This window comes from Tachypleus tridentatus, chromosome 6 (assembly GCF_004210375.1).
Source record: "Tachypleus tridentatus isolate NWPU-2018 chromosome 6, ASM421037v1, whole genome shotgun sequence".
NCBI classification, from domain to species: domain Eukaryota; kingdom Metazoa; phylum Arthropoda; class Merostomata; order Xiphosura; family Limulidae; genus Tachypleus; species Tachypleus tridentatus.
Window position 1 is genome coordinate 108,382,664 of NC_134830.1, and position 60,948 is coordinate 108,443,611.

The 60,948-nt window shown below is 33.6% G+C and overlaps 1 protein-coding gene across 3 annotated transcripts; it reads right to left on the reverse strand.

The window, feature by feature from the left end:
- Nucleotides 1–22,730: 22,730 nt before the first annotated feature.
- Nucleotides 22,731–46,953, reverse strand: LOC143253273 (zinc finger protein ZIC 3-like). Of its 3 annotated transcripts, none has more exons than XM_076506868.1 (3): nt 45,839–46,953; nt 30,267–30,831; nt 22,731–24,045 (listed from the first exon to the last, which is right to left on the reverse strand). In XM_076506868.1, the coding sequence occupies exons 1-2, from the start codon at nt 46,905–46,907 to the stop codon at nt 30,305–30,307; spliced, it is 1,596 nt and encodes a 531-aa protein (XP_076362983.1). In that variant the 5' UTR covers nt 46,908–46,953; the 3' UTR covers nt 22,731–24,045; nt 30,267–30,304. The 3 variants fall into 3 exon arrangements, with proteins under 3 accessions (XP_076362983.1, XP_076362982.1, XP_076362981.1); XM_076506867.1 differs by having other exon boundaries at nt 22,731–24,082; XM_076506866.1 differs by lacking the exon at nt 22,731–24,045 and having other exon boundaries at nt 30,006–30,831.
- Nucleotides 46,954–60,948: the final 13,995 nt, after the last annotated feature.

The following is a 60,948-nucleotide window of genomic DNA, read 5'->3' on the forward strand; positions in this document are numbered from 1 at the left end:
TTAATTCTAGTTCTGAAAATTACTGGACCTAACAACTACCAACTGAGTGTAAAGTTCCTTTTGTGGTCGAATCGAGCGGAAATATATATAATTCTATCCTGTTGTAACTCAGTCAAAATATATATAATTCTATCTTGCTATTTCTTTTTTTTTTTTTTTACACAAGCCTATTCCAGGTCTATTTGCTCTAACTGTTTTTGATATAAACGTGATAGACTAGAGGGAAGGCAGCCAGTCATCTCTAACAATCGCCAATTCTTGGGCTGTTTTTACCAAAGAAATGTGGGATTGATATCGTAATGCTACTATGGCTGAAAGGACAAGCATTTTCGTTGATGGGCTTCAAACACGCGCCCCTAAGATTGTGAGGCGATTTCTTGAGCCACCAAGCCATAAAAAAAATCTATTATGATAATATGGTTTAAATGTTATCGTAAGCCAAAACAATCACAAGTAGTTTTCTCCCTTGTGCGATCGGCAGTGCTAACAGGTCCAATCTGTAAAGCAGTCCTGTTACTGTAAAAACACCTTCGGTACACTATACGAAGGACATTGAAACTCTACTTTTACATCAGTCAAGAGTGACGTAAGAGCTGATGGTGCTGTTTTTTTTTTTTTCCTTTTTTTCTCCCGGTATGTGAATGATAATTTTCGGACTTACAACAAGAAAATTCGAGGTTCGATTTTTTATAATTAAAAGAGTGCAGATAGCCTATTGTGTACTTTTGCACTAAGAAAATAACAATAACTCAGGTGTATCAATTCAAAATTAGGGACGGCTACGTGCAGAAAGCCTTTGTCCAACTTTGAGCGAAATCTAAAACACCAAAACAAACTAACCACTCAACCTGTCAAAATGTTGATAATGTTTTAATCAGTTCTGAATAAAACATCGCTCTAGTTGAAGTAGTTTGTGTCTCCGAACATATGTTTATATTGCTTGATTTTTGAACTAGAAAACAGCTGTTGTATCTCAATGGCATGTTAGTTTTCTCTTTAGAATAGTTGAAGTAAGTTTGTCTTTTGCTATGGATCTTATACAAACTATAATTTAAGTTTCTTTCGGAGTAAGAAAACGTTTAAACTTAAAGCCCCTAACCTAAGCTATGTTTAGAGGCTCTCTTTATGGTTTTATTTTTTAAAGAAAAAACAACTATGTCAAAACTATATGGTGGAATACGATTTAATTTTTTCTTTATCCTTTCTATAACGTAACAATTGAATATAAATAGTACTTGCGTTTAAATTTCAAACCTACAGTATAGAGTAACAAATAATATTGTTGACAAATGTTTCTTTTAAAACTTACCAGAGCAAAAGCATCAGAAGTTGTTGAGTATGCACTAATGACATAATATCAAACATACCATTTGTGAGGATTGTCTGATATAAAAAAAAATATCATGCACACCTTACCTTTCACGTACAACATACAGGTAGAATCAAACGTAGCCAAAATCTTCCAGTTTCTTACACTTCCCTAACTAATACTGGTTTGTAAATACAGCTACTGTTTTAAGAAGTACATTGCTTAATATTACGTACGTCAGTGCAAAGAACGTGCATTAATCTAAACTCCGCAATATAATGATAACACCAATAACTCTTAGAATGCAGTAACTACGTTTAGGACGACAGATCTTTTTTTTTTTTTCTATGGGAAATATTTGTATGTCAGTTGAACTGCCGGTAAGCATATCCGGAGCTCTCCGTTTGAACCGTGCGTAATAAACTGCTCTGTGCGACGTGACGTCTGCAGGTGGTTGCGGGAAACTTAATCTTGACAACTGCAAGGGGTGTGATCCCCGCTGTTACTTCTTCCGGACGAAGCTACGTTCGCGATGACAAAGTATAAGTGTAGGAGGATACGCATGGTGAGGCACAGCATGTTATCTTGACCGTGGAAGATGGGTCTTTTGATATACGGCTTGTTGATCAGGGCATTGATGATGGGAGGGGGGAATGTCACAGTATACAAACTTAAACAAGCATCTTTTATCTAAATATAAAATGACCCAGCTTATATTGTGAAGAAAGTCATTTGTTGTAGTGACTTGTATATTAATAACACTTGTGAAACAGGGTCATGGATCGTGAAATATTTTATATTAATAAAACTTTTCACGTATTATAAAGCCTCGTGCTGAGTTTGAGAAAACCTAATTCAAGAAATATTTATTCAGTTCTAAATAGCTTTCAGTCTTCATAGTAAAACTAAGTATCAAGACATAATCGCTTGCAATCTGAGAGTTGCGGGTTTGAATCTTCGTCCCACCAAACGCGCTCGCCCTTTCAGCCATGGGGGCATTATAATGCTCCTGTTAATTCCATTATTCGTTAATAAAAGAGTATCCCAAAGGCTGCCTTCTCTCTAATATATCACTCTTAACTTATGAACGACTAGTGCACCTAGCCCTTGTTCAGCCTTGCGCGAAATTCAAACCAAAAAATGTTATATATCAAGAAGAAAAAAATGAAAATAATCCCTCTGTTTTGGTAGTTAAAATTATAGAAAAATATGAACATATTATATTATATGTTTTAGCAATTATTGACCTCTTATTACGTAATTGCTACTTTCAACCTGAACGACACTGTATGATACACATGGACAAAACGACCTGATCAAAATATTTTTGCAAAAACGGCTCGTTTGGGTTGAAAAAATATTTTACATAGAAGAGCGAACAACGTTTCGACCTTCTTGGTCAATAGAAGAAATTACATCTATTTTATTCAACAGTGAACCTGACGATGACCGAAGAAGGTCGAAACGTTGTTCGCTCTTCTATGTAAAATATTTTTCAACCCAAACGAGCCGTTTTTGAATATATATTTCTCTACAAGTGGGTTTTCTCGACATCCCAGATAATATGTTTTATTCTTTAGTTAGATACACAGAAATTAAAGAAAAATGTTTATTTAGTGCGTATACTGTTTTATCACAAACTTATGGTCCAGGAAGTTTTAGAGATTTTCTTGTATGGTTGCTTTGTGTCGTTGTTCTATACAGCATATAAGGTCTATTGTATCCGAACAGATATTGAAGTAATATATAACATTCGGCTGGAAAGGATTAGCAGTGTGGTATCCTTTGCTGGCCTAGTTGACGTTGTCTGAACAATACAACGATATAGTCTCCTAGACAAAGAAATCGAGATTACCGTGTTACATTCAGTACGCTTTCTTAGTTCAGTTCTATTTGGAGTTGTTGAATTAAATAATTACTTTAAATCGATGTTAGCTCGATGGAAGTCTTTCCTAATGGAAGGATAGCTGTGAAAATAATGTATGCTGCTTTTTTCCTTTCATTTGTTTGAAAATAAAAAATGTTTCTATTTTTACCAACTTTGTACAATTTCCTACTTCATACAAATGAGTAAGACTCAAGTCATCAGATTAAGAATTACTATCTTTAGTTCCTGAGCGAATTTATTAGCGCGTTCGTTTAACTGATGGTTATATGAAAGTCGATACACCTGAAAACGCTATATAGGGAACTTGGCGTTTATCTGTTCCAATGTTCATTCTACAACATAAGAACAAGAAAAGCGTTTGAAACGTAAATTCATTATTTTCATCTCAGTCGATAAAAAAAAGTGAAGCACACACACAATAAGAGTAAAACAGTAAAAAATATGCAACAAATGTGTATAAAGGGTGTAAATATACATCTTTTTGGGTGTCTCTTCTGTAATATTATTTCACATTCTTCTCATGGCATACACATGTTTTTTTTTAATTCGTCTGTATTTCAGGTGAAGAAGTGAAAGAGACGATCTGTCTTTTCAGAGTAGAACAAAGATATATTTAGGTAGTTTCATTTATATAATCATGTTACTACTAGAATGCCATGAAAAATGTATCTTGAAGTGTAATTAATAATTTTTACACTTACATCTGTTTAATCATATAATGTTTGTTGAGGAATAACGCTAAATGTGTGGTTTGGTCCCTGTAGCATACATAACTTATTGTGCATGAGAGTTGCATCTTATTTAATAGAGAACTATCACTGAATTTCTGTTTCTTTTAAACCATATCTAAACCAATAATACTTTGCAATGACTAATAATTTCATCTTTCTCTAACTGGTGTAGAATTTATATGAAGTTAAGTATATTCAGCAAAACTAACTGACTCTATATTAACTCCTTGGAGTGAAAAAAAGAACATCTCAAAGTGTGACATAAATACTAGAAAGTTGGTCAAGCTCGGGGCTCTCTCCACTGAATTTATTAATTGGAATATTCATTGACGTACATAGTCTGTGGATTGTGAGTTACGTAAATGAAACTATTTGTGTTTCTTGAAAGTGTAGTATAACACTTTCGTTTTTGCAGCCTTTTTCCTATGTGAACATATTTTGAAAAGTCCCTTGACCTCAGAAACCAGTTGAAAGCCGAACGTGAAAAATAAGTCAGCTAGTAAATGCACTACATTCAATAATATTGAATATTTTGAATAAAGGTTGTTTTACTTGTCCAGGTGTCTGTGTTTTAGCTGCAGCATAGCGGCTCATAGAACGTCTCTGAATTTTTGTTTTTTGTTTTCAAGTACAAATTTCAGCTCATAGTACCACCATATTTTGCCGAATTGAGATCTAATTATTAATGATGTCAATTTCTTTCAATTGATGTATTTGATCATGCCTAAGATCTCACAGATTAAATTTTTCTGTCTTATCCTGCCAAAAAGAATTTCAAGTTGATGATAGGCTGGTAGAGAATCTAACGAGTGATAAAAACGAAACTGGTATACTCACACCCTACGCTTGACATTGCTGATGCATATAAATATAGCTATTAGAAAGGTTGGAAAAGGGTCATGTGGATTAATTTACCCTAATCCTGCTTAAAATAATTTCAAGTGTCGAGGCTAAAGAGGATTTCCTTTTTCTCTTTTTTTCTTTGGCCCGGTATGGCCAGGTGGTTAAGGCATTCGACTTGTAAGCTGAGGGTCGAGTATTCGAATCCCCGTCACACCAAACATGCTCGCCCTTTCAGCCGTGGGGTCGTTATAATGTTACTGTCAATTCCACTATTCGTTGGTAAAAGAATAGCTCAAGAGTTGGCGGTAGATGGTGATGAATAGCTGCCTTTCCTCTAGTTTTACACTGCTAAATTATGGACGGATAGTGCAGATAGTCCTCGTGTAGCTTTGCGCGAAATTCAAACCAAACCTTTTTTTTTCCATATTCAACTTATTTTCTGCATAATATTTCCAGAACCTACTGAATTGTGGAAACTTTGGCTGCTTGCTGGATATCATTATATCTGAATATCACGCAAGAAGATTTGTTATTTTTCAAAAGTACATTATTCGTACAGTGTTTCTCTCAACAATTGTTAGTTTGTGTTAAATTAAAGTACCTGAAACAGTATATGTTTCATTTTGTACTCTGTTGTACGCAGCATTCAGATCTAAAGCTACTGCTAAGCTATACTGACCAGTAGGGTGCGTCAGCGGATAAAGGATAAAAATTAAAATGTCCCAATTTTTTTGCTCAGTTGTGCCACTGCATGAGAAAAGAACATAGAAAAAGTTTCATTTCAATCGCGAAGTATTTAGGGGTCGCGCATTCCTCGCAAAGTTCACTATTTTCCTTACATTTACCCTACATTACATTGTTAATGGTAATTAAATTATTTAAAGAAATTATTTAATATTTATTGATTATACAATTAGCAAAAACATAAAAACTTGAAAGAAAAATTTATTTCATTAAAGTTTTATCTTGCCTGCCCCATTCGCATTACGTTCGCCGATGTTCTTCTGCCACCTGAATCATATACTGAAATTGATCTTCGTTCTTGGTGCGGCTCTTTGCCGTAAACTGTTGAATTAAAGATACTCCTCTTTCAGCTGCGTCATTTGTCACAAAAAGTGTCTTTACTCTGTCCTTTCCTTGTTTGTACTCTTCGGAAGCGCTCCACTCTTTCGGTGGTAATGATAAAAATGTGCTACTAATATCCAGATGGTAGAAAATATTCTTCGTTGCCGAGGTAAAAAAATCTGAAAGTTTTCTGGAAACAGCATTGCTTGCAGCATCAACTGTTAAACGTGGAGTTGGCCTAGGAGATCCTCTCACGGTATGCATATTTGAGACCATCTTGAGTTTGTCGCTATTCGTTGCACCGTCATCAAAGAGCGCAAGCCCAACCGCAACCTCAGATAAATACCATAAATGCCGATTCATTGCCTTTGTACCAACTTCCTTAATCATATGATTTTCATGCAATGCAAGTTCCTTGAGTAGTGTAAGGTCCCTTCGAGCTGCCAGGGAAGCATCCTTAGCTATAAACCATGAGAGCAAGTAATGTTTAGTTATAAAGACACACAAATCGCCAAGTTTGCTGCAGAAATGTGCGTCAAATGAAACACGAGATGAAGCAGGCCGTGGTTACAGTCTACCAAACTCCTCTTGGAACATCCAAATTTTTAGAGAATATATTGCTCGAGCCATCCATCGTGCACGATGTACAGCACCAGAAGTACGGAAAGAAACTGAAGAACGTCCGTGTGGAAGAGATCCAAGAAAAATGACAGCTAATTCCAAGAGCTCTTTATAATCGTCCCGTGGTTGATGAGACTGAAGGAGATTCTGACAAAATTGAATAATATCATCCTTTCAAGGCTGTATTCGGAGTGGCATTGCTTCTACTGCTGTTATGTACTTAGTTTTATTAATTTTGGGCCAACAATCTCTAAAGTTTAAAAACAAAGTAATATCTGGACTTTTTGATGTCTCTATCACGAGAGTAGAGAATACAGCGCTCAGAAGAATCTCCAAAATGTGATGTCTACAGGCAAGGTGCAAGAGCTCACGTTCAAGTAACATTTCAATCCTCAGACAGACGCCAGATTTGGATCCTGTATTGGTCGCCGTGGTGTCAAAGCAAAGCGATTTAATTCTGTCTTTTACATTCCATTCTACTAAAACTGATCCGATCTCAGAAGCTACTGAATTTGCATCCCCACTATCAATCTTGGGCACTGAAACAATCTTCTCTACACCTTCACCTGAAACTAAAATTGCCAAACGTTCGATCTTCTCTCTGCCAACCAAGTCAGGCATCAGCTTACCATCCCAGTGTAATGTCAAAAGAACGTTTGGAGAAAACTTTCCTTCAATTCAGCTGCTAGAAGAGTACGGTTAGTAATTCGTTTCCTCCTTATGGAACTTGGGCTAATGGCAAGATCCTCGATATTATGTCCAATATGAGCTGCAAAAGGAAGCAAAATTTGCGCGTTTTTTCGGTCACTGATCTGGGTTCTGTCTGAAGCCGAAGTTAGCCTTTCACTAATGCCAACTTTTCGTTTGGTTCCGGAATCACGTTGTTATTTTGTGCGCATTGCGCAACCCCTAAATATTAATGTATTGGATTGAGTTTTACGCTAGCATATTTTTTTCATTGAATGGAATCAAATTATAAGCAAGCGACTGAGTGTCACAACTTTTTGTTTTTTGACGCACCCTACTGACCAGTTTCAAAGCTTTATCATGCAGTAGCTGCAAATTCCGTAGCTTTGATGCAGGTTTCTCTTACACCATGATAATCACCTAATAATGAGAGTAGCACTTGCTGAATATGATTGGTAAGTCTTCTAGCTACAACCTTCTCTGGTATCTTTCCAATGATGCTTTGGAGGACAATCATTTAATAATCGTTAAAACAGATTGATATATTATAAATTTATATATGGGTTTAATCAGCTCATATTTCAAAGATGCTACCCATTGCACAGTTGCGTTGTTACCTATGCACTAACTTCAACAGATTGGATTCTGTAAGCTTCTTAAAGATGGAAATGATTACACCATCTAAACATAGAACTCCATCTTTAGGTGTGTTTATGGTTCTGTGTATTTCTTCCAAGTTAAATATGGTTTCCATAGCCACCTGTAGTTATAGCTTCAATAGGAACTGCGTGTCACCGTGGTCACATTAATTAATATATCTGCAAATGAAGGCCTTACATCATTCTTTATCTTTACAGATTGGGTTACTGTCATCATTATGAAGGATTGACATAGCTGAGTGTTTAATTCTTGTGTCAGACATAAAATTGTGAAGCACCAGAATAAAGTGGAACTGTTCGCTGCATTATGTTTTCTGTTTAATATCTCGTCGTTAGAAATCGATTGTCTGCATAGATCACAGGATCTGTTAGGTGCAAGCATGAATTCAGCGCAGGCTTTATAACATTTTCCTAGATTTTCCCAATAGTGCTGTTACTTAAGTATGAGATGTTTTTTTCTCAGAAATTTTGCCTTGACTTCGCTCAATTTCGAGAGGTACCTCAGGGTAAAAGCACTTCCAAACATTGTTTCGTTCCCTATTTTATTGTTTTACTTATTCAGAAAAAAATATATATATGAATATTAGTTTGTTATAACTTAACAAACAAGTCGAAATAAAAATAAATTAAACAAAAACGCTGCACTAATTGAAAATATTTCAATAAAGCACTTCCAAACATTGTTTCGTTCCCTATTTTATTGTTTTACTTATTCAGAAAAAAAAATATATATGAATATTAGTTTGTTATAACTTAACAAACAAGTCGAAATAAAAATAAATTAAACAAAAACGCTGCACTAATTGAAAATATTTCAAGGTACAAACTATAATGTGGAATTATAAACTACCCTGTGTTTTAGAGGTGACTGCGGAAGTAGGACTCACATTGCGGTGGATATACACCATCTGTCAGTCTTAACCTCCATTTGTCAGTCTCGCATAAGAAATAAAGTAGTAGCAATAGATATAGAAATGTAAGTTAGGAGAGCGGAATGTGGGTGCTGAAGCCCACAATGTCCCACATCTATATCATTCTTCGCTGCCTGCAGAAAGTTATGGAAAGGTGACTGCTTTCTAAAAAAAAAAAAAAAAAAGAAGTAATAACAATAAGGTACTGCCATTTTAAGATAAGTAAGATAAACTTACCTTCTGAAGCTGGCATTTAAACCCTATTATGAAGGTAAGGCACTAATTAGTAGCCCAGCAGACAAATTATACGAGCATTAAGTTACTAAAACAAACTAGTATATTTAAGTCAACTGTAACTACCAATTTTCAGACACTAAACAAGACTTTATATGCAATAAGGTGTTAATCCGTATAAAAGTAGTGCCAAGCTGCTTAAATGGCCTCATTAACAACTAGAAATAATTTTAAAAAACTTTCAGTAAAATGTCCTTAATTTTATTATTTATATCTAAAGCTATAATGTTTATAACAGAAGAGTATGATAAGGCACATTACTATTAAAAGAGGGTAAACCATATAAGAGGGGAATCGAACCCCTTATTTTAGCGTTGTAAATCGGTATATTTACGGCTGTACTAGCGGGGGGCAAGTGCAAAGTAAATTAAAGTCACTACTTTCAAAAGTACAGTAGAGCTGGTTAAACAAACCAGTCTTTTGTCAATCGAAACTCGAACACTTTTGTTTGTTTATATCAGAAATTCACGCTTGGCTGGATCGAATAAACAGTAAAGAAAATGTTTTAAAATTAGAGAAAGAAAAAAACATATGCGATAAATTGGTTGTTGGTGTGTATCAACTGGCTTGAAATGTAGTTATATACAAAAAATCAACCATTCTTTGCATGGTTCAACGATTTGAAATAGCCTAAAACGGAGCTAAATGATAATTTATATTTAGAAGTTAATTAAATGTTTATATGTATCTAATGTATTATATTTGACAAGAATATTGATACACACAGTTTTCTTTTTAAAAACAAACACATTTTTATGCAAATAATAATACAATTTATAATAATTGTTATTACAAATAATGATTTATATACAAAAGTTTTATAAACCTACGAACAATATTGAGTTTTCTATCTGATCCGGAACTTTATTTGCGAAGATTTAGTATTATATATCTATTTTAATACCGATGTTTGTTTCAGTTAAATATATATAGAAATGCATGTAGCTTATACTGTTAAATCTGTATTGTCTAATTCCCGTCACAAAAGAAGTTTCGGATCGGATAAAAGACTCAATATTGTTTATAAGTTTGAAACACTTTTGTATATAAATAAATCATTATTTGTAATAACTATTATTGTTTGTATAATAAAACATATTTGTATTAACAAACAACTAAATTTGATACATATCGACATTTATTTACTTTTAATTCCAAATTACAATTTAATTACGTTTTAAGCTATCGGAAATCGTTCGGGATAAATTATAATGCGTAATACCTTGTTATCCTATCGAGGGTTCACAATAAGTGAATTAATTTTAATAAGTGAGTTAATATCGGTACAATGCACTTAATGGGAAGCTAGCTAGCTCTTCGCTGAGCACGTGTGGGTTTTTCACCGCTGAAGTTATATAATGTCTTCGTAAAAATACTAACGTCCTATGTTAGTCCGCTGACGTTAAACAGTTTATAATGTTCGAAATCAATAAACGTTCATTGTCAAATATCTTTAGTTTCCCGATTAATAAGCGTTAATCACAGTTATAGCTTTTGAAATTCATAGTATATCAACTGTAGCAAACTGATAACATACTTTCTCTTGGCTCGATGTTTTGGCTACCTGTTTAGACTTGAGAGGAGAGTTTCTAGAAGTTTTAGCCTTCACAACAATACTTACAATATCGTGGCCCGGCACGGCCAGGTGGTTAAGGCACTCGATTTGTAATATGAGGGTCGCGAGTTTGAATCCCCGTCACACCAATCATGCTCGCCCTTCCAGTCTTGTTGGCATTATAATATGATGTTCAATCCCACTATTCGTTGGTAAAAGAGTAGTACAAGAGTTGGCGGTGGGTGGTGATGACTAGCTGCCTTCCCTCTAGTCTTACACTGCTAAATTAGGGACGGCTTGGTGCAGTGGGCTAACAACCTACTCACTTAAATACTTGTTGAAGAATCCGCAAGCGATTGCGGCCCTATGTTCCTAGATGAAATCTAATGGTGATAACTAACTAACTAATATCTTTGATGAGCTTGTTTTGAAGTGTGGGATATATTTTTGAATATCCTGCATCTGAGCCACTTTTTCAAAAACGGTATATTGTTAATTTCTCTCGTATATTCTCGCAAAACCACAGTAACCGTCCGTAATTCTGAACTCATGGACTATAGGTAAAGATGCCAGTCAACAGTACCTAGTGTTGAAAAGTGGGCAACTCTAATATAAAAGTGGAATTTAACCGTCACTCTAATAACCCAAAGTAAGCGGGGCGATTTTGTGGCAGCAAAACCTGATCCATGGACCTTCAAATACATTATTAGTAAGCAACATCAGGCTTTAAAATAACATATTTTGTGTCATAGTATTATTTACCTTTGTATTTAATGAAAAATGTGCCGCTACTTGATGCACCTTTGTTAAATTCAGAGTTGGGCACATTGTATTAAAACAAGTTTGACTACATAAATCAGCAAGTTACATCTCAATCACAACCAGTACAAAGTCGCAGTGGAACGGGATATATCAGAACTACATTTTAACATCAATGTTTTGAAGACTATGTGAAAGTTATATGATAGTCGTTTGCAACGCAAGTGTTCATACGCTCATATCATAGACGTGTGCTCAGATTAGGAATTTAGAGTTTTCAAGACAGAAATATCATTTATCCTTAGTCGAATTTGCAAAACAAAGGAATATGGATTAACTCTGAGTACTAGTATCATTCAGAAAATGTACGAAGTATATGAGAGTTTTGTAAATTGTATAAAATTAACTATCATATGTGATGAAATTAGAGCCATAAATAAGAAAATAGCAATAAGAATAAAATATTTTGGACGATATATATTAAGTTCAACTCATAGGAACTTCTTTTACAATAAACTCTAACGAATATCAATATAAAAACCGGATCATGCCCTTTTTTATAATAATTTTATTATTTGACAAGAATGTTAAGCATAAGCAAAAGTCATATATTTTTCGATCTAGCTAAACAGCTTTCAGAGATATTTGTATTTATAAATATAATATTAAAAATATTTTCGTTGAACGGTTAGTTTCGTGTTCGTTACATGTACTTCAAATTCATTGTAGTTACTTGGTAAGACAGATGTTGTTCGAAAGTATAGATTTCGAAATAAATCCTTTTAAGTTACGGGGATTAAAGGGCGAGACATAAGTATTTTTGAAGTCAATTTAAGATATTTTATCTCATATAATTTTGTGTATTGAGATCTCTGCTTTTTTAAAACTTCATAGCATATCTTTCAACAAACCAATAAAATTACATAATCTGGTTTATGACCACAGTTGTTAAAGATGTGCGTGGTTTGTTCTTATGGTCTGGGCCAAGAAGTGCCTAACATTTCAAATTGATGATACTGTTGAACATACTTTTTACATATTTGTTCTCTTACAGCTAATAGCGTATCCATCTGTATAGATACAGCTGTAAAACAATGTTAATATTAATTTGAATATTCTGTTGCTAAAATTTTCATTTTAATTCTAATATTAAGTTGCTGCTGAAATTTATTTAGAGTACAGTTGAAAAGAAAAAAAAACTGCCGGAACAATAACTCGAAACAAATACATTTCTTCGTCTAGTTCGAAAATACAGAATATTTTTCTACATTAATTCAAACCCATTAACCTTTTCTTGCTTTTCCATGTATTAGGAATTCATTGTCCCAACATTTTAAACACATAGTTAAGTTTGAGGAAACGTGTTTGAAATCACATTTACTAGTCAAATATTAATTTTGTTTATCTTATAAATGACTAGAAATATAGTTTTAATTAACGTTTAAAGTATAATAAGTTGAACCTTATCTGATTTTGTAAAACAATAAAAAACAACCAAACAAACAAAACACAGCCTTCGAGTCTGTTTAAGTTGATGACCTATATGAAATTGAAAGTACTAAATACCCATAAATGTCATCTGCAGAAATACTACTAAGTGATCATACATACATACAAACACACACACACATATATATACTTGTGTGTAATATATTATGTTGAGAGACAAATAGTCATTACTTGTATTAAGTGGAATATGTCTGTACATAATCCTTAGCAATTTGACTGTGAGTGACAGAATGACAGTTCTATGTTTTCATTTCTTGGTGAAAGGGGAGGATTTCTGCCAATAACCATCAGGCACTAAAACATAAACGAACGGTTCAAATTATACAGACTATGCTGTGCCTATCTACTGACATCTGGTTGCCAAATGAAGAGAAAGATGGCATTAATCTGCCTTCTATACCACTCCTTTCATCAGTATGTATAGATCATGTTTGGTTATGGGCCATGGAATTAATATTTTTAGAAGATAAGTTTTATTGTGTTTTGCATATGAACACAAATTTACTATATATAAAACATAATGAAATGTACAAAACAGGTTTTGCAGTTGTTTCTCTTTAACAGTTTTACCTTTATTTCGCAAAGGTATACGAAAAACTCGTCAGAACCAGTTTGATATATTTCACAATATACGCGCAATATTTCGGATTATTAAAAAGTAATTATCTCTAAAATGGGTATTTTCAAATTAATACTGTTAATCAGGTTGTCGAAAATTCATGTTTCTTTCAGTTTTATAAGTGGTTCCCAGATTTTTTATTTATAGCTCAGAGGCAGGAACCTTGAATCTCAGCTACAGAACCTACTAGAATTCCATGAGACCAACTGAAATAAATGACAGCAAGCATGAAATATCATGACAGTGTATTAAAAAATAAATGCTAATAAAATTATGAACATAATTTTCAAACACTTTATTTAACCTTATTGGTTTAAATAAACTGATTTTTATAAGTTTGGTAGTATATCAGTAAGTTCATCCCCACAAGAGCACAGCGGTTTGTCTGAAGACATACAACGCTTGAAACCGGGTTTCGATACCCCTAGTGGGAAGAGCATAGTCAGCAAATTGTATAAATTTATGCTTAACCTCATACAAATACTGAGTCCAACTTCCACAGTAAGTATTGCGCTTGTTAGATTCCAAATATTTTTTGATAGAAAAAACAACAACAAGGTAAATTTAACCTTCACGTTAAATGCTACATTGACGCAAGGAACATTTTTAATGAATGTTTACCCTCTCTTCATCCATATGATGAACTGGGTTAAGAGTAACATTTAATTGAGAAAGTTTTATACTTTGGAAACACGAAATAATTTTGAACATACATGACATAATCTTATATCTTATTCTGACTTTTAAGTTGAAATGCAAATTGGGACTGTTATTACCAGATAATTTTCTTCAGCGACAAAAATATGTACCGACCATCATTTACATTTAATTGTTTTTAAATAAAGCATTGTCAAGTGTAATGTTTATATATATTTGGCTAATTTAAATATTTGATCTCTAAAATATTGTGAAAAATTAATATACTGGTAAACTGTCTATAAATGACATAAACCAGATGTCAGTAGGTGACGATTTTTTATACTTTCTAATTCTGTCAATCTACGTGTATCTGGATTATTAGAGTATGACAATCTTTGAGACGTGAGTACAATGTATTTTTTTATAATTGACATCTTATAAAGATGAAGAAATATCTTATTCGCAGTTGTTTCTAGTGATAAAATTGTAATTTTTGGAAAAAATATAGCTCAAGATCTATCAAGTTAAAAACAACCTCACTTGAAAATAAACTATGAACCAACTGATGCCCTACAACTTGATCTGTTGATTTTGCTCCAATGCCACAATGGGCTATCTACACATTGTCTTTTATGGAGATAGAACTCCGAATTTTAGCGTTATAAGCCCTGAAGCTTATCCTTGAAATGGTATGTTAACTAATTATTCTAGTACACGTATGGCAGTGTGAATCCGCTGTTCTGCATGTGTACAAAAGAAAACGTATTATTAAGTAGACGAGGATAAATATTAATTTGACTAAAACTACAATTCAGTCTTCCCATTTTGGTTTTCATAACGATCTCTGATCACTGGTAAGACAAGTTTTGCATTTGAGGAAAGACAGAGTTATATCCTATTTAATCTTATTGCTTAGTCCTGATTTATTAGAACATTAACGACTCTAACATAAAAGTAAATGACATATCATGATTTTAAACTACATGTTTTAGCCCAATTAGTTAACTGTATCGTCAAAAGAATGGCTTTATTCTTCTATATGGTATACATTTTGAGTAGGCCCGACATAGTCAAGCGTGTTAAGGCGTGCGACTCATAATCTGAAAGTCGCGGGTTCACATCCCCGTTGCGCCAAACATGCTCGATCTTTCAGCCGTGGGGGCGTTATAATGTACGATCAGTCCCACTATTCGTTGGTAAAAGAGTACCCCCAGAGTTCACGGTGGGTGGTGATGACTAGCTGTCTTCCCTCTACTCTTACACTGCTAATCCTATTTTTAATACTTAGTAGCTATCTTCTTCTTTACCAAAGATATATGTTTTATTCCTATCTCTTGTATCGGGGCTCAAGCTACCTCTGCGTTACAAAATGATTTCTCTATTAAACATAAAATATATTAAAAATTAATATCTGTTTCAAATATATTTTTAATATTGCCATATTTTTCTATCTATCCCACGTTATGTATAAATTATATATAATCAGTCTTGGTTCTCTAATACAGTAGTGCCCCACTACTGCGTATATCCCAGACTTGAGAGAATGAGTAAGAAATACACGAACGTTTATCGCTAACAGAGAATATCTTCACAACTCACTGACACTGACCTACAATTTTGAGGCTAAGAGTTATTTGTTTTAGTATTTCTCAAAGGTTCTCGCATACCCCAGTGAAAATCTTCACGTTCCACAGGTTGGGAACCACTGCTTTAGTACGTCTTTTTAACTGTAAAAAAATATAAATCAGTGAAAAGAGCTGAAAAAGACATATTTATTCCTTATGCACGAATTAAGAATAATGATTGAAAACAATAATATAAAGATTAGTGATGTAAGCACTTTCGGTGAAAATATTGTTTTAAGTGCACTTTCAAGCCAATAATAAGAAAATAATAAAATATTTATTTACGAATATTCTTAGAACGTGATTGAACTATAAAAATATAGGCTTGCAACTCGAGTAGAAATACTACCACAAAATGTTATGGATTTAAAGTTGGCCTCAGCTTAGAAATTACCGCATTCTAATCGTTGGATGCTTTACATCTTCAACTCGATTAGCTAACTCAAATTTGTAAGCTATGACACAACGTACAGCAGTTTGTGAAAACTTACTAAGAGAATATTCTTTTTTTGACAGTCAACCAATCAGTTCTTAAGAATATTTTATAGAAGTACCCATAATTCAAATATACCAGTTTTATGAATTTTTTAGATGTAACCATAACTCAAGTGACATAGTTTTGAATGGGTATATGTAATATTATTTAATTTTTAAGGGAGGCCAAGCATATTCAAGTGGTTAAGGCACTCGACTCGTAAGCTGAAGGTTGCGGGTTTGAATCCCTGTTTCATCAAACACTTTTGCCCTTTCAGCCGTGGGAGCATTATAATGTGCCGGTCAATCTCGCTATTCGTTGACAAAAAAATAGCCCAAGATTTGACTAGCCTCCTTCCCTCTAGTCTTAGCACTATTAAATTAGAGATGGTTAGCGCAGATATCCTTCCTGTAGCTTTGCGCAAAATTCAAAACAAATTAATTTTAATGGCGTTTTATCTCTTATAACCGAGACATTTTTTATGAAATATTGTAATTATGTTAATATGTTAACACTAGTACAATTACGTATTTCTTAGACAAAACAAACTTTAAAATTTAAGGAGTGAACAGCATCTTCAGCATTGCACTGATACTACTGTCAATTTAATTGCTTTTGAATAAAGTTTTTTTAAGTGTTATTTTACGTAACAAAGATAAACTGCTCACAACTGTGACTCAGCAATAATTTCAAAAGCTTTTAAAACCGACAGCGGGTTTCAACACTCGGGATGAGCACAGTACAAACAACCCACTTATGTACCTTTCGGGTTAAAAGTAATCAAACAAACAATCAAAAGCTTATAATTCTATAAGATGCGATTCAAAATAACATTTACTAAGTTTATTATACACGCGACCCGGCATGGTCACGTGGTTATGGCGTTCGACTCGTAATCTAAAGGTAGCTGGTTCGAATTCCTGTCACACCAAACATGCTTGCCGTTTCAACCGTGAGGGCGTTATACCCTTACAATCAATCCAACTGTTCATTGATAAAAGAGTAGCCCAAGAGTTGGCTGTGAGTGGTGATGATTCACTGCTTTCCCTTGAGTCTTACGCTGCTAAATTAGAGTCGGCTAGCACAGATAGCCCTCGTGTAGCTTTGTGCGAAATTCAAAACAAACAATTATAAACACTGTATACGGGTAAAGAAACTAAAAATTAATCGAACTGAAATCTTTCAACCTCAGAACCATATACGAACATGAGTTAAACGGTCATGCCAGAGACCGGTAAAGCTTAGATGCACCCATCAATTTCTTTTTCTAATTACTGACAAGTAGTAAATTATGTGCTACACAAACAAACTGGATACTATTGTATAGAAGACGACAGCTGGTTTACCAGTATACAAAGATGGAACAATACATTCATGGTTAACTCACTATTTCACATCTCCAACAACAGAGGAGACAAAACTAAACACGCACAACGACTTCCTTACAAAGCTAATGGAACTCAACAAATAGGACAGATATTAGAGTGCTAATGTTATCGTTATCAACCATCCAGAGTGTTTAGAAATGGTATTCTACTAAACTGCCCCTCTAATGAAACTACAGTGTTAAGAAAGCTTTTGACAAGTTTATTATAGGTTTACTGATTTTAGACTGAACTAAGAATCAAGACAAACTCAAGTTTTGGATATACATACAATTCAAAAACAAACAAAAGACAACTGAGATTTTTCATGGTACAATGTAACAATATCCTCATCCTTTATCTCAGGGCTGTCGTTTTTCTGACCTAATCTTAAATTTTAAACCAAATCAAACTTTAAAATGCAGACAGGCAAACCCTTGACTTTAAAGTTAATCTTCGATCTTTGACAAAAAAACAACAACTCCCAACTTCTCAGTTAATTTGTGGTTCTTGATGTTAAGCACAGATTAAAACAACACGTTCATGACTTTCAAACCCCTTAAATATACGATAAATAATTTAAAGGAAAACAGTAGGTCACATCAATGAAGTAGAATAGGAACAGAAGTAACTGTAAATTAAACATACGTATATAAAATATTCTGATTAGTTATACTGGTACAAAGCATAATAATAGTTAATACTAAAGCCTCTATATCACAGAGCTACACGTAGATGTATATATATAGACTATGTACAAAGTAACCAAACTTACTGTCCTATGGAATACATACGCCAACATACCATTATACACGTCAAACACTTTACATGTAACTGTAAGCCTACCGTAACAACACTGAAGCTGAACTGAAAAAAGTTATTTTAAATGTCAAATAGTCTAAGCCCAAAACACACACCAAGACCTAACAGAAGAGATCTTAATTTATGTATGAAAAACATATCCGTTCGTCTACAAGTGTATGTATTTTTTAAGCTTGCGATTGTAGTTTGAAGCAACTCAAACGAAACTCACCTCACTCAAGGAGAATACAACTCAAGGTATCCTATATAAGGCTGTTACGTGAAACTACGCATTCCTCATTAATTCTCAAACAAACACCAACATGGATCTTTCGCGGCTCGTTTTGTCAATGTCTACCTTCATTTTGTGTACCCAAGCAGTCAGGCGCCATCTTACAGAGAACGAGGTGGCCAGGACTGTCCAGATGCTGGAGAATGGCCACACCCAGAGGAGGATGGCACAGCTCGTCGGTGTGTCACTAAGCGTCATCAACTTTGGCAACGCTACCAGGAGACGAACTCTTATGACAGGAGACCAGGTCAAGGCCGTCATCGCTGCACAACAGCCAAAGAGGATCGCTACATCGTGACTACCGCTCTGCGAGACAGGTTAGCTACGGCTCGGTCACTGCGAAATGTCTTTCAGCATTCCACTGGAACCCCTGTGTTGATCCATACAGTTTGTAATCGTTTGCACGAAGAACGCCTTAGGGCCAGACGGCCTGCAAGAGGCGTTATTCTGACAGCGCTAACAATACAGCCAGGTTGGAGTTTGCTCATCAGCACCTGGACTGGAAACTTCGTCGATGGGCCACCGTGCAGGTTCACTGTGTCTCGTGATAGTGGACGTGTGAGAGTGTGGAGATGCCGAGAAGAGCGATTTTCCGCCTGTAACATTGTGCAAGTGTAGGAGGTTCTGTAATGGTCTAGGTAGGCATATGCTTGGGTGACCGCACGGACTTACTCCTACTCGACAGGGAGCTCTGAACGCACGGCGATATAGAGAAGAAATTCTGGAACCCATTGTGAGGCCTTTTGCCTGTGCTGTCGGCGATGGGTTTATTCTTATACAGGTTAACGCGCGAGTACACGTCGCCAGACTGTGTATGGATTTCCTTGACAAGGAAGGAATAGAGACTTTTAAGTGTCCCGCCAGAGCTCCAGATTTAAACCCGATTAAAAATTGTTAGGGTATGTTGTCGAGGCGTGTTAGTGAACGCCAGCATCCTCCTCAGAATGTACAGGAACTCCGACAAGCCCTGGTAGACGAGTTGGCTGCCATATCCCAAGATAACATCGATAGACTGATTCGAAGTGTGCCAAATCAGTATCAGGAGTGTGTCACAGTCCGTGGAGGTCACACTAGATAATAAATGTTTAAACCATTTCTTGAATAAACGCATGTAAACTGTTTAAAGTATTGTTTCATGTGGAATATCAGTTTTGGTGATATTAGTCATTTTTTAAAATTTTATTTCTCCATGTTTTACCTTACATGGGCTGTAGGAGTAAAAAATGGATACAGATGGAACTGAAATGAGGCAAATTACCTAAAAAAATAAAAATATTATCACATTTGCAACACTGAGATAAATTACATAAGAAAACGTACTTGTTCCTTTAATTTTTTTAGCAGTTTATATATTTGTGTATGTAAAAATGGGTATCTTAATGAGAAATTGCGATAATGTTTAAAACATGAACTTCTCTTATTGTAGATTAATTAATTACCTAAACTTAACGCGCTTCCAGAACGTGTGTATAGTTTATTTATTCATGGTTTTCGCCCGCAGACTAGTGGAAAGCTAGCTAGTTGGTAGAACACATCGCCAATTCTTTTTTGTCGGAATACTGAAATTTGACCCTCACTCTTACAGTTTACTTATGGCCACAAAGTACGGAATCCATTTTCGCGGCAACGAACCAGAAACCGTGAATCCTCGGATTCACATTCCAAGCAATCTAATAGCTAGTCCTCAAATATGGCAATAAAGCTTTTCATCTCATACTGGGTATCATAGCTTAGTGATGAGAACCATCGCTATATATGTAGCGTTCAATTGTTGTTTATTAGTTATATTGCGTTGCTGCATTTTTCGGTTTCTGGTAAATACCGTAACATCAAAAGTAATTTCTCACTTGAGGCAACTATAAAAATGCATTAACATATTTGAAATGCATAGAACTCTGAAAAGAAAAGATATGTATTAACATGATTAACACCTTCTAGGCCTCTTCCCAGACTAGGAATTGGTAACATAAGATAGTCACTCATTTGCCAATGTCAGAAATGGTCTATACAACGTGTTTAGTTTTCTAGAAGTTTTTCATTGTTCTGGTCGATTTTTAATTCGCCTTTTGCAGCTCCATCACAAGTTTGTGGTCATTTGTCTTCAGCACCGATTCTCTACGCTTCTTTCTCTCTTTGAATCAGGTCCAAGGCTTTGAATAAAAAGACGCCAGAATGTGGCAATCTTTGCACCAGTCTGTAGATCAATCTGTGAAGGAATTTTGATACATGACCGCTGGGGCTGGTCTACTGATTGAAGATTTATAAAAAAAATGGCAATGGCTCTGATGGATATTTTCATTTCTACTGTCTTTTCCAACACCACGCTCACTCACCTGGCAAACCTTTTTTTCAACTTCAAATATCTTTAATACTTTGCCAGGAACCTGTGATGGCTTCGTAATGTTTTAGCCAACTTGAAATTTACAAAACTACTTTTATAGAGGTCGTATCGGTAGTCTTGTTACTTTTGAGTCCTGATGTCCCCACGGTACCTGTGGTGAGCTAAACAATTAGCTATTGGACAGTGTAAGAACTTGCGATATTTATTTGTTTATTGGGCCATACTGGTAGAAACAGAAGATAAAGTCTTTAAGTGGATGAAACAGATTGCTTCTCCAAGTCAAAATGATAATTGAATAACTTATTTTCTATCACACTTAATTCTAAGATTGGAATACCATTAGAACTATAAAAAATGAGTTAATGCTCATTAAGACCGGAATCTAATTATCATTTGTTGCTTTAGCGTAACGTAATGGTTGGTGGAACTATTTATTCACATTCTACTTGAAACTGAATCGGCAGCATTTTATATGTTGATTAACTCTTTTCTTCTAGCATCAACATACTTGAACACATGTATACTTATAACTGAATGAAATGTACAATAGATACATTGTGTTGTTCCATTTAGATTGAAAATACTATTAATCTGTCATCTAAAATTACCAACTCTAATACTTCCATCATATTACCACTACTTCAACAATATTGAGTTTTATATTACTAACTGCAATGGTGTTCTCGGTATTCTTGTTGCTATAAACTTTTCGAACAACATAAAAATTATCGTTTTCACTCAACTTGAACTTACCTACACATCATCTTTTTTTTTTTTTTTTTTACTTTCAGCCACCACTTCATCCTCAATTTACCATCAAGTTTTGGCTGATTTAATACATTAGCTATTACTAAGTATTTTTGTCAGAATACTCTTCTTATTCAATTCCACCAGTAATTCAGACAGCAAAGGTTATAAAAGTAGCTGTCCTGACGTAGCCAGTTCTTTCTCTGGGAAGCAAAGACAATAGTGCATTTCTACAATTTTCCAACATCATTCCATAAATGTGGCCATTAAAATTATCTGCACAGTTAGTTCATAATGTGTGAATTATAAAGAATCTCTTACAATCAAACTTTAGTTGAAACACAATATAAGAACCATGTTTTACGGGTTGTAGCAATGATAATACCTTCCACTTTGTTTTCATTCTTATATACACGAGATGTGCAAGATTTTATATTACATTCATCACACTGTGATGACTGCACCCTTCATTGGAACAGCTGTAATTCTTCGTTTTTTAAAATGCTAAAATCAAGAGTTTTGGTTTCCTAGGTAGACACACAGCAGATAGCTGGATGTGACTTTGCTCCAACACAACACACACCCGTCGTTTAGCTGCTACTTCCGCTGGTCTTTTAGTCACTCTTGTTAACCATTGATTGATACTTCTTTTCTCCCTTTTTGGTCACAGTAACAACTTTAACCTGCTATTCTGCCTTGTGCTCGAGATGAAAATATTGCAAATGAACATAGTCTCACCGACTTGTGAAAGAGTCCATGAAAATTTCTACGCAGGTAGTGTTATACAATGAAATTAAAATTGTACTTTTACAGCGTTGTTATCCAGTGTGCCATCATACCTCCCGATTCTTTGAACTTTATTACTCACTTTAGTGATGCATAGTTTATTACAATCATAAAAGTTTCTCCAAATAAGTAGAATTGAGGACCAGAAGTGTTTAAAAAAAAAGACCACAAGTGCAAATAGTTATTTTTTTTTATTCTACAATGACCATATTCAATTATAAACATCACCCTCTTTGTATATACATTTACACACTATGTACTACCCAGTATGAATGGACAATCTGGCTTAGTCTAAGCTAACACTAGTGCCTCAAGTTAAATGCATTTTAATGATTAAAAAAAGGCTTTTAAAGAGAGAACTAAACAGTGATAGTAAATGAAGCAAGTTGTTTTTTTTTATAAGTAAGTTCTGTTTTGTTTTACTCTTTCTTTAACTGCAGTTTCATCAACAGTTTTAATTGCTTCATATATATATATATATATTATATAATATTTATGTTTGCTTATTTTGTGTTATTTTACTAAGCAATTTCTATGATTATTTTGCACTGTTAGCTTATAGCTTAGTATTTAGAGTTATGAATCGCCTAAATGTCCTCAGCTGAATTACCTTTTTGAGAAATTATTAGGATTACGACCAGTAAACATCATTGGCAGCAAGAACACCCAATTGATGATTCAATACATTCTATTCATCATACGTTTTGTCTAATGATTTTGTATATTTCTATTTAAAATGATGTATTAACTTAGCTTATTCATCGCTGGGTTAATTTTTTGCTCTGTTCTCTCCAGTTAGTTTTTATTGATAAAAATATTCACATTTCACAGTCCCTATAAAATGCGAGTCACTTTTAATATTGACCATAAAATATCGATATCAAGATATAAAAACAAGGTAACGTTTAAACTGCCTTTCAATATTCTTCTTCAGCGTTTGATTACTCTCACTATTGGACATTCCCTCTAGGGTTCCAGTGAGGCCTGTTGGGCAGTTCTTTATAGGACAAAAGTCTCGAAATGAGTATTGTGTGTTCGGGACTATCTGATACAACTCACAGTTTGGTATGTTCAGTCAGTGACTTACCCAGTTATCTTTACTGTCGTATATCCATATTGTTACTATGATCTCCTACCACTAACCGGAGGTGTTCTGGAATCTGTGTACTTACTTATTGATGCAGTTTAGCTAAGAAATCCTAACAATGGTACTGATCCATTAGTTATGGCCCTTAAATAATTTGGGATATGTTACATCTGAATTTTGCACTACTTTTGTAGGTGTATTATCACCTCTGCTATATGCTACTCATCCTGGGGAATAATGTTATATATTTATGACTCTCCGATATTAACCATAAATTCACATCATTTTAGCTCACGACTCGTAAACATTTCAAGAAACCATCATTTTAGAGGATGATAAGCTAGGAATACTATGATAGCTCACAAGCCGTGGTGTATCTTTCCCCTTGTAGATCTTCTTGTCCTGTTCATGTCCTCCACATCAGATGCCATTGGTTTGCTAACATAGATCAAAGAAAACATTTTCTGTAGGAGACCTAAGAATAAATGAGTAGTAGTATCAAATTCTGGCTTCTTCTAATGGACTATAGCCTAACTTCAGCATTGTATGTTTCTGAATCATGGCAAAAATGAAAAAAAAACTGCTTAAGAACTATACATAGGTATTTCAAACTTCCCACCTTGAACCACGGCATTAGATATTATTGGTCAATGTGGTAATCTATTGTGGATTATGTAACTAATAGGCAGTTAAATTTTACAAAGTAGCTAAAGATTCTAAGAAACTAGCAAGAAAAATGGGAGTATCTAATAGGTATGAGCTGAAAAAAATGAACTGATAAATAATACCTTGAATATGTAAATAAAATCACAGTTTCGTGTAGTTCAATTTTACGATCCGGTGATAAATCAGACTTAAAAATCACAATCACCTTTGACTTATGAAACTTAAATATACTGTTCAAACGACAACTGGGGTTATTTAGTCCAAACTATTTCTTTCATCGATTGAAAATAGAATTGAATAAGTTCAACAATGACTTCTGAGTATGAACGTCAGAGTAAGACTAATAATGATAATAATATAGTCACAGGATATTCATAGACTCAGACCCACAATAATAGGATAAACATGAAATTAATGAGAGAAAGTAACCTCCTTACAACCCCAATGAAACTCAAAGGATATAACCTCAATGTTTGTGTTTTCTTATATCAATGTTTGTTACCTTTATATTTATTTCTGGTGATCAAGTGCCCACGATTAAGTAGCAATCAAAATAAACAAACTTTTGCAGATATATAAATATATATCTTACATGTGTATCAGAATAAAATTATGTATATAATAATGTAACAGTTTCCCAACGGAGGCTAAGTTTAAGCCTAGAAACTTCAGCCATAGTGTTCCTCCAAGTTATAAATCTCTTTTGTAATAAAATACTATCCTATGAATGTCCTTCTCAGACAATTTTTGTACAGAATAGTTCGTTTCTTACAGCTCAGTTACCATCGTAAATACTATTGTAGAATATGCTCGCACAGATACTGTATCATAATTAGTACTTTGTATAACAAGAGGGAATCTTCAGTAACCGCAGCTCTTGAATTTCTTTTAGTTAGTATTCGAGTAAACTAATCTATGAGACCTTTTTTTTTTTTCCTTTTTATCAGCTATATTGTGTGCGCCAGCAATACCAAGTGTGGGATGGGCGTTTACCCTTTCGATTTTTTTACTCTCAAATTTAAGTTATTTTTGGCAGCATTAAAGTAAATTGCTTTATAACACATTGGGCGTGATAAAATATGTCAATCAAAAGGGCTTGATCTCCTCATTCCAAAACTGCAATTATATCTTAAATAGTCTAAGAGATGACGGAGATGTGAACCAAAAGTTTGTAATGGAGAAAACAAACAAACTTAGAGCAGTTCTGTGAGCCACTATGCCGCGGATAAAACTATTTTTTTTGTGTTAAACTGCAATCTAAATTTTTGTGTCTAAATTATAAAAATAATAAAACTGGACTAGTATTCAACGCAACTCTTGGGTTATTGACATTTTTGTTTCTTTTTCGTCATGTCTAGTAAATATATTTAATGATTTAAAAAAATACAAAAAAACTTTTGATTAAACATAAGCTAACTATACAGGTCAGAACTAAACAATCTTAAAATACCACACATTATTGAAAAAAATTCTCTTTAATAACCGAATATAAATAAAACTCTTGTTATTTAAAATCTATAATGATTAAAGAGCACTTGACACCCTACCCTTGATATAAACATTATTCTCCGAGCTAATATTAATTTTTGTTGAAATTAATATTATATAACCCAATACGTTAAATTTGTTATTAGAATATATGTACACTGCTGCCCAAAATCTTAAGGCCAATAAACATAAATATAAAATATGCATTTTCCGTTGTTAGATTCAACCACTTATTTGAGTAGAGCTTTGAAAGATGAAAATAAGAAGAGAGAAAATAAAAAAAGACTTTATTAGCATTTAATAAAGAAAATGTGAACACTGAAATTAGACTAAATACTAGTTGGTCAAAAGTTTAACACCACACCAAAAAGAAGTTCTAAACAGGGTATGAAATGCCTAAAAAGAGGTCTCAGTCGTTATAAGCGTTTGCAGAAGGTTGGCTGGAATGTTATTCCAAGTGGTGAAGATGGCTTCACGAAGATCATGCACTGTTTAGAATTGACGTCCATTTCTATAGACCTCCATTGCCATCCACCCCCAAACATTTTCAATGGATGGTTCAAAAGAATGACGTTATTCGCCATGAAAAAGTCCTTTGTCCTGCGGGCATTGTGGATTGCAGCGTTGTCCTGCTGAAAGATCCAGTCATTCCCACACAAGCGAGGGACTTCAATCAATAAGGATGCTCTCTCGAACATGCCAATGTAGCCAGCTGCTGTTTGACGCCGCTGTAAACCTGAAGCTCCATTGTTCCATGGAAGGAGAAAGCACCCCAGATCATGAACCTCCTCCACTGTGTCGTGTAGAAAATGTCTCCGGTCGGATATCCTTATGGTGCGAGTAACGTTGGAAGCCATCTGGACCATCCAGGCTAAATTTTTTCTTATTAGAGAACTAAACCTTCGTCCACTTTTCTACTTCCTATGTTTGGTGCTTCTCAGCAAAGTTTAACTGAGCTATTTCGTGACGTGGAAGGAGGCGTGGCCTTTAAAGACGTTTACGGTTTTTAAAAAATATCTTCCGTAGATGCCGGCTTATTGTTCTTGAGATGCATTCTGCGTCCGTAAGGACCTTAATCTGGTTCGACGATCGGCTGGTGTCTTGCCGGACAACCCGTTGAATCCTCCTGCTCAACGCCGACGAAATTTTCTTGGGCCGACCACTTGAAATGTACGTTCGGTATCCCTCAGGGTCTTTTAAGAAATTTGCAACAGCAGTTTTACTACGCCCAATCTCACCAGCGATGGCTCGTTGAGAGAGACCTTGCTTTTGCAGATCGACAATTCTGCCACGTTCAAACTCTGTCAACATTTTATCCTTTGCCATGTTTTTACCCAATGTAACACAGGAGATGTCAGTGGGAGATGTTGACAACGCTAATGCTTGAACATAAATGACTAAATTTTGTTAGGTGTTTACCGATTAACACTTCGTTTCAGTGTAGTCGTAATCTTTTGACCAACTGGTATTTAGGCTAATTTTATCGTGTTCACATTTTCCCTATTAAATGCTAAAAAAGGTTTTATTTTTATTTTCCCTTTTCTTATTTTCATCTTTCGAAGCTCTACTCAAATAAGGGGTTGAGTCTAACAGCGCAAAATGCATATTTTTTCTTTATGTTCATTGGCCTTAAGTTTTTGGCCAGCAGTGTATGTGTATGTGTTATGTTATTTGTATCTACAGGTGGCAACTTGTATATGTTTTCATTATATATATGTATATACGTTATTGTTTCCTTAGAAAAATACTAAATGTTCTTCGCCAGTTAACTAGTTTATAACATTAATACAAAATTCTTGTTTGAACTGCCAATCTTAGAGCTTTGTTTCACTTCAAACATAAAACCAGATAAATGAAATGAGAATCTGGGACCAGGACTTTAACAAAGGATATCTACCTGTTAAGGCCAGTGCTCTCCCATTGGGTTATTCAAGATTACAAGCCATTCCTCTCAATGTTCTCTTATAAAGTTTCCCACCATGAGTATGACCCACTATAGTACGCTATAATAGGCACACAGAACAAATCACAAAAAGTATATTCAAGACTGGTAGAGCAATGGCCTACAAAAAAGAATACAGTATATCATATGAGGCTCCGCGTGACCTAGTGATTACCTTGCCGTGCTGTGAATCGAAGATTTAACGTTAAAGTCATGATGTACTGCCTGACAAGCTCAGAAAGTTCGGTAGCGTGTTATAAAAGTAATTAACTACCTGTCGCATTATTCAGTCAAGAGAGGATTACTGATTGCCATCTCTTTTGCAGAAGTTTCAAGAAAACCGATTGTTCAGCTCTACTACCAGTAGAGCTGGTACATACATTGCTTTACAATTTTTTGTCTATACGTACAGCTTTGAAATACACTTGACGAAGAAATATTATAGATTTAAAACCTATTAACGATTTCAAGCAAGGCCTTAGATACAAAATTCAACTTATAATTTTATCTATCAATAGATTAAATAGGGGATTTTGCCACTTTACTTTATTAAACAATTACTTTACCTTATGTCAAGAAGCAATTACTTATTATTTTATTTCTAGAGGAATTCTCACATGTGCTTTTTGCAAATAGAGATAGATAATATTTCGTGCTGTGTGTTATAAACTATTTGCTTAGTCTAAGGACTCTAGATAAAATCAGGGACAGAACTAAGATAGCGTGGCCTGATAGATAGGATATACGACTCGCAGTCTGAGGGTTGAGGGATCGAAAACCATCGTCGAACATGCTCTCACTTTCAGCTATTGAAACGTTATGATTGATGGTAAATCCTTTTGTTCACTGACAAAAAACAGCTTAAAAGTTGGCAATAGATAATATTGACTAATTGCTTTCCCTGTAGCCTGTCATTTCTAAGTTAGGGATGGAAAGCACAGATACCCCTCGAGTAGCATAGGGTGAAAACTTAAGAAATAAACAGGATCATGATTTTACAAAGGGGTGGGTCTGTAAAACACATCGAGGACATGTATATATATTTATTTAAAGCTATGTTCATAGCTCTGCTGACAATTTCGATGTATTTCTTATTTGCAAGGATATTGTTTTTCTGATAATTTATTAGATATCGTGTGACGTTAGTGATGTAGAAAATGGTAGTGTTCAACGTGTTTGTTGATTCACAACCGTTGACAATTCGTAAATTGCTTAAAGAAGAATTCAAGACAGCTCATGCACGAGCTTGAAAAACTGTAATCATGTACAACGTGTCAAGATGTTTGTTTGTTCAAGTGTCAGTTGCAGTCCATCGGACAAACTGGATGGTTTCCAGTTTTCAAACGGTGGTACTGAAAACAAGATACGTGTGTGTGAGAGGAAAAGGAAAAAAAAAAAAAAAGCAAGAAAGAGAGACTCCGACAAGACGATCAGTTAGGAACTAAAATGCAGTGAAAAAACAAAGTAGAACGATGGCCTGTAAATGCAATAGCAGAAAATGTAAAAGAACAACAACAAACAAACACAAAAACTATAGTATGTCATTCATAAGAAATATTAACTTTCACTGAATGGTTAAACTAATAAAAGACTATAATGATGTAAGTTAAACTTTATAATAATATATTTGGAAAGCTAAAGCACATAATAGGTTATTTCTTAGTTTGTGGTGTTGTTTGTTTTAGTACATTTACAATACTATAGTTAAAAACTGAAAAAAGCTAGACATTCTGTATAAAAGTGATACACGAATAGGCTTCGAACCTATAATTCAACTTATTGAACTGATATTTTCACAAACTAAAAAATAAATGTTCACTTACTTTGCCGTTAAAGATGCAATTTGGCAGGACCTATAAACTACGTTAATCGGTTCACTAAAGCTTAGAATCTTTTAATTGAGAAGTTTCGTTGAAATTACCAATCGTAACTGTTTTAACTATGGAAAATTATTGACAAATTTTAATTGTATCTTTGGTAGATTTTGATAAAATAAGATTTGTTTATAAGTTAGTTGTTGTTAAGACAGTTACTCCATATCTTCCATAAACACATCGACGACTTTGCATTCTATTAGCGAAGACCACACGCTTTACGCAAGCAGAGAGTTGCGTGGCTGGTTTTGGCATAAGATAGCACTCTAAGGAACTTGCAATAAAAATTGATGTGAGTAAATTTCAGAAACTACTGTAATGAGAAATTTTTAACGTTGGTGAAAAGAGCGGGTGTGTGAATTTTCACAAACACGTGTACTTGAAACACACACACAATCTTCGGTAATAAACAAAAGAAAATAAAAAAATACTTTGTTAAAATTCTATTCACATGTTCATTATGATACAATACGCTGTACATTTGTCTTAGAAACTATTTTTTGTCGTTCATGTGAAAAGATATCCAGTGTTTTTTTTTAAATATTTCACTTGTACAAGTAAGAAAATCAAACTTTTTTTCCTTCTAGATAAATCTGCGTTAGAGTCATTACGGCCAAATACTTATCAACGTTTTTCTTAAACTATTCACATTATTAGAAAATGAAAGGCTAGAACGGAATGCTATTTACTTATTAAAATCAGGTAATTTGGTCGATATGACCGGTGGTCAGTAAGCTGATGCTGTGTGGAGGTGGTGTCCGTGGGTTACGACTCCACACAGTGGCGAGTTTTCGATACTAGGAGAGGTGGACATACCTACTGCTGATTGACAGACGTACCATTCACTCAAATTTGTTGAAGGTCCACACCCACCTATATTATGTGGGGGGTTGTTTCCTAACGATAACACCGTATGGCTAGTGGATCCGGGTCCTCCACCTGAGCCGACTAAACTATTACGACTTGTGCATTTTCCACTTGTGGTGTTGCTCGGAGAGTCACTGTCGTAGCCTGATCCCGAAGTGTTGCTATCAGCGGAAGCCGGAGGTATGGCGCCCAGTGGTGGCGGTGTCTTTCCGTGAACCTTCATGTGCTTCCTTAAGGAACTCGGATGAGTGTAACTTTTATCACAGCCTCGGATTTTACAGTTATAAGGTTTGTCAGTGGTATGCACGTGAGAATGTTTTTTACGGTCAGAACTGTTAGCAAACCTTCTTTCGCATCCCTCAAATTGGCACTTAAAAGGTTTTTCACCTGATGGGACACAAAATATAATTACACTGATTTAAGGGAGCAAATAAAACACGAGCTAATAAAAATAAATAGAAATATTTTATCTGTCAGAATAGAGAGTATCGAAAATATAATGATTTTTCCCCATAAAAATTCATCAGTAGAAAAACAAAATACAAAATGCAATAAAAAAACAACAAACATACCTACGTTCATACTTGAAAATCGAAATTAAAAGTTTTAGAAATTCAATACAAAATCGGTAATTAAATACATGTAGTTGAATTAAGACATCAGTGCAGACAAGAACTTCATTGGTATTAAGAATTACATTTCTGACCACTTGACAATCAGCTTCTAAAATTGATTTCGGTAAATGATTTGACCAACCATTTGTTATTTATTTCTACCTATTTATAGTAAGATTTTTTTACAGACTCACAGAAACAGTTAGGAATATTAATATAACCATAGCATTATTCAGGTAGCTTTAAACAACCCATCCATAATGACATTATTTAACAATACAATATTTTATATTTGGAATTTAGGTTATTTTGAAATGGTTTGCTTAAAGAAAAATTAAGGATGTTATGAATGAATTATATACACACCTCACGTAAGAATAACCTATTATAGCTTTGCGTTACTGATGAATAAGCATTTTCTTTAGAATTTGTAATTTTGCAAATGTTATTTCTTTTCAAAAAATTAACTCACTCGGTATAGATATATACTTGTAAAAATAATTTTTGCGGAGTTTTACACATATCCAAATTTAGTGTTATTTATCAAATATATTTAAATAATTTATTATCTTCAATAAACTGCCCCCTAGTTATATCGCTGTAACGTGGGTTCGAATTCTATTACCAGAAATCGATTTACTATTTTAATTGCTATTTTCGATACTTAACGTAAACATAAATAACAGATATAAAAGAAGTGAAAGCCAATGATATGTAGATGGAAGCAAAACGAAACAACTTTCTAAATATTTTATTCCATTACACTGTACAACAAAGTTTTTGCTTCTTGAACACTGTTGAGTGTTCCTTATAGATTTTTGGCTGCTGATCACGAAAACCACATCCAAGTTTGCTCATTATGTACTGTTTCATCGAAATCTTCAGTTTTGCTACAATGGAAAAACGATATCAGGGCAACTGGAATCCGTCAATGCTTGCTGACTACTGTTGGACACTGCAACATGATGCACCGGACATTGAATACAAACGAAAATCAGGAGCAAAACGCTTTTAATTATGTTGAACTTAATAGCGTATTAGAAACATCAACGCAATTAAATACGTTATTGTTGGCAAACAGTTAACTGTCTATTTCTCAGAGTTTCTACGTGATGAAGCAAAACCAAAACTATATTTGTGCATACCCACCAGGTACCTGTCACAATCAGCAAAAACTTTTCAGGAAGTAAAAATTTTCAAAAATTTGTTGTGCAGTGAATTATCATAAATATGTTTTCATTATCTATACCAAATAACCATATTTCACTGCAATATAAATACCAGTTCAAAATGACTGTTTAGAAACATCCAAACACTTGTTTTTATTATTTCTTCTAATATTTAGCCTTTTTTTTTTATCTGCTAATAGGATTTTTTCTCCTGTTTCATTCACGTAAGTTTTGATTTAATCTCATGAGGTAAACGAAAGAAACAATTTTCTCGTTGTTTTCTACTCTGTAGAGTCCTATTTACATGAGGTTTACTTTTATTACATCATTGCTAGCATGCAAAACTCCGAACTTCTTCCAACAACCAACAAAGTGATAAAAACAAGCTTTCCAACATTTCAAGAATCAACCTTTTAGTTTGTTTAATATACCTCGACGCCACACACACACTCCGTAGTTGAGTAGGCTACAAGATATTAAAAACATTCATTGAATGTTTTTAAAACGTAAATATCAATTTTCAGAACTTTTAACAAGTCTAGACATGTTCAAACGTCGGATAGGTAAAAAACGTAGTGTTGTCATAGAAATATATGTACAAATATATCTACTTACTTTGTCATTTAGCTGTCCATTAACTGATTTATCTATCTTTACAAAAATTTAAAATCAACACAATTTATTGAGTTAAACCAGTATGTAAAAACACATTTTGGAACATGAATATTTCTACACATTACGTTTTTAAGTATTTCATAACTGCTGCTATGGGTATTAACAATTTTACTAATAAAGCAGAGAACAACGTTTCGACCTTCCTAGGTCATCTTCAGGTTAACAAAGAGTTTTGAAGTATTATTTTCAGCTCTAAGTGCCCTTTAAAAATGTATAATTAATTGCAGTTTCTATCGATACTTTCAAAATCACATATAAGAGTAATTCAGAAATAATGTTATTCTGAAACAAGTAACAATTATATACACATTTCCAGACTAAAACTTCAATTACTTAAATAATATTTGTTTAAGCACGTTCACTACAGAATGCAATATCGAATGGACGTTTTTTTCTTTTCTAGAGTGCCATCACTATTAAATCGAACAGAAGAAGTATGTTAAGTTTCTTTCAACAGATATGATTGCATTTCTGACTTTTATCCTTTCTTAGTGAGTCATGCGCTCAGTTCAATATCGCATGACAGTTGCCTTTCTTTATTTGATTAAATACTCACGGCTTTGACAAATAAACCAATCAAATGAATTTGAAGTAAAGAAAACATACCAGGGGCGAATATTTCTGGCATCTGACACTAGGTTAAACTTCTGACTTAGCTAGTGTGATTCCGAATTCGGCGAGGGACTCGTTAGCTATTTTTGCAATGTAAGACTAAAGAGAAGGCAACTAGTCATCATCACCCATTCCCAACTCTTGGGCTACTCTTTTACCAACGAATAATGGGATTGACCGTAACTTTATAACACCCCTACGGCTGAAAGGGCGAGCATGTTTGTTGTGACAAGGATTCGAATCCGCGACCTTCAGATTACGAGTCGAGTGCCTTAACCACCTGGCAAGACCGGGCACATCTCGATGTTATACGCATGCTATAAGAATTTTGATGCCATGGAACATTTGGTCAAGTTTCCTATTCAGTTGTTATGTACTAAAATAACTCTTAATATTCACCAAACATGAAACCCAACTTCCTATCTCTATTGTGTTTTAATGATATACTAACCAGCTAAATTCCTTTCAAATATATTTTGTTATTCTGAATTACTTTTATCTAAACAAATATCTCGTTTGCACTAAACTGATTCTGACATGTAAGCTTAAAATTTATTTTTACAATTTTGTACACTTGGGACATTTATAATAATTATTACGTTAGTTCCACAAGGTTTAGTTTAGTGAATATTACTTTAAAAATGTTCACTTTGTTTATTTTGTGTAATTAAAATATTTTGATATATATTAGTCTAACCTGAAAAGCTGTGTTGCAAATATTATTTTATTCTTTCTAACACTGTATTAAACATTCACATTTCGAGAAGAACAAATACGATACTTTTGACTGATTAACTGTTATATTTATCTATAATGGTTTATGCAATTCTAATGTTTTCCTCTCTGTTATTCTTGATTTTATCATTATTTATTTTTAATAATACAAAAAACAGTTTTCTTCTTGTTGTTGTTTTGAAAACTACGCCTGTATATTTGTAATACTTCCACAAAACCTAGAAAAGTTGATAGTTAGGGCTTAGTGTTAAGAAGTTGTTTGTTTTGAAATTCGCGCAAAGCTGCACGAATGCTATCTGTGCAAGACGCCCTTAATTTATCAGGGTAAGGCTAAAGAGAAGACAGGAAGTAATTACCACCCACCTCCGTTTATCCACACTTTTACCAACGAAAGTAGAATCGACTGTAACTTTATAACACCCCATGATTTACAGAGCGAGCATACTTGGTGTGACGAGGATTCGAACCCGCGACCCTCATATTACGAATCGAGCGCCCTAACCCTCTGGCTATGCTGGGTCTGGGGCTCACTGTTAACGGTTTGAGTACCGTTTCTTTCGTTATGTACAAATTATGAATAAGATTATGAAACATGGCTTTAAGACAAGTATAATAGCTATAGTTACATTATCTGTAACTTAATTGAGAATTCTATGACCACCTACTTGTATTTAAAGTGCAATGATACAACCCTTTAGTCATTTCAGCAACGAAAATACCCAAATAAATTATTATTTATTGTATCAAACTATATTTTTTTATTTGTCAGAATCTTTTGTTAGTATGTCTGTTTATATTTCTTAAAAACTCTATTATCTACTTCAAAAATTGCTTCCTTGAAAACAACGTGTAAGATCACCAGTCTCTTTTTATAATTAACCTACCAGACTGAACCCAGTATGGCTGAACAGTGTTACTGAATATCATCTATAAACAACATGTAAACCCTATAACTATAATTAAATCTACTCAAGTCTAATATCTACCATATCTAGGGCCATCTAAGATACGACAGTTTTTCGTTGTTAAGCGCAAAATTGCACAGTTGTTTATCAGTGCTAGCTATGGTTATGGAAAATCGTGTTGTTTTTTTAACATTATAATCCCTCAAACTTGCCAATAGGCGTGGAAGGATATACGAAAAACACGCTATATGTGTATATAACTTAAAAATCCATCCAACTACAGCAGGTGAAAAACATTCCAAAACTATCTTTTACCCGTCGAAAAATGTCTAAAATTAATTATCTAGACTACAAACAGAGAATATATGACGAAATAACAAATATTGCTGTTTTGCTGTTGAACAATGTGTTAAACATATAAAAACAAAGCATAAGACAGTTGATTTAAGTTGTGTTGTTGAATACGAGTTGCCAGAGGTGAAGTAAATGTATGGTGAACGTTTTTACATCGGAAGTTTAGAAGATTCTTTGGTTCTTTTATAGGTGTAGATAGCGTTACTATGGATCAGTTCATCTCACAATAATACATCTGTTTTTCGACGGAAAACAACTCTTCTAAGAAGCTAATACCACCAAGAAATTAACTACAGATATGTATATCTATATTTCAGGAAATGCCCTTCTTCAGGTATCACTAACTAATTTACTTTCAGTGAGTTATACGTTGCCCTATACGTTGAATCGACAACACTATATATATATTTTTTCTTTAGTTAACTTGATGGTTTTACCTTCAACATTTTTATCTCTTAACAACCACTATGCGTAATTTCCTACACAATTTTAAGAAGACAATACAACATCCTACATATTTCATTCAGTAAGAAAATGGCGCTAAGAGCACAACATTCACAATCTTATAACATTTCTAAGATGTCCAGAGTGTTATATTATATTTGCTATAATCACTGATGTATAAATGGTTTAAAATGAAGGATGTGATGATATACACTGGCCTATAGCCAGATTTGTTTCTATTTCTCTAGTCAGAATTTTGTTTCATTCAATATCTACGTTATTAAAAAGCATAATTCAATTACCTCCTAACTTCAGTTCCTTTCATAGAGACAATATAGGTCTTAGGCAATTCTTTTTTTCGATGTTTCTCTTACTAAGCCAAAAGCATTATAAATTGAATGTTCTTATTGTGGTTGAATAATTCGAAATTCGGTAACTAAATAGTTACAATTGAGGAAAGCCTACATTGTACAGAACTTCTAATGGAAAATCAATAAAAAGGCATGGTACTAAAGAAACTAAAAAATCTACTCTTCTACTTTAATCAATATATTTCAGAAAGGATACTCTTAACGACAGACAGTTACAGACAATTCTATTTTTTGTTGTCGTCCACTTTATTTACAAACTACACTCAATTATAACTAGTGGCACCTCATCACTTTGATTACGCCAGTATAATATTTGCTATAGGAACGTCGTATTAAACCTATATTATATTATTGTTATTTTTTATCAGAATATAATAAAGCAAAAGTCGGAGGTAGTTGCACAAAATAGTATGTTGTAACATAAGTTTAAAGTTATCTAATAGAATAACGAATTTAAGTAATCGTGGTCAGATGATTAAGGCACTCGACTTATAAACCAAGTAGCGCCGGTTCAAATCTCCTCGCATCAAACATACTAATTCTTTTAATCCCACAATTTCTATGTTAAAGAGTAATGATGACTTGTTGCCTTTCCTCTAGTCTTACACTGCAAAATTAGGGACGGTTGACGCAGATAGCCCTCGTGTAGCCTTGCGCGAAGTTGAAACCAAATCTAAGTAATCGTAGATTGATTTACGAAGATATTAAAAAAAAACTAATTACTTTTGGATTCTTTACTTTGACAAGTTGAGAGAAAACAGTAGAAATGTTTTAAAATATAATGTATTTTCGACAATATTAAGAACATTTTATTTGGAAAATGCAGTTTTTAAAATCATATTTATAGAAGTGAAATTAAATTAATTTTATTATAAACATTCCAGAACTAGCATCCTTCGCAATTGTATTTTCCGGATAAATAAATTATACACTACACTTTCGAACATTTGGTGTGTAGAAATTGGTAATTGTTTAATACGCGTTTAATAACGAAGAACCAACTTTTTAAAAAAATAACTTTTAAGATGGTATGATTGGCTAATGAAAAACATTTTATGAATCACTACTAACTAAAGTCAACTCAAAATTTTTAATACGCATATGTCTCTTTCCACTGAAATATGCTGCGAATCTTACAAGTTTAAATATTTTAGAATTTTTGAAATTATTTGTAACCTTTTCAACGGCTATTTTCTATACGTAAATCACGTAGTTTTATATCATTATATAAATGTGTTTTAAACAATAATGTACAACCGAAGATTTTCCCCCATATTATTCTTAATTTGTTCATTTGAGATTCGAAATTATAGGTGTGTAAAAATCTTATTTCAGATATATTTTGTTTTTCATACGTCACTGCTTAACAGGCTTTTCTTACAAAACCATAGCTCGTTAATTAGTGTTTATTCAGTTTTGAACGGAATTATGATATTTAACACGATTTCATTTACAAATGTTAAGCCTATTCGTTTCGAATTTTTAGCCAGCTTGCGACATTTAAATAATAAATTTATTTTTACTTATTATGTTTTACTACAAAGCTGCATAATTCTGTGCTGTTTCGGTCGTTGATTGAACCAATAACTTTAGCGTTAAGAGACCTCAAGCTTATCATGAGCTACCAAAAGATAATTTTATAAATAAGTTTATTTTCAAGACCACGTGTACTTTTTATCTGACTGACTGTCGTATCCACTGCAGACGAGGCCTTTCACTCAATAATATTTATAAATAATAGCGTAAATATATATTTAATTAGCCATGCCATTTCGAATTCTACACGATTTATAGTTTAAAACTAAGTTGGCAGATTGCCATAAATGGGTAGTCCGAGGGTCGTGGGCTCGAATTCCCGTCACACCAAACATGCTCGCCCTTTCAGCCGTGGGGGCGTTATAATGTTACGGTTAATCCCACTCTATTACCAACGAATAGAGCTGGCAGTGGGTGGTGATGACTAACTGCTTTCCTTCTAGTCTTACACTGCTAAATTAGGGACAGCTAACGCAAATAGCCCTTATGTAGCTTTGCGCAAAATTCAAAGAATCAAACCAAACCAATCTCGAGTGTGCGAAGCTTGTTGTTTCGATAACGAGACGCGACTTGTGAACCAAACGATTTTATATTTAAAACTATGAACATAGCATGTTGCATCAAAAAAAAACATCTAAAAACATTTTAGACAACAAGTAAATTATTGTTCAGATCAATACTTTTTTCAAGTGTTTTAAGTTTTTGATATTAAAAATACATTATAAAATACAACTTCTCATGCAAAAAACAAAACAATAGTGTAAAAAACGTTAAACTTTATTTTATTTTATTGAAAGGATGAAATCACCAGGATAACATGTACTACAAAAAGTACATTATAAGCATTTAAAAATCCTAGAATTAATGTAAAACAAGTAAAATAAAACGATGAAATAAAATATAAAACATTTGTGCTCAAGAATAAAATAATAATAATTGTTACTGGAAAGAGAAAGTAGAAGACGATTCTAGTAATTACATCTATGCATTCCACAATATCTCCTTTTAACAGCTGTATATTTTCCCTTTATGCATTGTCGTTTCATTTCCTCAGGTATTCGTTTTATCAATAATATACAAGCTAGTCTTTTTTAATAATTCTTACTTGGTAGTTAAAAGTGTTGGTATCGAGCTTGTCGTGAAATCCATCTAACGTCTATGTTTGCATGACAACAAGTTAAATGTTTCCTTAATTTACATAATTTTTAACATTTTATTGAAAACTATGAAAGATAGTGTTATATCAAACCCAGGCAAAAGACACAACAATAAATAATGTAAGAAACTGATAAACTTTAATACTTGTTCTATGTGTTGTTAAATTCCATATGAACCGCGCAAAAAAAACACCTCATAAGCGTTATAATAAACTGATCTGCGTGTGTTGTATAAACCTACATGATCCAAAATAGATAGGCAAACAACGATTCATAATCATACGAATGATCTTTATTGATGGTGGAGCATACTACATCTTTTGAAAGAGCATTGATCTATCTTCTTCTTTGTATGATCTATGTAAAAACTTCAGGAACTTTAATTTTTAATCTCTGAAATATTCAAGTCTATATGTCCTGTGTAAAAAAACAAAAACAAAATCATAATATTTATAATACCTCACCTACATGTGTCTAATAAACTCACATGACCCATGTAAAAGAAACAAAAAAACTTTAAAACTTGATCTATGTATTGCTTTAATCTACAATGGATAAAAATGTGGAGACAAGGAAATGTTTAAATAACAATAACAAAATGAAATACTGCATGTCCAAAGTGTTTAAGAAGTGCTGTTTCTTCTCGAAACATAAATGCGATGAAATACACAATCTAGAGGCAAGGTATTGCACTGGCTCCAGCCAAGTTAAAAGACTAAAATAAACACAAAGGTCAGAGCTTTGGGCCAAAGTTGGGTTATTACTACAACTGTTCCATGTAATGGAATGTTACTGTTATGTTTATGAACAGAACTAAACTTTTTGCACTATTTTAAAAGACCAGTTTCAGGGTTCTTTTAGATGAAGAGAAATAAGCGATAACAACGTGGTAAAATTATTGTTTTTAAGATATTGAACAAGCGAACTATATGATAAACAATGGAGGATCGACAAGTGACAAAATTTCACATTAATATTAATATATATATATCAGTCTTTCGTCTAATAACATGACTAGATAGATCACCGAGAATCTAAATATTTTGTTTATGAAAATTTAATTTCTTCTTTTATGAGCAATTCACCATTAAAATTATCAAAATATATCCATAAATTATTAATATGTGTACAATTAATACCAATTTTTATTAAGTTCAAGTTTTGTGTTGTCTAAAACTGTAATGAAAAACAAAAAGATAGTTACATATGATTGAAACATAATTTTACGAAAATAACCAAGCAAGAAAACAGAAATATGCCGTATAAAGAAGAGATATCAAAAATGATTCAAGTTTATATAAAATATCAGACCCTATAAAACTATAGTAGAAAAGTGGATAAGTTAAATAACAAACTTTGTGGGGAACTTTGTCTCTCTTTTTTTATGTTTATATTGCTGCTCAATCCAGTAAAAATATAAAAGGAAGGGCCAAGTGTTTCCTAACATTTCATATTTAACATACCCACTTTTACACAGCACCTTCATCAGGCCAGACCTTTAATATAACCTTTTTTTTTTTTTTTCATATTCCATCTGTACAAAGTTGATCTTTGTTTTCTAGCTTGGCTCTTTTCATGTCTGTATGATAAACTCGCCAAATAATTTCAAATACCTTTAGATTAGCTATACATTATGCTATACTTGTGAATACTAATAAGTGTTTTAACTGGATACGTTTAGTTGATGTTAATTGTTTACCGGTTGTGCCACAAGAAGCAGTCTTGATCGAAACGCTCTGTGTATTAGTATAAGAGACAACTAATAACACTGCTTATGCAACACAGCTGGAAAGGCATAATGAATTTTAGGAGAACAAGTACGATGATACATTATATTAAGTCATATAACAATCTCGTAACTGATTCAGAAAGACAAGAACAACCTACAGTAGGTATTATTTCAATCACATTTGGTTGCTACAGGCAAGTGTGCTTTAAATGTCATAAAACTGTAATGAGCCTCGTACATTTGAACGAATATAAAATTATAGCCTTACTGTCCTTAACAATTGTTTAGAATCTCAAGTATGGTCGGAAGTTAGTTATTATTTTATACATTTAAACATGAAACAACATTATAACTCTTGCTGAATGGTTACAAATGTCAATGCATTATTACCTTTCTCCTCCAAGAACCATATCTTTAGGGTGTGGAGTATCAGTTTAACCGTAATAACTCTTTTTTATATGTTAACTTTACTGAAACAGTTTCAATTACTCACAAAATCAGAATGTTATGATATATAAGTAATTTTCTACAATAAATAATGTGATGGAGACAATCCTCAGAAGTTCACTTCAACAGCGTAATTTTTGCGTACTGTACATTAAAGGAAAGTGCTTCATGAGTTTTTCCAGCTTTAATGGGTTCGTGATATTAATCGTACGAACTTTTAATGACAGTCAGTCCTTCATCCCATGACAATGTTCTGATTTGCAGAATATTCATAATATCTTCAACGTAATGTCAAGAATACGTAAAAATGACGGTTATTTCTGAGTGGCTTTTGAAAACTATATTTTTACCATAACACTCAACATTCACATTTATAAATAACACGAGTCTTTCGGTTATGAATAGCTAACGAAAGATAAACTGCACTGAAATACCCGAAAGTCCATATGTTAACATACTTTAACATATCATTCAGCTATAACGCCACTTTGCCTTATGAGTAAAAGTCAAAGCATTTATAATATAATGAAAGTTGATAATGTGTTTAAAAATTCTATATAACCTAGAAATATTTGTTTTTTGACCCACATTAACACTATTATTATTATTAAACCAAAATTCCTATGATTTCTAATAATGTTCAACATTTCAATAAAGAACGCTGCAAAACATATTCTTGGGTTCTAGACTCAAGAAAAATAATGGACTAGCTTAACAGAGACTCACACAACACTTTTTCTTCAAATTTTAAGTTGAAATATGTTTTACGATGCAAATATTTTTCAAACTTCGAGAGTTTGCATGGTGAATTCGTTAAAATACAACGTTTTATCAATATACCTGACTCTTTGTCTTTCTAACAAGGTTACTTGTCCACATTTGTGAGATATAACTTTGTTTCAAATGAATAAGCTAACACTATAACTACTTGATTAAACATTATTGTGCCTCAGTGCTAACCAAGACATTAGAAAATGTGAATGTTGTTTGAACGTTCAATGAAACATGTTATCTTACATGACGACAAATGCATACCTATTGTACACACTACTCGATTTCATGTGCCTTACACGCGTTGTATTATAGACACAAAGAAAATTGTTATGGGCATGAAGTCTATAAATATGAGAGTTATTGGCACTTCAGAATAAAACTGAAGTCTTCTGTCTCACGGCGACTTAGGGATAAACTTATTACACTGAACTTCGAGCTCGATGCCCGAGGCGGCAAGCCTCAAATAGTTCGTTGTGCAGCTTTGATCTTAAGAACAAACAAATAAACAATGCCCGCTCCTATATGCGAGCAATTATGAAAGTTTTTATTTGCTTTGAAGCCTATGAACGTACTATATGGACATATAAAGAAAGATCAACGTTTTGTCGAAAACCAAATAGTATGTTCCACCATCAATAAATATCTTCCTTATGCTGATAAATTGTTGTGGGCCTATCAAATATTACACCATCATAACGTACTTCCTTACTCAGGTAATAGCATCAAATTTTGCAGCTTTTAGTCTGATAATTTTCATTAATAAAAACTACAATTTATTTAAATCAAAAATGTGTTCAGTATATTTTCAGCTTCTCTCAAGTTCTTTTTTTCTATCGAGATTTCCAAAATGGAACAGCTGGTTGCAAATATACTGCATCCGTAATCAGTGATGTCGAAAAAACCCACTTGTAGAGAAATATATATATTGTGAACCTGACGTTGACCAAAGAAGGTCGAAACGTTGTTTGCTCTTCTACGTAAAATATTTTCTCAACCCAAACGAGCCGTTTTTGCATATATACTGTACTGTATCCATACATTCGACTGCGGTTCAGCCAGTAAGCACGTGAACTTCCTTTCACTTCATTCATGAATATTTATTTATTTTCATTCTCTTTCTTCTGTACGTACAGTTGCTTTAAATTTCTCTGACATTTTCTGTTTTAAAGTAATTAAACAAAATATGAAACTGCTATAACAAAATTAAATGTGATTGATTGATCTGTTGTTCATGAGAAATGTCGATAAAGCTGGTGATAACTTTTGTGAATCTTATTTATTGCTTAAAAAGAAAAGACAGACAGAGAGAAAGAGAAAAATAAAGAATTGAAAGCATGGTTCTGGCATGAAATAAAACTTTGTTAGTGTCGCCTCAATGATGTTTATCAGTATTTGCTAAAGAGTAGGCCCGTCATGGCCAAGCGTGTTAAGGCGTGCGACTCGTAATACGAGGGTCGCGGGTTCGCATCCCCGTCGCGCCAAACATGCTCGCCCTTCCCTCTAGTCTTACACTGCTAAATTAGGGATGGCTAGCACAGATAGCCCTCGAGTAGCTTTGTGCGAAATTCAAAAACAAACAAACAAACAAAACAAACAAGCTAAAGAGTATTATGGGAGTGTTTATCGGTGTGGCTTTTCCATTATGAAACTTTATAAACCTTCGTCAAATGAAAAGTATGCAATTCACCAACATACAGCACTTTTAGAAAGTCAAAACATGAGTTTGTTTATCGTACAACTTCTTGTAAAGTAGAACTACTTCGTTACGTTTATTCAGCCAGTATAAATCCTGTTTATAGAACCTCGATTATGTGTTTATTCAACATTAGAAGAATGTGACGTTTCACCCATAAACGTTTCAATTCGTAAACAAAGAAATGGATTTTTAATCAAACCAACACAGCGTTTAGTTTAGTTTCAAAATTATCTTCCGGTATGGTCAAGATTGCGTTACTAAACATTACAACGAGCTAATTTTCCTCCTAAAGTATATATCTACATGTGCACTGTTCGAAATGATATAAAGTATGTACTATCTAAACATATATAGTTAGGCGATTGTACATCAGGCTCTATTATAAAATCCCATTATCTATAAATGTATTATCATCATAACTCTGACATATACGCTAAAAGTTGATTAAATTCCATATTTCTACCAAACATATGACGCATACATTGATCCCAGGAGGAATAACGTATGGAAGCAGCTATGTAAGTGGAACAGCCCAAGTTTACGCCTGCGATTTTTAAACACACAAACACAGACCGTCAGTACAAACACTGCTATAGTTTTCCACTAAGTCATATTAAAAAGGCCTTTACCGAGGGCGTGTACATAATAATCGTAGTATGCTTAAGCACAGGAAGAGTCACGTGAACGCTGTGCAAATCATCCGCGTTTGATAATATTCTTAAAGTGTCACAGAATACCCATCAGTTAGAAGATTAAGAAAAAGAAATACTTGAAACGTTTTTCGAACTACTTTCCATCCAATTTCTAAACTACTTGCAGAGGATATACAAAATACAGGTCATACATAACTAATACATTTTCTTAGTGGCCAACATGATTACAGAAAGATTAGTTCGATTTCTGTTACTATTACTGATAATACTGTGACTTCATCAAATAAATTTTATGTGAGTGTGTTGGTATGTGATTGTAATATAGTGATATTGGTATATTTTCCTACTCAACCCAATGTACAAGTAGCATACTGAAATAAATACTATATTTTTTACACAGCCCTTTCTCTACCATCGTCATGTTTTATGTACAATGCGATCTCTTTGTGAGGAAGAGTAAACGTAGTCATTCTACATCACAGACACTAAGATTCCCCCATCATGATCGAATACCAATGTAAGCTGGAATTACGTACAACTGCTATTTAGCTCCGCTTATCTGGCGCTTATTTGTTTTGCGGTTTGTCCCAGTACGACATTAAAATCCTATCTTTATAAGAAAGATTTAAGCGCCCTCTATATTATCAGCATTTCATTTCACCTCAGTGTTTTATGTTGTGTTTCATTTTTGATGAACACGGCATAGCCAGGTGGTTAGGACGCTCGACTCGTAATATGAGGGTCGAGGCTTTGAAACCCCATCACACCAAACATGCCTGCCCCTTCAGCCGTAGCGGCGTTATAATGTAACCCTAACTATTAATGTCATTATTTTTTGGTAAAGGAGTATTTCAAGAGTTCGTGGTGGATGGTAATGACTAGCTGCCTTTCCTTTAGTCTTGCACTGCTAAATTAGAGATGGCTAGTATAGATAGCCCTCGTATAGCTTTACGCGAAATTGAAACAAAACAAGCAATTATTATATCACGCGTTTTGTATCGTAATTGTTAACTTCTAAAATCTGTAAAAGAATTTTCATACTTAGTTTTACTGCTGATTTATTTGGTATAATTAAAGTAATTGTTCATTTTAAATCAAAAATATGTTTAGACTGTTACATTATATTCTGAATATCTCATATTCTCTTCAGTACAAAGAAAACTATGTTGTTCAACTTGGTCTATGTCGTACATTAATATATACTACATTGTTTTTGTATAGATTATACATATACTACAAAGAGTTGCTTATTGTTACAGTCAAAAGATAAAAAAGAGGGACTGATCTAAATTGAACGATTTTTTTTAAATGACATACAATTAAAAGTGAATAATTTTACACTATGCTCTAGAATCTAATAAATTGCTATGATGGCTGTACATTAGTTTCAATAGCTTTGTCGATATAATATATACTTTTCTAACATCTAAGAATCTTAACGGTCATACGTCTGTGTCAACAGAGTGACGTTAAAAAATATTTATAGAATATAGTGAAGTAGAGTACAACTAAAAATCACTTACCTGTATGTGTTCTTTTATGGATTTTTAAATTTTCGCTTCTGGCGAATACTTTGCCACAGCCGGGAAAAGGACAAGGAAAAGGCTTCTCACCCGTATGAACTCGAATATGGTTTACCAGTTTGTATTTAGCTTTGAAAGGCCGCCCATTGCGAGAACAATTTTGCCAGAAGCAGGCGTGATTAGTATATTCTGGTCCTCTCACGTGCTCCACTGTTAGATGGGTGACTATCTCATGCATCGATGTAAAAGTATTGTTGCATGGCTTACGTGGTGCTGGTTGATCTGGCTCAACCCATAAACACGTCATTTCTTGTTTGATTGGATGTCGCATGTACCTAAAGAAAGCCCCAGGACCATGAGGGCCCATATTCATATGACTCATATTTATGGGGCCGTAAGTGCCTGTAAAATTATCCGTTCTAGACCCCATCATTTGGTTGAAACCATCAGGACAACCATACATATCAGTTCCATTAAAAGGCAATCTTACCTGGCCATTCATGTGACCCGTACGGTGTGCTGATGGATGGCCAAACCCAGGAAACAGCACATGCGTTGATGTTGGGTCACTGGTGGGATGGACAGCGTGAAATGTAGCCGAAGAGGGAATAAACATTCCATGACCGTTGCCACTAAGAGCTTCGTGGGTCGTCAGACTACCACCCAGAGCTGGCATGTTTTCACGTCGAATAAAGAAATCCCGAGCTCCGTAATTACTGACGTGGTGGTGGTGAGCGTGAGTATGGGGAACACCGTAACTATTTGCCTGGGCAGGGAATTGATGGTTTATTTGAGCCGCATGATCCCCCGGCATTGTATTAGGTGGAGACAATTTGATAGTGCCCATGTGGGTTGTGTCCATGAAATGGCTCAACATATTCGGTGCACTTTGCTCCTGAGATCCGCAGTGGTGAGTTGCTGCTGCCACAGCTTGGCTCAAAGGATAACCCGCTGTCACATCATTGAAACCTCGGTGTGAGTGAGCTAGACTGGGGTGAGATGGAGCGTATGGAGCGGCCACGTCTACTAGGCGGAGAGCAGAATTTCGTTTATTAAAGCCATGATCCATAATATTGCTATTTAAAGCCCTCGTTATCTTCTGCAAGGTTCCTTTGTACACTATACGCTCTACAAATGTTGGCTAGCCGCTTCCTCTGTGATCCGCCAGTTGGTCTCCCACCGTGAAACACAGCAAGAGGGAGGAATGCTACGCTTTGATTGGGTGATATAGCTAAGTAGGCGGGAATATTGAAAAGCAACGAATCATTATCTCAGTTGTTCGTCCAAAAAAGGCGTGGCTCATATTTATAAACTGTCAATTAGAAGTTAAAAACTTATAAATTTATCAGTACATAATTCAATTTTATAAGAAATAATTTCTAGCATCATTCATTCGTCGGAGTTCTCTTGAATCCAGAAACATGCACAGAAATAATTATGACTTAGATTAATGATTGTATATATAAGCCTTATAAGGCATGGTCATACTTAATATTAAATCATGATGTGTATATTCTAGAAAGTTTAAATAAATTAAATAAACTACCTAAAATTAAAAATATTTATGATATATCCAAGTATCAAAACTATCCACTTATGTCGTACTTTCTCTTTATACATAAAGGTTAACGCATATTTTTCAGCATTTTTATCATTCAGGTTACTTATATTGTATCGGTTGAACTTAACAAGCCACGTTCGACTGAAACCGTAAATTACAAACAGCAAATTAATTAAAACTACCAAGTTAGTGCAGCATAAAACAAAATGAAAATATAACCACACTATTAAACAAAATATGTAATTTCAGGGAAAATGTTTTCAGCACTATTTCTCTTGCTTTACATGATGTATTCATACAACGTAAAAGAGAGATATGACAGTGTGTACTGACACGTTACCGTTATTTGTGATCTGTAACGTGTCTGTCAGTTTGAGTTTTATAACGTAGCTACAATGTAATGTAATTATTGTGACAGTAAATACAAAAGTTATATTAGTACTGTCACAAATTTTGATATCGTTTCCTTTCTTTTCTGTTTGGATTACTTTTTATATTTTCAAGCTTTTTACTCATATAGTAACATCGATATTTAATAACTCCTTATATATATATATAAACACACATGACTATAGACTCCATAATACAGATTGGTTAGTTTCTGTCGAAATATTTATGTTGTGTTTTATGTTACTCAACTTAAGTGTGGGACACTTAATGTAGGAAAACTCATAGAATTATGGCGTTCCGGAAGAAAAAAATCAGTTATTTTACCTGTACAGTTTTGTTACTTTCTTTATTGTGTTTAGTGAATTGAAAAAAAAAAAAAACTCTTAAAGTTGACAGTAGTACAAAAACGTAACTGCTTTTTTCACGATTGCAAAATATACGATTATGAGCGTATTACAAGCAGTAGAGTATACTTAGCTAGTATTTCTTTGTTTCTTTTAATTTCACGCAATACTACTCGAGGGTTTTTTTAATGTAACAATGATTACCTAGAGGGAAGGCAACCAGTCAACAACATTCACTGTCAACTCTTGGGTACCCTATTACTAAGATATAGTGGGATTGATGATAACATTATGACGCCTCTACAACAGAAAGTATGTTTGGTAAGGAAGTTTGAACCCACGACCCTTATATTGCTACTTGACCACTATGGATCGGAAACAATATTAAAACATTTTGAAATAAAAAAAATATGTAGGAAGGTAGTATTCAGCTATATAAATAACGATTAAGCCTAGTTCTTAGTGTTTTATAATGTATATTTTTCCTTCGCCGATTCTGTAGCTTTTTTGTTTTGGTTGGAATTCATAAACCTAAGAGCATATATTTCATTTACACTAGATTTACCAGCGTGTGTACACTACAAACACAGTGATAATTATATTCATATTAATGTTTAGTTGGTATTCTGCGAGCAAATTTTGAATTTCATTCAGACAAATCAAACTTTCGTGGATGCACAATATACAGTTTCCAACTATATTGGAGCGTTGAAAATTAAACAAACAACTTCAACTTTACCTTCAAAGCGTTGTGTGCATCGCTTTTTTTGGAGGGGGACGATAATTTGTTTATTTGTTACTTAATATAAAGCTACTCTATTGCTTTTTGTGTTTGCCCACCGCTAGTATCGAAACCCGACTTTTAGCGTTATAAGCCCTCAGACTTAGTGGTGAGCCACTTAGAGTGTGTGTGCACTTCAGTATTTAAATTACCATATTTCATTTTATTTTGGCAAAACTACACAAAAGCTATCCAAGTGTAGTCGTTAGCACACCTTCAGCTCTTCTCTGACTGAATAAATAGTGTGATTTTCCACCTACTTTTAAAGATTCGTACCCGTGTCTTCAAGGTGTATAGTGCGTTTTGGCGTCAAGTATCACGAACCATAAATCTACGAATTAATAGTTCGGACACGACCTATACATTGTGTAAGTTATACACAGACATAAATATTTATAAAAACAAAAGGTGGAGGAGTAATTCTAAAATAATAAATAAAAGGCATATAGCGTTTCAGTTGGTTAATTTAACATCAAGTGTGTCAACCGACTACGTACATCTATCATATATATATAAGTTGTGAACATATGTATACATAGGAGCATTTAGACCATATTACTTGTATTTTAGTTAACACTCACACACACATATATAAGTATGAATATCGTATTAAGTTTAGGCTTAAACCAGTTTTATTGTTCCTCAAAGTCATGATGATTGTATATTACAAGTGTACTAATAAACAGGATATTTTAACATCCATATCAGCTGAAAGTTACTAAACACTCGATCCTTATGCCGCAGTAGCAGTATCAATAGGTCTAGCACACTAACACCTGTAACACAATACTCAGGGGCACACACATGCTTGGAAGTTGCAGAACTTGCTACTGCCTCCAAGAAAAAGCGCGGGATTAATTAATAATCAATTGCAAAAACAATACAAGCTTTAATATGTTAATTTGTAAGTGTATATATTTTCTTGGGCATAACAGTACATTATGCTGTTAATACAATCATTTGTCAATTATTATGAAAATATGTGAGAATACTTGTAAGAAGAGTAAAAATATTAGCATGTTATTATTAATAAGTAATCTTATCTTGGATAAACGGACTTTTTGACTGTAGTTAGTGTAAAATTATCCCTTGGTAAATTGCGATTAGGACGCTCGACTCGCAATATTTGTTCATAAAAAGGTTTTCCAAGGGTAAGCGGTGAGTGGAGTTAAGTAGCTGCCTTCCATTTAGTGTATCTATTTTAAATAAGGGAGGGCTAGCCCAAATAGCTCTGAGTAGCTTTGCGAGAAATTCAAAACGAAAGAAACCAATCTTTGTAAGCCCACAAAATCAAACAAACAAGAAAGAATCTAGACAAGCTGTGTACGTTGTTATTTTTACCGTGTATGTACCAGAGAAATCTGGAATAATCATCAAGTGCTCCATAAAGCAAATATAATGTAGCTAAAATTAAATCAAATTTTGCAGTCATGGTTTACATTTAAAAAACAAACAAACAGTTTACTTAATAAATGTGTTGTTCAAACAAAATATAGAAACTGTACTTATGAAAATAAGATTACACTGCAGAAGTATTATATTATTGTCTATGAAACGCCAGCTAGTTAAAACAAAAACAACATGGCATAAACTGTTAGATATATAAGACATTCGTGTGTTCACGATCAACATTCATGTCATTTTGTTCCGTTTACTGAGGTTTTTCACTCACTGTTACATGCAACATTGTGTTCTTGTATAGCTGATTAGATTTTCTGTATTGCACACAGTATATCTAAATAGTCATTACTGTATTTATCGTTGCTCATTAAAGGTATCCTATCGAATAAAATTTTATAATCAATAGATCTAAGGTGCCTGATAACTTAGTGTAAATGTCTTGAATGACGTAAGTAGATATACAGGCACTTATGTGGACCTATTTCTCGCCGGCTAAAAACGGTCACCCACCTAGTTTCATGTCATTCATACACTACAATTTAGTATAAGAATGTTTTTCACCTTTTACTTATCATTTTCTATTTTCTTGCTTAACAATAGCAATAATGTTACTTACTTAATACTGAAAAGGCTGTAGAGTTGGATAAAAATAATGTTACTTGCTTAATACTAAAAAGGATGTAGAGTTGAATAGTAATAATGCTATTTACTTAATACTGAGAAGGTCATAAAGTTGGATAGTGATAATTTTATTCAGTTTATACTAAGAATACCGTATCTTAATGAAGTAATGAAAACTCTAAATATAACTGTTTTTAGAAATTTGGTACCTAGAGTAGATCATCCAACTTAGTTTTATGTTCATGCCTGTTGGTATGTTAATAAAATGCACTAACATAAAACTACGTTAGTATCTCATGCTTGCCGGATAAATTAGTGAAAATGTTACTCAATTTTGGGAAAAGAAATTCCATCTACCATATCCTAGCTAAAAGCTTGTATATACGAGTCAATTATGCCATGTTTCTTAATTATTTCTGTCTACAATATTTAATGTTTAGCGTATACATCATGGTTAGAGTTTTTTACAATCATGCACGATAATTCACCATTTTAACTTTGGATAAAAATGCTGTTTAAATTAGAATAATTCTAGCTGAAGATGTCGTTGTTTGAAAGGTATGCCTTGAATTTATCTTTAAAAACTCTAATTAAAGAAGTACACACAAGCTCTTAAGATTTGCCCTTTTTACTTTCATAAATTCATGAAGCAAATCATATTTATATTTATGAACATGGAACATGGAAATCAGATACTTTTAAAATGTGTAATACTAAACCTTTTAAATACGTTTTTCACTCTGAAAGAAACGTTTGTGACGGAAACCGAGCTCGACCTCATGTCCACGATGTGTATTACAAAAGTAACGTAGCATATTTTAGTTATTTACATTAGATATACGTGAAGATGCTAAAGCTTGATTTTGGTAGTCAAATTCTTAATTTTAAAGTTAATAAACTAATACAGAAAGGAAATTCTGAGAATTGTGACGAAATAACAAACAGGTTACAAAAGTAGATTCACCAGGTGGTCTCTATTATATCCATGTGTGGGTGAAAGGAACATCGCACATGTTTGTGGGCTGAGCCCACTAGTTTAACACCATGCTTGTGATTACGTCCATTCAGCACTGTAGCCAGGAAATACAATTTCACGGTCGAGAACAGCCCCTAGTAACTTGAAACAGTGATGAGAAAGGAGAGAACTGACTTTAACTCAGGCTGTATTAATTAGTCATGACGGTAATAAAATTTAATTGCCCTAAATACTTACAGCTGGAGAGTGTTAAGATTTCAATATGGCTGATGTTATTAATACCATTCGAGAGTGGAACATCAAATGTATAATTTGAATATTAAGCTCATAGAAATTCTTGGGTGAAGGTCCGAGCCATTCTCGATTTTCATTTTAAATAAAGAGGTTAAATACAATAAGAAGTGTTTAACACCGCACTGGGCATATGTTAATAATATGATTATAACGAGGTTAAGAAAAAAATCACAAAAGAATTCAAAAATTGGGAAACTCAAAAACAAACAAATAGCCAGTGGTACTGAATAATTCTGAGACATCATTCTTCTGATGTTCCATTCGTAGCTTGCAGTAAGCAGCCAATACCAATAACCCAGATGTACCGATAACCTCTATTTTATTATTGTTTTTGACATGTATCCAGAGCAACAGATTTAAGTGGAACAGTCGCTTCCTTTTACCATATTATATGGTAAATAAACTTATTCTGACAGAAAGTCTTTGTATCCAAATGTAATTTACGTTTGCTTGGTTAAAATGGGCAAGCATATATTAACTAAATTACAGTAACAGTGAGGGAGATTATCTATAGGTCGAAATTTAATCCATATTTTCTTGTTTAAAATGAACAAAAATTTCGTATACTTTCAAACTTAGTTTACAGTTACATATATATATATATAATTCTCAAGTGATATAGGTACTTGTATATATGTGTATATATATATATGGTAATCATAATCCGTACTGAGAGGTCTTTGCAAAAAAATATAATTTAACCCCTGACTAATAGTAGTTTATTTCAAACATACAGTTTAATAAAACAGCTTTCATTCATCTGGAACATTAAGAAAATCGTGTGCAAACATCGCAAATACACTTCACATATTTGAAATAAGTTCGCTGGTTTATTCAGTTCGTTTCGCCGGCTCATAAGAACACGGCCACATGGTCAGCAGTATTGGCTTGCGAAATAGACGAAGGAGGCGAGATCTTACATCACATTGGTCTAAAGACATACTCGAGTATATATTAAGAATTTGTGTGCATTCCTGTGACTTAAATAGGATACCTAAGTTACTGTCTTTATATTTCAACAATTGGATGGTGAATGCTATTTCAGTCCTATTGAGCAACATATTTCGTGCTAATCATGTCGAAATAGATTTTTAAAAAAATGTTTAAACCTAGAAAGCCCCTAATGAAGGTAATTATGGGTGATTAAGGCATCGTTCTGGTAAAGTTGAAAAGTGTTTTTACTTTGTATAGGTTCTAAGTACCCATATGATAAATATACGTAGTCGTATAGAGAGACATTTTGTGCGTGAACAGCAACTGTTGTTTCGACGAATTAATACAGTCATTACCTTTAATCGACTGAATGTGTCACTTGTAGATGTTTACGTCTGTAATAAAACAATGTGAAAGTGAAATATTGACTTATAGAGTGGACCGAGTTTAGTGTATTAATATAGTTTTGATCAAAGAATCGTTACGAAGCCGCATAATACAGATGGCATCAAAGGTTCTCAAGGCTGTTATGCAATAATAACATATATTAACTTCCTACTGCAAATTACATATTTGTATGTACAGTTAAAACCCGGTAAACATTATGATACAAGGACATGAAGAAGAATTAGACCCTGTATAAACGATTATAATAATAAATTTACAGTAATTGACCACATATATTATTATCGGGTAATAAAGGTTAAAAAAAAACACGTCATTAAACAGTACACAAAGTACCATTAGACTTCGGGATTTTTTTAACATTTAATTTACGTTTCACTTCATAACTTCTTCGTATGTAGTTTATACACATTCCCAGTATTAAAACTAATCAATAATTAAATCACTGTTTTTAAGGAATGAAGTTTTATTAAAACTCTAAGGTTGGTGTTTGGATCACTGGATCACAAAAACAAAAAAATCAACAGAATATTTGAAATTAAATAATACTTACTCGTTTTTACACGTTTCTTACAGAGTTTCTGCTTGTGTTCGAAAACTATACTGTTTACACACGCATACGTTATTAGTGAAAATAATCCGAAATTATTTTTTTTCCAATTTAATTAATTTTAACAGTTTCAATTTTTTTGCTCAACTTATTAAAATCAGTATCTTGAAAATAATATGGACAAAAGGATAGCGTTTGACAGTGAAACAGCTGATCAGTTTACTTTATTTGTAGACAATTAACTATAGTTTTTGTTTTGCTACAATAATGATTATTACTGTTCTGTCGTTCTGATGTTATATATCGTATACACCACTTCTTTTACAAGTTTTTTTATAATCGTATATAAAGGTGTATTAAAGATTGATTGTTATTGTGTGTAAAATATATACCTATCTATATATTCGTCCATTTATCTTTAAAATGTTTCAATATGCAGAATATAAATTCATTATTTTACAGGCATTTGGTTAAATATGTTTTCAATACGTTGTTTATTGTCACTTATTTCTACTTTCTAAACTAATTTGTAAAAAAAGTTATTTTTTGAGATTGTGAAGCTAGCTCTAAACATTTGTTAAATTTTCTGAAATTTACACAGATACAGCAAGAAACAGTCAGAATGTTGTGTAAACTTCTATCATGTGGTATTGTTTTATCGAAAAAACAGTGACCAAGCTCATATTTTGTTGATTACATGATTTTCTCTTTTTGTCGATAGCTTGGAACTCCCATTCCACTCTGTACATTTAGCATATGCTAGTTTCTTAAACATCAAGCTTGCAGTAAGATCAATCTTAACACTCCTGGAGTAAATCGATTAAACTGATAATAATTACGAGTAGCTTCCTTCGGTTCCACTGTTGGCTTAATGTAAATTATAGAACACATCTTAAGAACGTTTTGTCGAAGGAGTTATAGGGTATATTGCTGATTGCTGCTATTTTCAGATCGGAGTTTTTAATAAGAGTAAATTTCCACAGAAAACAAAAATATGAATAATCATAAGCCAGTTTGAGAAAATGTACACCTTCTACTTGTTTAAAATAACAAAGGTTTCACCTAAAACGAGTTATTTTATAGCACACTGATATCATTAACTCGGCCACGTGTGGGTTGTTTCTATAATAGTTCATCCAGTCCTGTCATTCATAACTCTGAATGACTCAATGAAAACTATTCTATGGTAAAATTAATAGGATTGGTGCGACAAATAACTTAGTGACCTATCCCTAGGGACACTTAATCAGAAATACTGTTTTTTTATCTTTTGTTCTGTTGTTGTGAGATGGTTTTGTTTGTTTACGGATATTTGTGTAGAATTACCTATGCTAGATGCCTCTAAATGTGAACTGATATATCGGAAAGAAGTTAGCGAGACAACAGGGCCCACTGCCAACTATTGGTCTACACCAGTCGAGTAGTGAAATTTGACTGTCACTTCTATAACGTATTCACGGCCCTCTAATGCCGAGTTCGATTTCTCTTTTTGTTGTAACAGTTCCGAAATAAAGGATCATGTTGGTTTAGTGTCGGACCTTAATGATCAACCATTTTTTATGGACAGTTTTCTACGTAATACACACACACACACGGGTTATAAAGAGCCCCCGATAGCTCAGCGTTAAGTCAGCGGGGCATATAATGTTAAAACTTGGTTTCGACACCCATCGTAGGCACAGCACAGATATTTTACTGTGTAGTTTTATGTTGTACAACAAACAAACAGTTCATAGAGAAATATTTTAATAAAACAAAACTGAAAAGTAACGTTTTTAAAATACCAGCAGTTTCAAAACAATGTAACGTTTGGATTTACAACTTGTGAAAATTTAAAGTATTGATTTTTTTTTACATTAAATAAAATTATTTTAAGTGCAATTTATAATAAACTGACCACAGAACAAATCATGTAGCAAAACATCTTGGAATTTGTTCAACTTTTTCTGTTGATTCCAATTATTCTTAACAAAAATACTTGTTTAACGGTTAGGAATAACGGAACCACCTTTTTTACACTTTACTTTTTTGGACTGTGTTAAATATATATTAACATAACTGTTGTACGAAATTCAAATGAAGAAATAGGCACAGTAAAATGATCCTACGCGCAACGTAATTGCTACATTAGTTTGTTTGCCTTAGAACAAAGCCACACTGGCTATCTGCTATTCCCACCATGTGGAATCGAACCTTGGATTTCAGCATTGTAACTCTCTGTATATACTTACCACTATCCCACGGAGCGACACTTCATTAGAATTAGATCATAGAATTAACTAGGTGCACGTTGTTAATAGTGATGTTAACAGGAGTTAGGCAAGGAAGTATATATTTGATCTTTTAAAACCTTCCCTAATACAAAAAAAAACTCACACTTTTATGTTTTTTACTCTAAACACATACAAATCAGGTAAGAACAAAGTACTGGTCAAATATTGTAAAAGAACACGAATCAATAACACCTACCAATGTTTTCAAAAAATTAATATCAAATCAACGATTCAAAATTTTTGGTTGTACATTTCAGTTCAAATTATAGGTATGTCTAATTTACTTAAAGCGAGTACTTGAAACAAAACATGAATAGGCTTACATGCAGGTGAATAGCGAAAACTAACTTCTACCGTATCATTCTTATTTATAACGACTTCACATAACGATTCACACACTTTACATAGGTAACGATCCTTATAAATACATTTACAGGAAACGGTTGAAAAGCTTTATGGTTTGCTATATTTTATGTTATAAAGGTACGCAATACTGCTATTTCACTGTGATTAACAGTACGGATAAGTAGTGATATTTTGTTCATTTTGAACAATGCTGTTTAATCAGATGGTTTGAAGTGTCTTTGCAAAATGCTCTGGTTGCTTAATATTCAGCTAAATAACATATGCAAATATATTAATATATAACATGTGTGCAGGGAGTGAAGTTGATAATGCACATGCGTAATTATTTATCTGCGAATTTAGTTTGGCTTCCATCCACAGTGTGATTTGTAACAGAGTTTTGAAATTGTTTCCTCATCGTTCAAAGTATATCCTAACTTCCTAAACTAATAACTAGTCACCATCTGGTAATAAATTATTCAAGGCTGCTCTACGCCTACTAAAATACAATGCTTATGACTATAAAAATGTTTTACAGGCTAAACAAACCGAAAGGATGAGACGTAAGGATATGGTCCGTTGCTCATGACACCATCAGTGGTAGTAGTGTTTATTTATCTGAGGAAATTTTTTTCTTTCTTCTTAATTTTGTTTCACTTTTGCATCTATTACTACATCACTTCACAGGCATTAAAACGGGTTGTTTATAATTTCATAGCGGAATTCTTTTATAACATCATATTCATTCATTTTTAATGCAGCACTCGAAAATAGCTTATGCGACATTTTTAGGCCTGCTGGCTGTAGTTACTAATTTATTCATTTTGATACGCTTGCATGAAGCGCAAGATTTACAGACAACCACTATTTAAAACTTATTTGGGATAAATATTGGGGTTTCTTCGACTTCCTTTGGTTTGATTTTTTTTTAGATGATAGGGATGGCTTTTTTGTTTTTAAACGCAAAGCTACGCAATGAGCTATTTGTGCTGTGCCAATTACAAATATCGAAACCAGATCTTTAGCAATACTTTAAATGTGAGGGCGATAGAAATGGAAAGCCCTTGTATAAATGAAAGTATATATGATGTAGTTTTCTTGTTTTTCAAGTTTATCGTATCTAAACAGCACTAAGCAGCTGCAAGAGTAAATCCGTGAATGTCACAGAAGGTTCAGGTATTTATCCCTAAACTACTGCGAAACGATGTTATTCTGATGAAGATATGCATGGGTATCACGCTACGAACTTATAGATTCAGGTTATTTTGATTCTAAATCTGTAAGAAGTATACACTTTTATTTCCTCAAAAGGGGACCTAAAGTCTTCTAGAGTAGTCACTCATTTTAACCAATCCCAATTTAGTACCGTGTTTTCTGTCAGTCAGTCAGTGCATACTAAAATGATGTCACATAAAAGACGTTTAACGTTGGAATTTGTACTGTCATGACGTCAGTAAAACATGAGCATGCTATGAATCACGAGATATATTATACCTTCTGTACACTAGAACAAAGTTTGACATATAAACTTTAAAAGCAAGAAATACGAAAGTCTGTTAATCTTCATGTTGGTTTTATTTACTCTTGAAATATAACACTTTCAGCAATCCTGCGGAAGTACATCTAATCTTTAAAGTTATTTAAAAAGTACCTAATAGAGCTAATTAGTACCATACTCATATCTTTTTAGCTTTGTATACTTTAAATTATCTAATCCTGATAACTGTATATTAATGTGTACGTTGTACAAAGAGCCAACAAGAAAATTATTTCTCGAAATGTTATCGATTCCCAGTCAAACAGTATTCTTATTTAAACATTTTCACAGTCAATGAAGAAAAGTAGCATATTACATTTCATTTTTTGAAAGGCTTTCTACCCATCAGACAAAGGAAGCGGGATTTTCTGTATAGTTTTCTTTCTCTTTGGGCTCATGATGAAAATAACAAATTTTATTTTTTGTTATTTTGTTTGCTTGAGTTTAAGCACAAAGTTGCAGAATGGACTATTTGTGCTCTGTACATCAAGGGTTTTGAAACTCGATTTTTTGCGTTGTAAGTCCGCAGACATACCGCTGTGTTACTCGGAGAGATTTTTTTTTTTTTACTAAGAAACTCTATATCACAGTCTTGAGTATAAATCAATTCTGTAGAACCAGAATTAAGTCAATGATTAAGTTCAAGTGTTAATGGACCTGCTTTTATTCGAGTTGAAGCACGATAACTTTTTATTTTCTATCCAGATAGCAATTAAGTATTACAACACTGAGGAGCAGAAAATTGTAAATGAGAATAATCATGTACAAAACTAGTTAGTCGTTGGTGAAATGTTTGCTTTCAGATTAAGAACTTTTATTTCCTGAAATGTTTAAGCATTCCAACAGTTATCGACGTCTAGAAAGGTTTGGATTTCGCGCAATGCTACAAGAAGGTTATCGCAATGAAAGGCGAGAGGGAAAGCAGCTAATCATTAACACCCATTGCTTACTCTACGGATTGATTGAAATTTTATAACATTCTCTCCCTACGGCTGAAAGGATGATCATGTTTGGTGGGCCGGGTATTCGAACCCGCGACCAGGAAACTAATCTAAAAATTGTAATTTAAAAATATTGTAACTCAGCGTACTAAATAGTGCTCAAAGAATTTTCGAATTTTGTGCATGGGTTTTCGTTCCAAGTATTAAGGTTTGACGAAGGGAACTTGCTCGTTGTTGGTAGGATTTTTTGCTCAAAGAAAGATACACGAGCGTTATTTGCGCTAGGCGCCCCTAAGGGTGAAGTTATAAAATAGAGATAAGTCAGTTAGTAAATATCGCCGTCAATTCGTGAGCTACGTTAATCGAATAATGGATTTTATCGTTATTCTCATAAATAACAAACCCATAACCCTAAAATTGCGGTCGCGGTTTATTTTAATTTTATTTTTCTCACTTAACAGGAATAAAACTATAAGCATTCGGATCCATAGTCCGGCACCCTAATTATTACGCCCTCCCTAGCACGAAACGTTGTATTCCAGAAATAAAATACAACTTAATGTTTTTGTATCTTATCCTTTCATTTTCGTGTGTTTGTCGTCTGTGGTACACGATGCTTCAGGAATAAATATCTGAACATACGACGTTAGTGCTTAACTAAAAACTTTCGACTATAAATCTAATTATATATATTTTTTTCTTTAATATGTTTGTCTAATAGGCATTAGAATACTTGAAATTTCTAATCATTTATAAATCTGTCTTTGAATTAAAGTGAGTCTAATTTGAAATATATGTGTGTTTCACATGCATGTATATATATATATAGTGATAATTTATACTTAAATGTAACTGTTATATAAGCAATTTTTAATTCAAAATAAACAACATTTTTCACAGAAAGCAGACCTGGAAATTAGTGTATTTCAAAAGCAAAGAAACAAAAGTTTTGATATAATATAGAGAGTAGGTAAATGAAAACAAAGCCAGTAACCGAATAAGGAAGTGCAAGAATGTTTGTGGTTTAAGACATGAGTAACACAGTAAGTAACTTTTGTGATAAGCTGGTGCAACGAATCGATGTTTTTAGAGTCACATTGTTACGAATGTGTATGACCACATAAACACTTTGCCTTCAGTTCATTCTTTTGGGCTTTCGAAACAATCAAGGTTTTAGTAGTTGGCGAGGGATCTCGTTACCGAAAATAACATCATTGGTACTTAGCACTTTGAGACTGTGGGTGCGTTATCAAAATGAGGATTAGAGCAGCCCATGAGTTGGCGGTAGGTACCGTAAACTAGCTGCCTTACTTCTAGTCTACCAGTTCAAAATCAGGGAAGCTATTGCAGATAACTCTTGTATGGATTTGTGTGAATAACCGAAATAAACCAAATAACAACAACAAAAGATATTTCTCAGATAAAGCGCAGTAATCGTAGTATTTCATCACAAACTTGTCTAACTCATTTTTCATTTCTCGAGGGTAAATGAAACATGCAGGTGGCACAGAAAAAAGGGCAGGGAAAGAGGAGGAGGTTTTAACAAAAGGGGTGGTTACGGGTGTTGCAGTGGTATCTAATTACCTCAACCTTGCCATGCTTGACTTCACACGCCCCCTGTGTTGCAGTTGAAAACTGCAATTGATGGGCTACGTTACAGAAGTTCAAGATTTTCTTAAGACAAGAAAGTGCTCGTAATCCAAATATTCTTAAATTTGGGAAAATTACGGCTAATTATAATTAACTCTTCAATAACAA

Excerpts from the sequence above, each read along its gene's own strand:
- LOC143253273 (XM_076506868.1), bottom strand. The coding sequence starts at position 46,907 with ATGGATCATGGCTTTAATAAACGAAATTCTGCTCTCCGCCTAGTAGAC. Across the intron at positions 30,832-45,838 it reads CCATAAAAGAACACATACAG|GTGAAAAACCTTTTAAGTGC; the intron begins GTAAGTGATTTT and ends GTGTCCCATCAG.